The sequence below is a fragment of the Papaver somniferum genome, chromosome 9 (assembly GCF_003573695.1).
Source record: "Papaver somniferum cultivar HN1 chromosome 9, ASM357369v1, whole genome shotgun sequence".
In the NCBI taxonomy this organism is placed as follows: Eukaryota; Viridiplantae; Streptophyta; class Magnoliopsida; order Ranunculales; family Papaveraceae; genus Papaver; species Papaver somniferum.
Genome location: NC_039366.1, coordinates 41,508,567 through 41,580,655, shown reverse-complemented (window position 1 = coordinate 41,580,655; position 72,089 = coordinate 41,508,567). Strand labels below are relative to the sequence as shown.

General features: G+C 37.1%; 4 protein-coding genes and 2 long non-coding RNA genes across 8 annotated transcripts in view; 3 read left to right on the top strand and 3 right to left on the bottom strand.

The window, feature by feature from the left end:
- The window catches only part of LOC113313127 (deubiquitinase OTUD6B-like), a 2,321-nt gene extending 480 nt beyond the window's left edge, over window positions 1–1,841 (top strand). Inside the window, exons 1-5 of the mRNA XM_026561851.1 lie at window positions 1–327; window positions 762–883; window positions 979–1,022; window positions 1,109–1,204; window positions 1,381–1,841. The exon at window positions 1–327 is cut by the window's left edge and continues 480 nt beyond it. Of these exons, the coding sequence (XP_026417636.1) occupies window positions 1–327; window positions 762–883; window positions 979–1,022; window positions 1,109–1,204; window positions 1,381–1,567 (776 nt within the window). The 3' untranslated portion in view covers window positions 1,568–1,841. The remainder of the gene's footprint in view (window positions 328–761; window positions 884–978; window positions 1,023–1,108; window positions 1,205–1,380) is intronic.
- Window positions 1,842–3,263: 1,422 nt separating this feature from the next.
- LOC113311859 (bifunctional protein FolD 4, chloroplastic-like) lies at window positions 3,264–4,364 on the bottom strand. The gene has a single exon (XM_026560656.1). It carries the CDS (start codon window positions 4,362–4,364, stop codon window positions 3,264–3,266), a length of 1,101 nt encoding a protein of 366 aa, XP_026416441.1.
- Window positions 4,365–43,849: 39,485 nt separating this feature from the next.
- On the top strand, window positions 43,850–45,494 carry LOC113311858 (carbon catabolite repressor protein 4 homolog 1-like). Its single transcript, XM_026560655.1, has 6 exons — window positions 43,850–43,922; window positions 44,768–44,854; window positions 44,935–45,015; window positions 45,096–45,182; window positions 45,290–45,376; window positions 45,483–45,494. The coding sequence occupies exons 1-6, from the start codon at window positions 43,887–43,889 to the stop codon at window positions 45,492–45,494; spliced, it is 390 nt and encodes a 129-aa protein (XP_026416440.1). The 5' UTR covers window positions 43,850–43,886.
- Window positions 45,495–47,545: 2,051 nt separating this feature from the next.
- On the bottom strand, window positions 47,546–50,116 carry LOC113313124 (histone deacetylase HDT2-like). Of its 2 annotated transcripts, none has more exons than XM_026561845.1 (7): window positions 49,971–50,116; window positions 49,155–49,225; window positions 48,645–49,052; window positions 48,371–48,442; window positions 48,195–48,279; window positions 47,955–48,096; window positions 47,546–47,822 (listed from the first exon to the last, which is right to left on the bottom strand). In XM_026561845.1, the coding sequence occupies exons 1-7, from the start codon at window positions 49,981–49,983 to the stop codon at window positions 47,765–47,767; spliced, it is 849 nt and encodes a 282-aa protein (XP_026417630.1). In that variant the 5' UTR covers window positions 49,984–50,116; the 3' UTR covers window positions 47,546–47,764. The 2 variants fall into 2 exon arrangements, with proteins under 2 accessions (XP_026417630.1, XP_026417631.1); XM_026561846.1 differs by having other exon boundaries at window positions 47,982–48,096.
- A 1,613-nt stretch (window positions 50,117–51,729) lies between these two features.
- LOC113308668 lies at window positions 51,730–53,387 on the top strand. The gene is made up of 2 exons (XR_003339975.1): window positions 51,730–52,423; window positions 52,640–53,387. It is a non-coding gene; the product is annotated as an uncharacterized LOC113308668 (long non-coding RNA).
- Window positions 53,388–54,694: 1,307 nt separating this feature from the next.
- Window positions 54,695–55,139, bottom strand: LOC113308667. 2 transcript variants are annotated; one of them, XR_003339973.1, is made up of 3 exons: window positions 55,077–55,139; window positions 54,847–54,914; window positions 54,695–54,734 (listed from the first exon to the last, which is right to left on the bottom strand). It is a non-coding gene; the product is annotated as an uncharacterized LOC113308667 (long non-coding RNA). The 2 variants fall into 2 exon arrangements; XR_003339974.1 differs by having other exon boundaries at window positions 54,696–54,734; window positions 54,830–54,914.
- Between the last annotated feature and the right edge of the window lie 16,950 nt (window positions 55,140–72,089).

Below are 72,089 nucleotides of genomic sequence, written 5' to 3'. Positions count from 1 at the left end.
TGTCGTTTCATTATGAACATAAAGGGGAAGGATCTTGGAATGTTTCATCGGATGTGAGACCGGCTAGATGGTTACATGGCTCAGATTCGGCTTGGTTGTTGTTTGGTGTTTGTGATTGTTTAGCTCCGATTGGGTTTTGTGATGGGAATCATGATTTGATTACTACTACTAGTAGTATTGCTTCTGTTGCTACTGGTTGTTCTACATCTGCTGTGAAGGAAGAGACTTCGAAGAAGAAGAAAAAGAGTAGTAAAGTTGTAGCCGAGGAGGTTAAGAAGATTAATACTACCCCTAATGATAAGGGGTCTGTTGATTACAGAATCACAGGTTTGAATTTTCCAATATTTATTGTTACGAATTAAAATTTAATTACTTAGATTTGATTTTGAATTTTGATATTGCCAGTAGGAATTTAAAATTAAAATCTAAAAGAGTATGTTAGATTTTCAATTTTGATTTTTGGTAACTTCAATTTGATTATAGAGTAGGATTGAGGTTCAATTTGATGCTGGAAAAAGGATTTTTTTTTTTTTGAATTCATGGTTTGAATTTTTGTTTTCTTGTAAGTTCTGACAGGAATTTTTATTTGAAATTTGATTATAGCCTTCATTTTGATTATATGAGAATACCAACATTTGTATCTCGATTGGTAAGGTGTTCAATTTGATAGCGAGGGTGCAACATTAAGGTTGCTGTGTAATTTGTAGTGTAAATAGTTGTTGAAATGACAAAATGGGAAGATATTGATAAGTTTATTGCAGGAGTTCTTGCTGATGGCCGATGCTTGTTTAGAGCCTTGGCACATGGGGTTTGCTTGAGAAGTGGCAAAGAAGCTCCAGATATGAATCGTGAAGGTGAACTCGCTGATGACTTAAGAGCTCAAGTGAGTATTTTTTTTCTTATTTTTTTTTCTTGTCAATTGCCCATTCAACATTGTGTTGGGAAGTTGTTATTGATCTTATAACTGGCTATATGTAGGTTATGGACGAACTGTTAAGGAGGCGAAATGAATTTGATCAATGGTGAGCTTTTTGGTTTAAGTGACTAAAAAATACTTCTGTATTTGTTTAGAATACGGAATTGACATAATTCTTTTTGGTTTGTTCAGGGACCTTGGTGATTTTGATGATTATGTGAAGCGTATGAGGGATCCTACTGAATGGGGTGGAGAGCCCGAGTTGCTCATGGCTTCGCATGTTCTTCGGTAGGTTTCTGTTTTCTTCTAGGAACTTAAAACTGAACATGCTTACCATATTATCTGTGAAATTTAAGCCCAGGTTTGATGCTAAACTATGGTTGCAGTTGCACAGTTTTTTTGTTTTTGTTTTCATATATACGGATTGAGAAGGAAAGTCTCTTTCTTGTTGGATTATTTTGCAGGACGCCGATTTCAGTCTTTCTAATTGAAAGAAGCTCAGGTGATTTGAAAAATATAACAAACTATGGCCAAGAGTATGAAAAGAATAACAAGCCTATTAAGGTGTTATTTCATCATCACTATGGTCACTACGATCTGTTAGAAACCCTTTCGGACAAAAGTTATCAGAAAATTGAAAGTAAGAACTGATTACTAAGAAACGAAACAAGAAAAGCTTTTCCTTTTAGGTTAGAGATTCAGATTTTTGTAGGATTTACTTTCAATTGAGTTCTTAAGATCATTTAAGTATTTGAAATAATCTCATTTGTTGTACTTACTAGAGAAATTCAAGGGTGCGTTCCCTCTTCTGTAGATACTCAGATTCTCTTGTTGCAATTCTAGTTGCAATTATGTTGAATCTAGCCAATAGAATAAAAATGAAATTTTTTCATGAGTTTACAATACTGGAATTCATTTTATTCTTTATGATGTTTTTCCATGTTTAAGCTTAATTTGTTCATTCTGCATATATTGAAAGAGAATGATTCTTCGTATTCCATATCAATTTGGGTTATTTGGATTTGGATGTGATCTCTAGAGAAAGATTGAGCCTCTTATTGACATAATTGATCACTCATGCTTATTAGTTCCCGTCATATTATTGAAATGTCAAATTGTATAACTGTACAGTTCATTACATTCTCCATATTTGTCACTGAATATCATCAGTTCGTCTATGATGAGCAATAAGGTTGCTTACTTTTTAATTTTCCAGACATCTTCTGTGCTCCCTCTTTCAAATGCTTATAATTTCAGATTTCTGCCATTGTCTGTATACTTTAATAATTACATTTCCGAGAGGTTGTAATAGGAGAAATTAAGCACATGAAACATGGTACATGAAGAATACATCTTGAGTGTTGCTTTCATCTACTTTAATATAGAGTACAGGAGTAAGGGACAGCAATTAGGTTTGAACTTTGAACCAGGAAATTACAACCCTACCACTTTATAGCTTTTATCAGTTACTGTACTAAACGTGTTCCTTGCGATCTTTTATCACTTTTGTATTTACTCTGTTGTATGTGATACCTTACTTTAATCCAGTTTGATGTGATTTACTACCTGTTCCAGATAATTGACGAATTTGAATCCTCTGTGCCTAATATTTTGTCTGTCCCATATAAATCGTAGCCGAGTAATGCAGATTATGCAGTGTTACAGTAACCAGGCATGGAGTAATGCAGTATCATTACTGTATTAGTATTTGATTTTGGAAACCTATCCTAAGGACTCTCAACACTAAACTGGAATGTCTGCCAGGTTTGCTTAAGTTGCCCAAAGGTCATGGGTACTGCAAACTGTGTTGTTAATAAAGCAAAAGTTCACTTCTGCTTTTCTTAAAATCTCTTTTTCTTTTAGGCAAACAAATCAAGAATTAGGCCTGCCTACAAGATGTAGATGCTAGTTTTTGTTTGTAATCTCCTACCCTTGGAGCTAGCTTTAATCTGTGATATACTCCTAGATTGTGTTTGGTTTTTCATCTGGTTAAGGTGAATAGCCGTTTTAACCCACGGAGTTCTTGTTTGATCATCATAAATTACTAAAACTGCAGGAAACTCTGCATAGGGTAGGTCTGGAAAACGGAATGCAGCATAATATTGACAAAAAAAGATCAATCCGTGTACACTTGGTAAGTAGTAGGTAAAGATGCAATCGCAGTAGGTATTGAGCTTAAACGAGAGAAGTGAATAAAACAGTAGAGGAATCACACCGTAAACTATTAAAATCCCTAATATAGAATTTTATTAATAATAAGTTTCTCTCCATAAAATACAAAAGAATTTAAAGAATTAAGAATGAATTGAAAACCGAAAAGATGTTCCAGGCTGGTCATTCAAACTTATTAAAGAGCCCTCTTAGCCATGAGAAGCGTGTTCGATAGAAGCATAGCGGTGGTCATGGACTCCACTCCTCCCGGTGCTGGAGTTATAACTGAAGCCCACTCATAAGGCTCTTCATAGCAAACGTCCCCAACAAAGTGACAGGAGCCTAGATGACTTGTCATCATGTTATTGCCGGTGTCAATGACAATTGCTCTTGGCTTAATCCAGCGAGCCCTCACCAGATAAGCTCTTTCTGCAGCGGAGATGAGGATATCTGCTTGTTTAATGATCTCCTTGAGGTTCTCTGTTCCACGGTGCACAACAGTGACCTTGGCACCGTGCCTCTGCAGTAAATATGCGGCAGCAGGTGCAACAATATCAGTATCAGTTCCGTTGCCGATAACAACTACTGATTTCCCCTTTATACGAAGGTCACATCTATACAACAATTCCATGCATCCTTTGGCTGTGCATGGAATTACGGAAGGAAATTTAAATGGCGGCTCTTCATCTCGTGTTTTTAGTGAACTGAATCCGTCAACATCTTTCTCAACTCGAACAGCAGTCAAGATTTTTGCCGTATCCATATGACGAGGTAGAGGCAGCTGAATGTGGATGCCATGAACAGAGGGTTCTTCGTTGAATCGCGAAATACAATCAAGAACTTCTTCTTCTGAGGAATCATCTGATAAACGAACTACATTAGTTTTGATCCCTGCTGCTTCACAAGCCTGGAGCTTGTTTTCAAGATGAACCGGCGAGTGATTCTTATCACCGACTACAATAACAGCTAACATTGGTGTGACACCAGTTGCATCCTTCATCCTCGTTACTTCATCGGTGATTTCATCTCCGATTTCCTCCGCAACCGCCTTTCCGTCAAGTTTCACTCTGGGAAAGTTAGTACTCATTGACATCGTCGCCACAGCAGTAATACTAGAAATAGAACTTCGACGCTGCATGCTGATTGAGGAGGCACCAAAGCCGGCAGGATTTCGAGGTTTGAGAGAAAGAAAAGATGGTGGTGGTCTTAGACGAACAGAACCACTTCTTCGGATTGTATCCAACTTGGGAAGACCAGCTGTTGCTGTTGATGAGCTCGAAAATATTGTTGTCGCCATTGCTAACGTGAAGATGATGATGAGAGATGGCTTAGAAGAATATAAAGGTTTTTAGAGCGAAAGTAATTTGAGCTAAACTAATTTAGCTAGATGTTTCTCTTATATATACTAAAAAAAAGAAGCAAATTAAGAAAGTTATACTCTTTCCAAATTTCTTTGCATATACTCAAAACAGAAGTCTCGATTCACAAGTATCGATTGCTATTACGAGAAACCGTTTTGGACTGAAACAACACGAAGGATGTTAGGGTCGGTGAGTTCCGGGGGTCCTATTAATATATTACCAAAAGACAACCCAAGCGTAGGGCTGCACACTAACCGCACCGAAACCGCAAATCAAATCGTAATCGAACCGAACCGATGATCCAACGGTCGGTCACGGTTTTCATTTTAATAACTGTTAGATCTACGGTTCGCTGAACGCTTCTACTCATAACCGCAAACTAACCGCATCGAACAATCGATTAATAGGGACCGTCGATTAGTTTTTATCCTGATTAATCCTAGCCGTCTAGATTAAAGCCTCCACCATATATATTTCGAAATCCTAATCTCTTCAGCATTTTCTCTTCTTCGTTTCTTTTCCTCTCACTCTTCACCTCAGTCGTCTCCGCCACCAGTAGACAGTAGAACCACCACCCTGATCTTTTAAACCACCTCCATCAAGAGCACCACCACCTCTATGACTCTATCTAGTAAGTAAATAGATGTCCTGTTCTATTTCTCATTCTCATTCTCGTTTCGATTGATTTGTTTTTTTTTTCAATTTCTAGTTTTTTTTTTAATTATTCTTCTGTTAGGACTTGGGGTTTCTTTTGTCGAAATGGTTTGCTTGTTATTTTGTGTTTATCAATCAATTTTTTTTGTCAAATCTTATTTTTCTGATTACAATCATGGGTTTTTTATTTTAGGTTTTGGTTGAGTTAAGGGGAGGAACTCAAGGAAGGAGTCTGGAAGCTATTATCATTGAATTTGAGTTAAGGGAAGGAAGGAGTCTGATTACATGTAACTACTAACTACTTCAATCTTCATTTTGACTTGTTATGTTTGATTGAGGTTTTGAACTTAGGGTTTGTTGATGCAAAATGTTTTGAAAAAGGTTTGTTGATGTAAAATGAAGTGATTTATGATCTGTGACTTGATATGGTTGAGTACTGATATGGTTGAATGTTGAATGATGTAAAATGATGTAAAATATTTTCAAAAAGGGTTTAAATGTTTAATGGGTGTTGAATGTTGATATGGTTGAGCACTCTGAATATTAGACACTTGAATTAGTCATGTTTACTCTTAAATTGAAAGAGCAGTTTGGATTTTGCTTGTGTAATTGAGATATTAATGGTATGTGCCTGAAATTGAATGACTAGTTTGGATTTTGGTGGAGATTTATCATGTTTGATGTGATTAAAATCATATCCAAATTGTTTTTTCAACTTTTGTTGTATTAAGAACTTGGTAGAAACTGAACTAACTTGTTTACCTTTGGCATTTGGCAGGGTAATGTGTGGATCAAGTTCAGTTTCATTATCAAGCTGCAAGATGGCAAGTGCATCTCCCTCTCCATCCATTGCAGTTGGGTATATTGATGTGACACTATCTATAACACCTCAAGTTGATGCTACACAACAAGAAACACAAGCTACACAACAGCCTACACAGGACCCTGCACCTGAAGTTGAACCAAAGAAGAAGGGGAAAACAAGATCAAAAGTTTGGAATGACTTTGTAAGGCTCAGTGAAGAACAAGCACAGTGTAAGCATTGCAAGAAGAAATTTCAAGCACATAGTATAGGAAATGGCACTTCTAGCATGAAGACACATTTAGGCACATGTCCAGAGGATCCCAACAAGAAGCTGAAGGGTCAAAAGAGTTTGATGTTTCCACCACCAAGACCTGGACAGTCATCACAACTGGTTGTTGTAAGTTATGACAAGGATATGTGTAGAAGAAGATTGACTGAGTTTGCATCATAGATGAACTGCCATTTAGAATTGCAGAAGGAGAAGGGTTTAGAAGATATAGTGAACAGCTGGAACCTAGATTCAAGGTACCAAGTAGGATGACAATTTACAGAGATCTTTTAATCATCTACAAAAATGAGAAAGAGAAGTTGAAGAAATACTTCAAGGAAAGTAAACAAAGAGTCTCTCTCACAACTGATACATTGACTTGTCCAAACAACTTCAATTATATGTGTTTGACAGTGCACTTCATTGATATCCATTGGAAGCTTCCAAAGAGGATCATTATTTTTTGCTTGATCAAGGGTCATACTGGAGTGGATATTGGGAAAATGCTTGAGAAATGTTTGCTGGATTGGGGGCTAGAAGATCTTTTTGGTGTGACTTTGGATAATGTCAGTGCAAATAGTGTGTGAATTGAGTATCTTCAAACAAGTGTCGTCAATTGGAAAGGAGCAACAGTGAGATCTCAATACATGCAGGTATAACTACTTTTCTTAGCTCTATTCATTATGACACTTGAAACTGATTCAATATGAAAACAATTCTTTAGGTTGATAGCATATAATCTTGCATAGTCATGAGTTCTTTATACTGTGCTTGTTACTTTGTGCTTGTTACTATATTTTTGTGCTTGTTGCATAGCCCTGTGCTCTTTATATACTTTGCACTTAAATGACAGCACTATGTAAACAATTATTAGATTATGTATATCTTTGTGCTTGTAACTGATTCTTTCATGCTTTTATTCTTTGTGCTTGCGCTCTGATTTTTTGATGATATTTCCTTGTTTCATTCTTACCAGGTAAGGTGTGTTGCTCATGTTCTTGCGCTTGTTGTCAAAGATGATGTGCTATTGTATATCACAAGTCAATTGGCAGGATTAGATCAATTATCAAGTTTGTTACCGGTTCCCCCTCTAGGTTGGCCAAATTCAAAGAATGTGCTGCTCTCGAGAAGATTGAATGTAAGAAAATGGTTTTCCTAGATGTGAAGACCAGATGGAATGCTACGTATCTGATGCTTGAAGCTGCCATTCCTTATGAAAAGGTCTTTAAGAGGTTAGAAAGAGAAAATAGGAGCTTTCGAGATAAGTATATTTTCAAAGAATCTGAATGTGAAGCTTTGCCTAATACTGATGATGATATTGTTGTAATTGATAATGAAGATTATTATATTAGTTCATCTAGTGAATCTGAATGTGAAGGAGATGTATCTAATACTGCAGACTGGTCATATGCTAGGTGTCTTGTTAAGTGTTTAAAAATATTTTTTGATGTTACTATTAGGTTCTCAGCTTCAATTCAGGTTACTTCACATGAATTTCTATGGCAGTTGGCATTGGTACATGAAAAATTGGTTCGTCTTAGAGCTATAGGAAACCGAGATCCTCATATTTCTAGGATAACAGAAATAATGTTTAAAAGTAAGACACATATTGGGGGGATTATGAAGATATGAACTCTGTTCTGTATTTTGCTAAGTTGCTTGATCCTCGAGAGAAAGAATCTGGTTTGAAATTTGATCTTGAATGTTTGTATGAGCAAGATGATTTTAGGGTTACGACTGTTTTGAAAGCTGTGAAACAAGATATAGAAGACTTTATGATGAGTACAACATCATGTATTCAAATGCCAATGCAGAGGAAGGTGACATCATTACTTACTGTTGATCATAATTAGTTCATTACTTATATTGCTTATCTGCTTTTTATCATCATTACTTACTATTGATTGTTCTCATGTCTTAGGTACTGGCTCAACATCTGCTGCTGGTGTTGATGACATGGTTGTTTGTGTTCAAGAAGAGAACATTGAGGATATGCTTGAGTCGAGGAAGAAAAGGCGAAGAATAAATGTTCATAGTACTCATCCAAAGTTAGAGCTTAAAAGGTATTTGCTTGATGACTGTGAAGCATCTACCAGGGAGTTTGATATTATGGCATGATGGCAGGCTAATAGTACCAAGTATAAGGTACTATCACTTATGGCAAAGGATATTTTGGCAATACCAGTATCCTCTGTTGCTTCAGAATCTGCATTCAGTACCGGAAAGCGCATTCTTACTCCATGGAGAAGCTCGCTATCTGTCAGGACAGTTGAAGCACTTCTCTGTACGCAAAGCTGGTTGCAGAAACCTATCTCTCTTGATTTCCTATGTGACTATGTACCTGATGACAATTCCAACATTGAAGATGGTAATGGAATCTCTTCTCTTTTGACTTGAAATTTGAATGAATGTTATCTTCTTTTATTTGTTAGTTTCTATACCTTTGTCATAGTACTGACCTGCGCTAACAACAACAACAGCAATCATAATTCATATTCAGCCAAGTGTTTGTATTCTTCTTTGCATCCTTGTTGTTTTTCTACTTATTTGTTAGTTTCTCTTATCTTATTTGTTGTTTTTCTTCTTTGCATTCTTGTTGCAGACATTTTGGGGAAGGATGAAGATTAAGGGGATGATTCGCTTGAGAGATGGATGGACTGCAGTCTTTTACTGGACTACTACTTGAGAAATGAAGATCAAATGGATGACTGCAGTCTTTTTCTTTTATTGGCAACTCTTCATGCTACTTGCTTTTTAACTTTGGTTTCATCAGACTTTGGTTAATCTTTAGACTTAAGATTTTGGTTAACTTGTTTGTGAACTTCAACTCTGTTTTTAATCTGTAGAATATGGTTATCTTGTCAAGACTTAAGTATGGAATGTAGTATCAGTTTATTAAGACATTCAGAAGTTCAGAATGTATTTATGTACAGGTGCAGGGTATAGGTGGAAATCGAACCGAACCGTAACCGAATAGTATCGATGCGGTTAAAAACCGAACCGAATATACTAAACAGTTCGGTTACGGTTTTAATTGTGATAACCGCACTGAACACGGTTAGGTGAAGGTTTTACCTATAACCGCACCGAACCGAACCGTGTGCAGCCTTACCCAAGCGTATCAAGGCATCCACCATTGCATTATATCATCCTAATTAACCAATGTACGTCCAGCTAAGCTCCCGTATTTTTTAAGTATGTTGTGTTCATATAGGTGCATCGACATTGTCCGTACTTGCAAGCAGGTACAATGGTACATGCGCTGACTTGGTAATATACCTAATTAGAAACACTAGTTCATACTGGTTTCACAGAAGATCTCGAAATTTGCATTTTACAATCAACGATTATACTTTAATGTACCAAAAAGGCATCCCAAGCGTATCAAGGTCAATAGTTTGGAACCGACAGCAGCCTTAGACCTCATGAAGGAATATAGCCATCCACCATTGAGTTATCCCATCCTAATTAACCAATTTTTCAGCTAGGCTCCTATATATTTAAGTATGTTGTGTGCATATGGGTGCATCAACATTGCCCCTACGTACAAGCAGGTACATGCGCTGACTGGGTAATACTAACTAGAAACACTAGCTAGTTCACAATGGTTTCACCGATAAACTCCAGATTTTCATTTTAGAAACTAGGATTCTACGTTGACTAGGTATTCTACAGTGTTTAATCCTGTGTGAGAATCCAAGGGCATTCCTTCAACGGCTTTAGCATTGGGATTAGCATTGGGATATGAACGAGTTAAGATATGACTCGATGGTTTTCTCACTCGTAAACCTAAATTCTGGGGTTTTAGGTTATGAGAAAAAAGTACATCTAGCACAATAAACATTACGATTGAGAAATTAACGATTACGGTTAGGAAATCAACATTCGAGAAAACCTACCCGTAACAATGACAAACTTTGATTTTCGGGCTATTCATAAAAACATACGGCTGAGAAAACCTAACCATAGGTCTCAGTTACATCTGGGATTTCCAATGGTAAACTGCTTTTGAAACTGAATATGAAAACCTAATTTCATCGAATCTCACCTATTTAACCAATCAATAGCCGAAATAAAAAATGGGTTTTTTATTCTTATATATGGTAGCCATTTCAGGAGTATTCAATGCCTTTATTCACCGAATCTTCATTTTATGTTTCCACGTCTTCTTCATTTGATGTCACTGCAAGTTTTGCTTCTTTTTTATTACGGTTGTTTCCTTTACTCAATTCTTTAGTCCTTGTCATTTTTATACGAAAAATTTAATCGATGATGAAATTTTTTCAGAAGCGATGATTAGTCGTCGTTGAAACAAGTTCAAGAAGAAAATGAATTAAAAATAGAAGATGAAGCGAGTTGGAAAAGAACGAATACTCGGCTACGTATATTTAGGTTAGTTAAGTGATAAAGGTGATAATGTAATAAAAATAATTAAAAAAAAAATGACTTTCATATAAACTAAGTCCCCCATATCCATATTTTGGCCTTTGCATCCCAAAATGTCCCCCACTTCAGCCTCGAAAATAGGGTTCAATTTTAAGTGTTTTTCGAAATTGGTAGATATTTTTTCCAACAAGACTTGGTAATAACTCTACAAATAGGTGGTCTTGTAATCTAACAAACTCATTCCTTGATCTCACATCTTGATTGATCATGTGGGATGCCAAAGCTAACTGTAAAGAGATATGAGTAATATAACTATGTGAAACATCTTTTGTTGCCTTCTGTTAAATTCTTATTAGAGATCAAGAAACCTTTAGTAATACCGTTGGTGCGAAACTAAACCGTATTGTTATTTTAGGTTTTTATTTTCTATAATGTAGATATCAATCCTATGAATTATATAGTCTTTCTCTTTCCCTTTCTGATTGCTTTTTCCTACAAGAACTTGTAATTGTAATTTTAAGTATATCTTATATCGTTATCACAAGAGAATATTTTTTTTACGTTATCATGCGTGTCCAGTGTATGGAGTGATTATCGTCAATCAAAAAAAGTTGTTTAGTTAAATACTTGGTATTATTGCAGAGCATAGCTATACCTAATAATGATGGCAAATGAAATAAGCAAGATGAATGCGTCAACTACTTTAGTTCTGGTTATGTGTTTACCACATTTTTCTTTTGGGGTTTTGAGTTTTCCTCCTAAAAAAATTAGTGATCTATCTTTACCCCTAATTTGTAAATAGTATCAACTTCCCCCTAAACTTTATTTCTTGACTGAAATACCCCTACCAGTTAAATTATTCTTTCTAGTTCCCATATGTTTCTTCGACCACCGTACTTGCTAATGCAATTTGGGAGGTTGTTTAAAACTAGTTTGGCATGATTATCTCAACTGACCAAGATATTAGCAATTATATGATATTCATTGAAGATCGGAAAGCCTGTTCATTAATGGTATATGGAATTATTTGATTGCTTTTGAGCAGAAGCTTCCATTAAAGCTACAAGAACTGCAGGTTAATAATGAGACACTTAATTGATGAGAAATGGGGTATACATGATAGTAAGAAAGGCCAATAAAGATGTACACATGCAAGGTATGGCCTCTCTTCTGCTCTTTTCGATGATAATCCTTGGAAACGAGTGCTGTTAGATAGTTAGATCTGTACTATCTATTATGCCTTGGTGCTTTTTTTGTTATTGGATTCCCAAAGGCGGGATAATCACGGTTTGCTCAAAGTTCAAATAGTTACGGATATGAACCCAGGAAAATGTTAAGATCGAGAAGAGGCTAAATTTAATCAGGTTGAGCACACTTTGTTGTTGATACAGATATGCGAAAGAGAAAAAGTTCAGATATAATTTTACTGGATAATTGAAATCAATGGGGTTTACCAAAATGTTAAGGGTAAGGGTATTTCAGTCCAAAATTTGGTTTTAGGGGGAAAGATGATGCTATTAGTAATTTAGGGGGTAAAGCCAGATCGCTAATATGTTTAGGGGATAAACTCAAAAACCCCTTTTCTTTTTCATGTACATATGAAATTACAGAAAGTTCCAATATCCATTTCTCTCCCTTTAAAATAAATGAGAGGACCAAGAAAAAATTATAGAACCGTAAAGAGATATCCTTTTCTTTTCTTTTCTGTTCTATTGTAAGATGTGGTTATGATTTCTATATCAATAATTTCCCTGTCAAATTTGTGATAAGTTTAACTTACTTGTAGAAACTCATTTGTGAGAACGGTGATTTGATTGAAGATGCAATATTTAAAATGTTATTTATGGAAACTCATTTGCGATATTGAGGACTTGGTAAAAAATTTCGTATTTGGAAATTAACGGGATATACAATCTTTACATACTAGTTTTATATGCAAAATACAATAACTAGTACAAAATACTTTCAAATAATATCATATCAAACTCGATAATATATTTGTATGCTCCTATTATATCTATTATATGCTTTAATATACAAACTTAATTAGAGGATTAGATTAGAAAGTTGTTAGCCGCCGAATTATGTGTTATGCTTTTTCTCTTTTCTTTTTTTCTTTTTGCAATATCATTGTTTTCTAAAAAATAGTTTTTTTTCTATAGGAGATGTTGAGGGTTTAGGGCCGATTGTAGAATCAATTTTAGGAGAACTCGATTATTTTGCTGAAGTTGTTGACCTAATTCAAAGATTCAAAAGTGGTTCTATGTTTTCTGAAAACTCATTATCACTCGTGAACCATCCCAATTTTCGGGGATGTTCATAAATAGTATTCTTTTATCATGCTTTTAGGTTCAACTAACTGATTTTCTTTGATTTTAGGGTTGATTGTATTATGTTTTAGAATGGTTTATGCTATCATGGAAAAAATTTTGTTCTTTGATTTTAGGGTCTGATTGTTTTAGGGTTTTGGAAAGGAATAAGTTTATCATCTTCCGGCCAAGACTTCCTTCAACAAATTGAATATACACTGGTAAAAATTGGAAATTAGAAAGTATCAGTGTTGATTTTCTTATGACTATGAGAAATTCGTTTGTGCATCCTTCTGAGAATCCTGCACAATTTTAGGTAATGAAACTTTTTTTTAATTAATTTTTTGTATTCGCGTATGATTATAAAAATACCCATGCGTTGAAATACATGAAAGAGTAACATATGGATATCAAAATATGAAGAGTATGTGAAGCAAGTCTATGCATCAATTGTTCAATATGGTTTTAGTAAGGACCCCTTAATCCGTAATGAACTCAAACAATTTTTTTTTGTAGTTTTATAAGGTTTCTCATGCTTTTTTGAAACAGGAAAAATCCATGGTGAATACCTATGGATTGATGGATCATGCATGCGTATTAAATTATAAATGTTATCTAGGTATTTTTCACTTGCATCATATTTAAAACAAGATTTTAGCTTACCTATACCCACAAATTCTGTTTAACCATGGTCTTTAGATCATATTTGAAAGGCAACAAATCTAAAAAAAAAAAAACCTCAACTCTTTGTATAAGAAATTTGTTTCAATTCATAAAACATATATATTTCAGTGGAAATTGAAAGATCTATTTCTCACCCCTTCGAAAAAGTATGGGACAAACTTAGTCCTTATACGATTTCCACATCGAGTTAGACATGAATCAAAATATTACATCCAAGATAGTAGAGTGTGATATTAGTAATAGTGTAGAGAAGGAGGCTGATTTTTTAGCCACCACAATTAAAAAATGGATGGAGTTAGTCTTAGAATTCCTAATGGATACATACTTCTGACCAATACAACTGATATGCACATGTTTTGTGTATCAGACCGGGTCTTATGGCTCTTCCCAAGAGCTTCCCAACTACCTTTCCATCTTAGCTAGGGAAGAGGCTAGATCTTATGGTTATTCCCAAATTTAAGAAAAAAACGGACGATGATAATCCGTTTTCTAATTAGTTGGGTCCACCAAATCCTAAAACCCCACTTATTTCTCTGTTAGTCCTACTAAATTTCCCCGTAACGAATAATGATTATCCGGTTTAAACAAGTTAATCGATTTTTAAGCTAAAATCTCTCTTAGTCCCACTAAGTTGCAAGGGTTTTAAGACTGAAACGGTTAATGATTTTCCGGTTTCCACTTTTTCAAAGCGGCTAATGGTTAGCCGTTTTGGGAGTCTTTCCGTTGGGATTCCCGCACAATAGGGAAGCCTTGCGGGAATACCCACCTATGACCACGGTTTTCTTGGCTGGGGGCTTGAGCATGCCCATAAGACCCAGTCTCATAGTCTATAAAATTTCTAATGTGATATCATATTTTGTAGTGTGTTGTTTAAAACCACATGATGGTTTATTCGTTTCTAATCTTTTAGAACTTATCTTAAAGAATACATAATGTTTCACTTGAAACCATTATAATAGTTCCATTCATTTCCAATTTTTATATTTTTTATCTTAATATACGTTTCTTTCGTTTGATTAAGTATAAACACATAGACGTTTAGTTGTAAAGAAAAATAATAAACGCATAGATGCTAATAGTTATTTAGCACGATGTGGTTATTTTGAGGATGTTATATTTCTAATTGACCAACCACCTGATGCGCACTTAATTTATACCTTTTTACCGCCTTATTTATATTTTCTACTTACCATGCTTATACTAATTTTATTAATTTATCTTTTATAGGTTGTACACCTTAAAGGTGAAGTTACTATCAAACAAGGCTAAAATGGCAATGGTTTAGATGACTGAAAACACAACCACACTGAACTATTTCGTTCGGAAATTTGTATGAACTTGTTTGAGGGTGAAAACGGTTTCTGCTGATTTGGTAATTTCGGGTGTGTGGAGAAATGAGTTTAAACCCTAAACAATGTATTGCAAGGGAGTACTTTAGATTCGAGAGATCAATCTGTACAAATCCTGCCTAAACCAAGAAATGGTCGTTCCAGACTTGCTTTGGTCACAAAGTGAAGGAGAAGGGTTGGTTTTGGGGAGGGAAGCGAAAAGAGTGTTGAGACCAGAATAGTTGATTCTGGAAGAGTAGTTATTTCACGACTTGTATCGGAAAGTGGGAAGCTAACAGATGGAAAATCTAGCAAATGTTTTCTGAGTGTTGTATGCTCCTGACCAAAACTTGTTCTTTGGTGGAAATAGGTAAGACCTATTTATACAAGTCGTAACAAAACGTACTCTGGTCTCGTAAGAAATGGAAACGGCTGAGTAAAGTGGAAGGAGGTGGTAACGGGTAACGCCTGGAATTGATGTTCCATAATGAAAGAAACGTTTCCCCATTACTCCTTGTATTTACTAACCGACTCATTCTTGTGGATGGGAAAAAACGGGTCGCCGGTTTTTTAGGAAGTGGGGAGTTGAGCGTGCTGTCGAGACTCCTCACCCGGGCAAAATGTTAATCCTCACACAGATGCACCGCTGCAAAGGGGGTGCTTAGATTCGGGAAATCAATCTGTACGACTCCGGCTTAAACCAAGACAATGGTCGTTCCATAGTCAATTCAGTCGCAAAGAGGGAGATGGGTTGATCTGTAGGAGGAAGCTGACCATTGTGTGGGATCAGTGATGATCGAGGATTGTGGGTGTGTTGAAGGTTTCTGCAATATTGGTGAACTGTTGAGTTCGAATAAGCTGTAGGTGATTGACAAATTCTTGAGAATAGTTACTCGAGAAATTTTGTGCGGGTGATTAGTGATGTTGTAATTCTTTTCCTCCAATCGTGAATTCAGAGACTTATTTATATTGCCAGAATAATGAATCATTAATCCCTGTAAGTGTGACGGTTTCTTGAGTGAAAGAGTGGGAAAGTGGGAGATCATGGTAAAGTCAGTTCCACATCGTGTGGAGACTTGACTGATCGTGCACCCACTACTTTGCTAACTCATTCAACCGTTTACACGACTTACGCACATTTATCGATGTGGATGAATCCACGTGACGTAGACCGCCAGATCAAAACCCTAAGTGATATCCCCCCATTTGTGACGTGATTGAAATCTCACAAATCGTGGAGTCTGCAGGGCAGACGTGTTTTGATTATTCAATTGTTGACTGATTAGACAATGAGTCTAAGTTTGGTGAATCAAGTATGAATGGTGAATGCTCAGCGATTAATGGGTCAAACATGTAGTTCTCTGAAAAGATGTCTGCATGATGAATTACTGACAAGCGAGCAAGTATTGCTCAATTCTGCGAATTATGAGAATTTGATGAGCAACGGCAAGTATTGCTCATTTCACCAAATTAATGATTATTGAGAATTTGATGGGCAACTAAGCAAGTATTGCTCAATTCAACAAATTATTGATGAATTGTCGAATATTGATTATATTCGGGAAATTGAGCAAATATTGCTCGATTCAGCGAATTATTTATTGGTGACGTGATCCATTAAAATATTAATTAAAATACTGGTAGATTATCGAATATTGTATAATTAATTTAGATGCTGATTTTTGGATCAACATAAATTTATTAGTGTTTGAAGAGTGCTCAGAATGATGTTTTCACATAGCGTTCACTCGAAACCCTAATTTTTGGTCAATCCTCCATCAATTGGGGAATTGCTGAAAATTGATCATGAATGATAGGGACCGACCACATGGGATGAGGAACGTCCATGTGGTGCCCAGCGCTCGAGTGAGCACGCACTAGGGTTTCTCAGTTTGAGAGTTGGTGAATAAATAGTGATTAAATGGTGGATTCACCATTTACTGAAAATACTGTTGGGTTCAGCACCATGCATCAAACCTAGGTATGAGAGATGGGACCGACCAAGAGAGCATGGGACCGGCTCTTGGTGGTCACGTGACCAATTTTTGGTCGTTTGGATAATTCTCCATTTGGTTGGAGAGAATTCGGGCCCAGTATGAGCAATCGAGCAAATTAGGTCATAATTGCGAAATATGTGGGACCGGCTTAGTGCAAGCCCTGGGAATGACCCTGGTCGGTCATGGAGGCATGAACGTGTTTTCATGGTGTCCATGTCTTCATACTGAGAGTTTCAGTATTTTCTGATGCGCGTTCGAGCAACATCGTGAATTTTCAGAAGAGTTTCATCTTGACTGAGAATTCTCGATTTTTGTTGAAATGAGCATGTATGCTCAATTCATCGATATTTAAAAATATTAAAATAAAAGTGTTTCAATATTTAAAATTGATGTGGGAGGTTATCCAGTCGTGTGACCATGTTGCCTTTTGGTTTTTTCGTGATTTAAGCAATATTTGAGAAAACATGGAGAAATCACGAATTTTGCTCAAACTCGGGAGTTTCACGAGTTGAGAAAAATAATAATTATGAAAGATTAGGGATTGCAAGGTGTGGGACCGACCACGTCCAGGGCATGGCCGGCCGGTCAGGTTGCCCGGTCCCGCTCTCCTTTCCCTATTTTATTATTATTTTTCATGAATCCTTGAAGTTATGGAGAATCCTTGAAGATATGGAGAATCCATGAGTTCTTGTTGAAACGGAGGAGTTTCGTGAGATTAGGAGTGCTAATTATAAAAAGCTAAGGATTTGTGAGGAGTGGGACCGGCGACGGCTTGGGCTTGGCCGGGCGGCTGGGATGTCCGGTCCCGCACACCTTTTCTTATTTTATAATATTATTTGGTGAATCCACGAAGTTATGGAGAATTCACGAGTTTTGCACAAATAAGGAATTAAGATGGAGAAGTCTTCTTGAGTTTATGAAAACAACAAGAATAAGGGGAAAATAATGGAGGAAGCATGGGACCGGCCATGGCTAGGGCACGGCCGGCCGGTGGGCCCGGCCCATGGACGCTTCTCCATTATTTTATTATTAATATTTTCTCTCTCCTGTTTTTTATGAAGGACTCATTGTTTCATATTTTTGGATGCTCATTCGTGCATCCGGGTGCTCAGTCGTGCATCATTGTCGAATACACTCGCACCGTTTTTGTGGGGCTTACTCAGTGATTGTCCAGATGCCCAGTTGTTGAGTATTTATTACCAATTTATGAAATCCAGTGGAAAATAATTCATTAAACTGAGTAATAAAATAAATAGTTTATTATCAATTCATAGGATCGGCCGTGGATTCGACAATGAATTCAAAATAATAAAATAAGCATTACCATTCCATGGGATCGTGGATTCGACCATGAAATCGGAGTAATAAAATAAGTGGTGATGTTACCATTTCATGAGACCAGCCGTGGGTTCGACCATGAAATCGGAGTAATATCTATTACCATTTCATGAGATCAGTCGTGGCTTCGGTCATGAAATCGGAGTAAGACATTTATCTATTACCATTTCGATCATGAAATAGGAGTAATGAGATAAGATAGATTGTCTTCTAGGAATTTAGTGGTGAATGTCACAGTAGAATTTAATCTCTTGCATATAGTCAGTGAAACAGCGAATATTGCCAAAATCCTGAAGACGTTATTGCTCTCAATCTTACGGAGAACCGCCTGGATCTATACACGATCTCTCTACATAGTCAGGGAACAATGAGTGTCACCGATGTCCTGAAGGCGTTATTGCTCTCAATATTACGGAGAACCGCCAAATTATTCTTCTATGCAGAGGGGGTCTCTCTCATGTAGTCAGGGAACAGTGAGTATCACCGACGTCCTGAAGGCGTTATTGCTCTCAATCTTTCGGAGAACCGCCCAATTATGTTATTCTACATAGAGGGCACGACAAGATGCCAGGGATCGAACGTCAGCTAGTGGAGGCTTTTCGAAAACATACTCGCTATGGCTTCGTAAAATATGAATTGTTGCATGCCTGAAAGTCGTGTCAAAACATGCCTCATGATTTTACGATTTTGCCCTTTGTTGGAAATCCACCATCTACATTAAGTCCCTGCTTAGTGTGGAACAATCATGTTCCGCAGTATGCATGAAATGGTGATTTTCAGTCGACGAGATCAGTGGTTGAACTCAGTCTACAAAGGTAGTTTCAGAATCCTCGATTTACCCCAATGATGTCATATACGAGCAAATGCGCGGATGAGGACTCTGATAGTAAGGTAGAGTGTTATCTCATGAGCGTTAAGAGATGAGGCACTGCTGATTCGGGTGTTTGGAAGCTTAGTTATGGTCGATTTAGGATTTGCGGGCCCGAGCCCAAAAAGGAAACCCATGTTTTATTAGGTTTTGGAAATAAATTTGATATAAAAGGGAAGAAGCCCTAAAATTCTTTTTGTTTTGATTGACCGACCACTCTTCCTTTCCTCATCACTCTCGTGAGTTCAGCAGCAGCATAAAATTTTTGCCGGAGAACCAGCGTCGCCGCCCAACCGACCACTGTCCGGCCAAATTCCGGCCGGCGCCGATAGGTAAGTTCGTCCGTTTTTTTTTTCTGTAGGTTTTATGATTGATGAGTTATTCACAAAACCAAAAATCCCTTGGTTGTGTGCATGCGTAGGATTTATGAAGGATTTTTAGAAAACGTATGTATATGCACGTTTGTTCGTTAGTTGAAGGAACGAGCAAAAAATCCCTAATATGGAAGAGTCACATAAAATTTTGAATGGACATGGTCTAGTTGCAGTAGCAAAAGTTTTGTTTATTAGGTTTCATGAAAACCTAAGTTTGTTTTTGAAGCATGAACTTTGCGAATACTTTTAGAAACGTAGGTTTTCTCGTAAAAGTAATAGATAATAATCCTTAAGGTTAAAGGAATTTTGAAAAGACCTGGAGTTCATGATGAACTTTCAAAAATTTGTTTGAAATATGTAGGGTTCTACAAAAATAGCAAAGACCCTCGTTTCATAAACGAATGCTAGATTGAACAAAAGAGTTTTTTTTTATTTGTCCACGTGAGTTTATTAACTCATGGAATTTTTTTTTTTAAAATAAAATAAAATGCATGACCCATTCACGTATTATTAAATAGAAATTGAGTTTTAAAAGTACGCTATTTATGAATTGGTGAATTCACAGTGTATGTGTGAATTCAGGGATTTTATAGCATATGCATACGTAAAATCAGCGAGTGCTCACATAGAAGGTTATGTGAATTATTCATAATTTCTCGAAAAGTCAGTGTTGACTCTTGAATAATATGTTTTATGCTCGATGTTGCAGGTTTGAAAGAACGAGCAAGTTTTTTGGGGGATTTACGTCATTATCACTAAGTTCGTGAAATCGTAAATAGGTGAGAAGTGAGGAATACCATTTTTTGCAGACGTTGACTGTCTTGTCGCTTTAATTTCATTGTATTGATGAAATTCATGTATGGATGTTGCAGCAACTTTGCGAAATGGCTGAATCCCGTAGTGTTTCTGAAGATGATGCTTATTCGAGAGAAGATGTTTCCACATACGCCTCTTCCAGAGATGATGGTTCCTCCAGAAATGATGATTCTGAGATTTCTAAGGAGAAAGAGGAAAGTCCCAAGACTAAGAACATCCCAACTGTTGAGGATAAGTTCTTCATATATATGTATAGACCTGAAAAGCGTCCTTTAGGCTATTCATTTCGGTTGTTAATAAACCCCAGGAGCACTACTCAGAATAAATTGGTGTCTCCTCAAGCAGTAATTCGGTTTTGTCTGCAAGGGAAACACTTCACGGCTTCTCAAGTGGAGTTCAATCTTTCACGGAAACCTATGATGCATTTCTTTGGATGGGCAAGGCACATGTTAGGTCATAGACGTGTGAGGACCATATTGGATAGTGCCCAGGTGACACGAGCCATTCAAGCTGCTGGAGATTTAATCATCAACCATAGTATACCTGGTATGGTAGCCCTGCTCGCTCGTTGGTGTGTTCCTACTCACACATTTATATGTAGATGGGGAGAGTTCACCATTACTCTAGAAGATGTAGTTTCTTTGTTGCACCTTCCAATTACTAGTTATTTTCCTGAAGAGCTTTCGATAGAGGAGAAGGAGATACCTGACATATTAGAAGCCAAGATGCATGAATTCAATGAGTCACCCGCATCCTTCTATGCTCAATGGTTATCACACTGGTGGCCAAGAGATAGAACTCCTGAAGAACCGGTCGATGGCGTTTTAACAATTGCGTCTTTCTTGTGTCTGTGCTTTCCAGGGACATCTTTAAAGTTGTGGACACTTGCTGAAGCCGTTTGTGATTCGCTTTGCTATTAAGATGGCCAAAGGTGACAAGATTCCCATTGACAGACTATTTTGGGGTTCTTTGTTCGCCAACTTGGACTCTTTAGTTATAGACTCCAGTATTTTTGATGGCTTCATGAAAGTAGAGACATATGCCAATACCATGTTCCTCCAAGCCTTAATCTGGGAGCATCTTGAGAGTTACGCCCCAATTCCCCGTAGAATTTTGCAAGGACGCAAGGTCGACACTCGTCATTCCCTCCTTGAGGAGAATAATGCTAGGATCATGCGCTGGTCTAGAAAACAACCACAATATAAGATATGCATTACCGATGTTTTGGACATTGAATCTGAGTTCAACTTTCGCCCCTGGGTGTCGGTTACTCCTATCTTCTCACAATTGATCACTTTTAATTCTGCTGAAGAGAATATCATGTTGAGTATTGGTGCTGGTCTGAGCGAAGGAGAGAGATCTTTTGTCTTGATTTGTACTCCTGGTTTCTTAATATCAATAATGAGCGGAGGATTCCAAGTAGAAGAATACAACATTGATAGAGTTGCTAGACAGATGAGAATTGATCAATGTATTCCGGGTCATCAAACAAACAAGCCAGAGATTGAGTACCTGAAGACTCACTTAGACTGCACCCATGTGGAAGGAAATGACTATTTATTCCCATGTTCTGACCGAGACACCTTCGTAACTCCTGGTCATATAGATTTTTGGCGTCAACAACTTGAGCGTGTGTACAAGTTTGCAATGGATGTTCAGTCTCCAGTTCGAGAGTTCCCTTCCCCTGACATGATTTCCGGTCGACCCAGGTCGAGATACCTTCCTGGTGGTGATAAGAGGAAGGCGTCTCGAATGCGTCACAAGTAAGTGCCCCTTCTTATGATTTCATTCGAAAGTATGTCGATCACATTTTAATTGTATTATTGATCCCGTGATAGGGTGGCCGTGTTGCGAGGCCTCAAGTTGATGTGAACTCTTCAAACTTTCAAGAGAGTACTCAGGGAGGAGAAGGCAGGAGAAAGACGTCTCATAGAATGATACCGAACAATATACAGTCCCCTGCCGCTTCTTTGGTGAGTTGTTAGCGCTTTTCTTTATTGTTTTGACTTTCTCATCCATGTAATTAGGATCTTAAAAGAATATTGTTAATTCATTCCAGAACTTTTTTCCATCTGTTATTGACGGTCTCCGTTTTGATCTTGGTCGAACAATTCAGGGATCCAGCACTGAGGAGTTTGACGTAAGTATTCCCCTTTGTTGCACTAATAATTGTAACATGTCTTTGGAAGAATTAGCAAGGATTATTGTTGATGTGTCCAGGAGGAAATCATAAGGAGCATGTTGACGAAGCACATTCCTCTTTGGATCATGGAAACATGGAAAGTTCCCGAAATCCCGAACCGAATCAAGATAACGGACCCGCCGACGGAGATTCCAACATTGTCGAGCCTCCAAATGGTTTAGAGACCTCCCTAGTAAGTATTTCTCCTGTGATTTCTTCACAGAAGTATGAAATTGATTATTTGTGCATGAATGAATGAGAACCCATATGAATATATGAATAATTTTGCCGAAATATGTCACCAGAAAATTTCAGACTTCAGATTTTAATGAAAACACCGTAAAATCTTCGCTGGGAGTCCGATTTTCAATGTCTGCATATTTATCCTCAAGCCCAGAAAATTTCCAAGCTTTAGTGAAGAAGCTTTTTGAATTTTGAGCATGTTTAGGGCCTGAAAAAGGCGAAACAATAAACTTCCAGGAGATTTTCAGAACTTTTCCAGATTGCATGTTGTTCAATGTTTTGGCCACATATCCTTGCTCTTTCATCCAAGTTTTATGAAATTTTGTCATGTTGTAGAGGACTTCCATACTAAGAGAATGGTGTATAATCCAACTCTAGATTCCCCACTAATTACTCCCAGTTCGTCATTGAACACAGGGCAGTGTAAATTTTCTTCAATTGAGTTTCTTTGAAAACGTGTTTCACGACTTTTATGCTACTTGTACATGTCTTAGATGCATAACAAAGAACTTAGATGATGTTAGTTCACTTAATTTCTTAATTTTATGGTTGTATTGGATTTCCACACTTGAATCATTCTAATCCCATGTAATCTTCGCATTAGGTGCCGAATGTCGAAGTTGGGAATCATGGATCCAATAATGACAGTTTGGACAATCCTAGAGCTGTCGGTGATGAGACTCCCATCCCTGCACCTCAGGGTCATGAAGTTCTGGTTGTTGACGCCGTGGAAGTGGTGGAAACTCCAATTGTGCCTGAGATGGTGGAACCCGAATCAAGAATAACAGAAGTTGCTTCGTCTGAAGTCGTCTCTATGATTGTTTATGTTGTTCCAGTAATTGAGAAGCGTATAATAGTGCATGAATATCCCAATGCATGGATTGCTTTTGATCCTCCATTCAGTGAGACACTCCCAAATCATACGTTAGTTGGTGGATTTAGCGTTCCCACTGGGTATGTTGCTATGTACGAGGAGTTATGGAAGATGTATGGCCATTTTGTTATTACAAAAGACACAGAGCATAGTTATTTCTTGACTAGGAAAGTAGAGAACATATTACGTGTTATAGATGATATCCGTACCAAGGCCAGAAGTACCGCGACTCGAGACATACTCTTTAATTGGGAGTACAACTTGGAGAATTCTGAGAGACTTGGATTTAACTTGAAGTGGCTTCGTCAGAAGATCAACACCATAAAGGATGTAGTAGTGAAGAACATTCCTTTTACCAGTGATGCCATGATGAGGAAAATGACTGAGATTGCTGAGCTGACCGAAAAGCTGGAGTTGGAGAAAGCGGCTTTGAAAGCTCTGGAAGATGCAGAGAAGCAGAAATCATTCTTTGATGGATTTCTTTAGTTTCTTTTCCATAATCTCATGCACATTGAACTTCTGAGAGATGTGAGATTTTATTTGGTTTTTTATTTTTGATAGGTTTTGAATTTATGAGCGACTGAGGATTTTCTCTTGGATGTTGGATTTGATAGAAATTTTTCTAAAATAAAGAACTTTGATAGATTGTTGAATTTCAAATACTGAGTGAAAGTATGCACACGTTTTGGAGGAATTTAAAAATACAAGTAAACAAAATCCTAAGATGCAAAACGTCAGATGTTTTGAGCGTTTGCTTTGGACATAAAACACTCAATGCTGAATGCTTCATGCGTCGAAAATATTGAGACAATTTTCATGAATCACTGGTATACTCGTCTTGCCTTTGATGTCAGCCAATTTGAAGTATCCTCCTGCAACTTACTTAGCAATCATAAAAGGTCCTTCCCAATTAGAACTCTTTGTGGAATGCAAATTGCGCCTGGTTGTCTTAAGGACCAAATCTCCTTCATGAAATTTATTAGGCTTAGTTGCATGTGCCTTGAATATTTTCTGCTGGTTTGGAATTCCTCGTGGATTCCATGTTGGTGGAGCTTTCCAATTCTGCGGTACATGTGGACACTCGTGCAGAGGAGAATACTTGGGATATTGGTTATGAAATTCAGTCATTATCCTAGCAATGACCGTGTTAGTGAAATGATGGATTTAGAGAGGCTCTGTGTCCAACCATTTGGTGAAGTATTGTTGAGGTGAGACTAACCATTCATAGCATTTGATGATAGCTAGGTTTTGAGCGAGTCCCCGTATTAGGGTAGCATATTTGAAAGTTGGTAACACATATGCATCATGAGGAATAAGACTTTCCTGAGTGCGAAACCTCCCGAAGAATTCATTGGGGATCTCCCCAGGTTTTTGCGTGAGCTCCATCAAGGCTTCGACTTTTTTCAGATGCTCGAAAGGTTGATCATCTTTTGAGTCAGAGCTTTCTTCGATAGAGAATTGTGCAACTGGAGATGAAGATATCGCAGAAACTTTCCTATCATGAATCCACGCTCGCCCAAGAATCATGTCATATCCAGGATCCTCCTTGATTATGAAAAACTTAGTTTCTTTCCAGGATGAATCGTTCCTTATGCTGAGAATGAGCCGTAAGCATCCCTAGAAATTCCCTCATTGTCTCAGATTGAGATAGGAGCATGAGTAGCTTCCTGTCGAGTGATGCCAGCAGCTCTGAGGGTTTTCAAAGGGATGATATTAACAGCAGTGCCAATGTCAACCAATGCTCGTCTGAATTCATTTCCCTTGAGATGCACCATGGTGAGAAGTCCCCATTCGTACATTTCCTCGTCTGTCACTGGCGATTCAAGGAGTGTTTCCTGAATTGTCAGTCATTTGCCTGACACAATATGGTTCAGTGCATCAAACATATCATTTCTTTGAGCCTTTGACAAGTACAACAACTCGCAGACGTGTCCAATTAAGGATTGAACTGCTTCTTTGACCGGCTGCTCGGAGAGTGCGAATGTTATGATTGGGAGAGGATTTATGTGCACTCCTTCAGTCCTCAGTTCTCGTGAGTCGGATTTTTCTTTGAAAATGCGCTTCAAATTTATGCAGTCACTTGTTGGATGGCTGACGTACCTATGGAAGTGGCAGTAGCGTGTGTTTTCTGTTTGTTCCGCAGTTGGTTCCTTTTTGACAGGAGGTAGTTTGATTGCACCATCTTGGATCCAGAATTCCAGTGATTCGATCACTTCTTCAATGGGAAAAGAGAAGTCAGGAACTTCTTCATCATCCTTCTGTGGTTGTGCATTTCTATCCTGGTTGTCCTTCCTCAGAGCTTTCGGAGGGTCAGACGCCAGAGAAGCATTCTTATGTTGTTGCGCCTCGGTTTTTTTCTTTCTCCCTTCAGTGACATTCATGGAAGCTTCAACGTTATACTTCTTGTTGATCAGACGCCTGGCAATGCTGTTTCGATTGTCCTTCGATTCCTCTACTTTGACAGTTTTTGTTCTTTCTAACAAAGTTGGGGAAGTGGTTGCTGATCTCTTGGACGCTTCATGGATTTCTGAGAAGGTTTGAAATCAGAGATTTTCCATCAAGGCTCTATAGACCGGGATCATCCCGTTAATGCACAAGTACACCAGTTGTTTTTCAGTAACATTAGGATCATGACAATCCAAGGCTTGAATTCTGAACTTCTTCACATAATCGTTTGGATGTTCAGTATTCTTCTGAGCCATCCTTCCTAAGTCGGAAAGAGTAACTTGTTCAGAGACAAAGAAGTATTTCCTGTAGAAATCATTGATCATTTCCCCCCAATTAGCTATGCTTCCTGGTGCGATGTTGTTGTACCAGGTGTGTGCTCGACCCGTCGGGGATTTTGAAAACTCCTTTAAACGGACAACATGGTTATGTTCATGCTCTCCTAATGCTTCCATGAACCGAGAAACGTGTTCTCGAGCATTCCCCATTCCATTGTAGAGTGTGAACGTTGGAGAAGTGTAACCTTTCGGGAGAGGGATTCTTTGTGTAGCCGTAGGATATGGAGGTTGATGACGGTGCACAGTCGGTGTATGGACCCTTCCTCGATTATCCATAAAACGCTCCAGGTCTTCACGGGTGATGAAACCAGCGGGTTGAGGTTCTACAATTTTGCGGGTTTCATCGTCGTCAGGAACCGGAATAACCTCGGGATCGGTATTTGAAGAAGTTTCCTTATCTTTTCCCTTCTCCTGAGTTTTGTCTGACATCTTGTCAGTGATAATTTTGAGATAGTTGAATAGTTCCTTCTGAGTGGCAGCCATGTCAGTTTGATTCTTGGCGAGAACTTCATGGACCTTCATGAGATCGCCTATGGTAGGCGTATTCTCTCTGATTTCTTCTGGATGTCGTCCAAAGAGAGGATGATTTTCGACATTGGTGTGAGGAGGAGTAATGACACCACCATCATTAGAAGCAGGAATAGTTTCCGGAGTACCACCACTGTTGTTGCTGGTACTAGCGTTGTTGGTGTTGAGATTTGTAACTGAACCTGACCTAAGATCGACCATCTTTGCGAAAATGAGAGATTGAAACCGAGAGATTAGTCTCCTACTGTGGTCGCCAATCTGTGGATGGGGAAAAACGGGTCGCCAGTTTTTTGGGAAGTGGGGAGTCAAGCGTGCTGTCGATACTCCTCAGCCGGGAAAAATGTTAATCCTCAAACAGATGCACTGCTGCAAAGGGGGTGCTTAGATTCGGGAAATCAATCTGTATGACTCCGACCTAAACCAAGACAATGGTCGTTCCAGAGTCAATTCGGTCGCAAAGAGGGAGGTGGGTCGATCTGTAGGAGGGAAGCTGAGAATTGTGTGGGATCAGTGATGATCGAGGATTGTGGGTGTGTTGAAGGTTTCTGCAATATTGGTGAACTGTTGAGTTCGAATAAGCTATGGGTGATTGACGAATTCTTGAGAATAGTTACTCGAGAAATAATGTGCGGATGATTACTGATGTTGTAATTCTTGTCTTCCAACCGTGAATTCAGAGACTTATTTATGTTGCCAGAATGATGAATCACTAATCCCTGTAAGTGTGACGGTTTCTTGAGTGAAAGAGTGGGAAAGTGGGAGATCATGGTAAAGTCAGTTCCACGTCGTGTGGAGACTTGACTGATCGTGCACCCACTACTTTGCTAACTCCTTCAACCGTTTACACGACTTACGCACATTTCTCGTTGTGGATGAATCCACATGCCGTAGACCGCCAGACCAAAACCCTAAGTGATATCCCCCCATTTGTGACGTGATTGAAATCTCACAAATCGTGGAATCTGCAGGGCAGACGTGTTTTGATTAGTCAGTTGTTGACTGATTAGACAATGAGTCTAAGTATGGTGAATCAAGTATGAATTGTGAATGCCCAGGGATTCATGGGTCAAACATGTAGTTCTATGAAGAGATGTCAGCATGATGAATTACTGACGAGCGAGCAAGTATTGCTCAATTTTGCGAATTACGAGAATTTGATGAGCAACTGAGCAAGTATTGCTCAATTCACCAAATTAATGATTATTGAGAAATTGATGGGCAACTGAGCAAGTATTTCTAAATTCAACAAATTATTTATGAATTGTCGAATATTGATTATATTCGGGCAATTGAGCAAGTATTTCCCAATTCAGCGAATTATTTACTGGTGACGTGACCCAGTAAAATATTAATTAAAATATTGGTAGATTACCGAATATTGTATAATTAATTTAGATGCTGATTGATGGATCTACATAAATTTATTAGTGCTTGAATAGTGCTCAGAATGATGGTTTCACAGAGCGTTCATTGGAAACCTTAATTTTTGGTCAATCCTCCATCAATTGGGGAATTGCTGAAAATTGATCATGAATGATAGGGACCGACCACATGGGATGAGGAACGTCCATGTGGTGCCCAGCGCTCGAGTGAGCACGCACCAGGGTTTCTCAGTTTGAGAGTTGGTGAAAAAATAGTGATTAAATGGTGGATTCACCATTTACTGAAAATACTGTTGGGTTCAGCATCAGGAATCAAACCTAGGTATGAGAGATGGGACCGAACAAGAGAGCATGGTACTGGATCTTGGTGGTCACGTGACCAATTTTTGTTTGGAGAAATCTCCAGTTGGTTGGAGAGAATTCGGGCCCAGTATGAGCAATCGAGCAAATTAGGTCAGAATTGAGAAAACGTGTGGAACTTGCTTTGTGCAAGACCTAGGAATGACCCTGGTCGGTCATGGAGGCATGCACATGTTTCCATGGTGTCCGTGTATTCATACTGAGAGTTTCAGTATTTTCTGATGCGCGTTCGAGCAACATCGTGAATTTTCAGAAGAGTTTCATCTTGACTGAGAATTCTCGATTTTTGTTGACATGAGCATGTATGCTCAATTCATCGATATTTAAAAATATTAAAATAAAAGTGTTTCAATATTTAAAATTGATGTGGGAGGCTAGCCAGTCGTGTGACCATGTAGGCTTTTGGTTTTTTCGTGATTTGAGCAATATTTGAGAAAACATGGAGAAATCACGAATTTTGCTCAAACCCGGGAGTTTCACGAGTTGAGAAAAATAATAATTATGAAAGATTAGGGATTGCAAGGTGTGGGACCGACCACGGCTAGGGCATGGCCGGGCGGCCAGGTTGCCCGGTCCCGCACACCTTTCCCTATTTTATTATTATTTTTCATGAATCCTTGAAGATATGGAGAATCCATGAGTTCTTGTTGAAACGGAGGAGTTTCGTGAGATTAAGAATGCTAATTATAAAAATCTAAGGATTTGTGAGGTGTGGGATCGTCCACGGCTTGGGCATGGACGACCGGCTGGGATGCCCGGTCCCGCACACCTTTCCTTATTTTATAATATTATTTGGTGAATCCACGAAGTTATGGAGAATTCACGAGTTTTGCACAAATAAGGAATTAAGATGGAGAAGTCTTCATGAGTTTATGAAAACAAAAAAAATAAGGGAAAAATAATGGAGGAAGCATGGGACGGGCCATGGCTAGGGCACGGCCTGCCGACCGGTGGGCCCGACCCATGTGCGCTTCTCTATTATTTTATTATTATTATTTTCTCTCTCCTGTTTTGTGAAGGATTCCTTATTGTTTCATATTTTTGGATGCTCGTTCGTGTATCCGGGTGCTCGGTCGTGCATCATTGTTGAATACATTCGCACCATTTTTGTCGGGCTTACTCAGTGATGGTCTAGATGCTCAGTTGTTGAGTATTTATTACCAATTTATGAAATTCAGTGGAAAATAATTCATTAAACTGAGTAATAAAATAAATAATTTATTATCAATTCATAAGATCGATCGTGGATTCGACAATGAATTCAGAATAATAAAATAGACATTACCATTCCATGGGATCGTGGATTCGACCATGAAATCGAAGTAATAAAATAAGTGGTGATGTTACCATTTCATGAGACCAGCCGTAGGTTTGATCATGAAATCGGAGTAATATCTATTACCATTTCATGAGATCATCAGTGGATTCAATCATGAAATCGGAGTAATACATTTATCTATTACCATTTCGATCATGAAATAGGAGTAATGAGATAAGATAGATTATCTTCTAAGAATCCAGTGGTGAATGTCACGGTAGAATTTAATCTCTTGTGTATAGTCAGTGAAACAGCGAATATTGCCGAAATCCTGAAGACGTTATTGCTCTCAATCTTACGGAAAACCGCCTGGATATATACACGATCTCTCTACATAGTTAGGAACAGTGAGTGTCACCGACGTCCTGAAGGCATTATTGCTCTCAATCTTACGGAGAACCGCCTAATTATTCTTCTATGCAGAGGGGGGTCTCTCTCATGTAGTCAGGGAACAGTGAGTATCACCGACGTCCTGAAGGCGTTATTGATCTCAATCTTACGGAGAACCTCCCAATTATGTTATTCTACATAGAGGGCTCGGCGAGATGCCAGGGATCGAACGCTCAGCTAGTGGAGGCTTTTCGAAAACATACTCGCCATGGCTTCGTAAAATATGAATCCTTGTATGCATGAAAGCCGTGTCAAAACATGCCTCATGATTTTACTGTTTTGCATTTGTTGAAAATCCACCATCTACAATTCTTATGACACTTTATTGTAACGTCCGTAGTGTACGCCGCACGCTGTAAACCGCCAAACCAAAACCCTAATGAGCACCCCGCAGTTTGTGACATGTGTTGATGTCTCGAGTGTTTTCGTGGAAAACGTGTAGCATGTTGTTGTTGTTTGGCAAGTTGAGCTTGGGAGACTTGTCGGCTCGGTGGTGACCCTCGACGGTCGAGATTTTGCATCTTGAGAGGAAGGGTAGAAGTTGATTGTTACAACCCTTCGTTTAGTAGCCAGCGGCATGAAAGCATGGCCGGCATGGCTTTGACATGGTCAGGCGTCGCCAAGCTAAGATTTTGGCATAGTTTAGGCGCGGCCAAGAACTAGGGTTTTGGCATAGTTTGGGCGCGGCCAAAGGTTGCCACGCGTTAGCTGGTGACATTGGACGGATAAGATCTGCATCTTAGATGGAAGGGCAGTCGTTGATTATTGCGTCCGTTTGTTTTGGAAGCCAGCGTCGTGCATGGCTTTGACATGTGTTAAGCGCTGCCAAAATTGGGGTTTGGTGTCGTGACCAAAGAATGGGCATCGTAGCCAAGTTGGTGTCGTGACCAAAAGTTTCTACAAGTTTGGTGGCGAACTTGCACGGCTGACATCTTGCATCTCAGGAGGAAGGATAGCCGTTTATCGTGGCTACCTTTCGTTTGGCTTGGAAGGGAAGCGCTTGCGGTTTTTCTAAATTAGGGTTTGGTATGTTGAAGCCTAATTAGCGCCCTTTACTAGAATCGATGTAGAATTCTCATACAGACTCGGATTTTGATAGTCTGCCCCTCCATTCTGTACGGAAAAGAATTTCCTATCTCCTTATTACCGAATATTTAGGTTTTGAGCTCGTTCAGAAGGTGAAAATAGCCCGAAAGTAAAACTCGGGAAGAATTCAAGAGGGATGTTGGTAGCCAGCGGCATGCTCGTGCACGCTTTAGGCGCGGCCAAACTAGGGTTTTGGGCCAAAGGTTACCATGTGTTTGTTGGTAACCTTGGACGGGTAAGATCTGCACCTTAGATGAAAAAGTGGTCGTTGATTGTTGCAGGCCTTCGTTTTGGTAGTCGCATAGGGAAGGCCGGTATAGCGTGGCGCGGCAAGGTGGTTGGCATGCCATGGCGCGGTTTGGCGTTGGGCCAAAGGTTACCATGCATTGTCTGGAGACCTTGGACGGCTAGGATTTGCATCTAGGATTGAAGGGTGGTCGTTGATCGTCGCACGCCTTCATTTTGGTAGCCGCATAGGGAAGGTCGTTATGGTATGGCCAAGGAAAATGGTGTGGACGGCTTGCATACTGGGGCCATGGGTTTGGATGGCTTGGCATGGTGGGGCCAAGGGTTTGGACGGCTTGGCATGCTGGGGCCAAGACTGAATGGTGCGAACGGCTTGGCATATTGCGGCCAAGGCAGAATGGTGCGGACGGCTTGGCATAGTGGGGCCAAGGGTTTGGCATGCCATTGGCGCATGGTGCCGCCAGCATGGCTAGGGCCAAGGGGTTGGCATGCCATTGGCGCATGGTGCGGCCAGCATGGCTAGGGCCAAGGCAAGGTGCGGTTGTCTTGGCATGGTGGGGCCAAAGGTTTGGACAGCTTGTCATGGTAGGGCCAAGGCAAGATGCGGTTGGATTGGCATGGTGGGGCCAAGGGTTTGGCATGCCATTGGAGCATGGTGCGGCCAGCATGGATAGGGCCAAGGGTTTGTCATGCCATTGGCGCATGGTGCGGCCAGCATGGCTAGGGCCAAGGGTTTGGCATGCCATTGGCGCATGGTGCGGCCAGCATGGCTGGCATGCCTTGGTGCGGTAAACGTGGATGGCATGGTTTGTTATTGGCACAGTGGTGCGGCTGGCATGGTTGGCATGCTTTGGTGCGAAGATGTGGCTGGCATGGTTCGTATGCCTTGGCGCGAAGATGTGGCTGGCATGGTTTGCCATTGGCACAGTGGTGCGACTGGCATGGTTGGCATTCCTTGGCGTGAAGATGTGGCTGGCATGGTTTGACATTGGCACAGTGGTGCGGCTGGCATGGTTGGCATTCCTTGGCGCGAAGATGTGGCTGGCATGGTTTTCCATTGGCACAGTGGTGCGGCTGGCATGGTTGGCATGCCTTGGCGCGAATATGTGGCTGGCATGGTTTTCCATTGGCACAGTGGTGCGGCTGGCATGGTTGGCATGCCTTGGCGCGGTAGCATGAGAATTAGGGTTTGGCATGGATGATGTTAGTCAATGTTAAGGGTTTTGCCGTGGAACATGACCCATGTAAAAAAAAAGGTACCCCGGTAATTCTTATGTAGGCATGCCGATCGATTCAATAAATGTGCTAATGGTCATAGTGACGTCATGTCAGATGTGCAGTTTTACGATTTTAACCCTAAGCTAAAAACCACCATCAACAAGACTAAACTCCAATATAATTCCGAGAGTATAAACTTAATGAAACTCAATTAAGAAAGATATCAAAGATATCTCTTTCTTAACATAATCAGTAAATCAAACATATAAGAACGATGAACCTGATTGTTGTGAGAATAAATTGGATGGTACCAAGGACCAATGTCCGAGTGTCAATCAAGTTCTATCCAACAAACAACGTCGGATTTATCAACTGTGATTGAACAACGCACAACATGTGATATTTCAATTATATATATAAATAAAATATAATGCGGAAAAGAAATAACACAAACATCAGAAATTTTGTTAACGAGGAAACCGCAAATGCAGAAAAACCCGGGGACCTAGTCCAGACTTGAACACCACACTGTATTAAGACGCTACAGACTCTAGCCTACTAGAAGTTAACTTCAGACTGGAAGGTAATTGATCCCTAACCAAGTCTCACACCGATTAAGGCACAGTTGTGTTCCTTACGCCTCTTAAATCTCGCAAGACCCCGCGCACTTGGTTCCTCTAACTAATGTCCTTTACAGCATAGAAGTTGCTACGAACCAAAGTCGAAGACTTACAAACAAATATGTCTCCCACATATAAGGCTGGGTTTGGTAATGCTTTTATTTTTCCAAAATCACTTTCAAAACCTATATATGTTAATAATTTTTGAAATTGGTGTTTGGTAAAAAAAAAATCAAAGTGCTTTTTACCCAAAGCACTTCCCAAATTCCTCAATTTTCAAATGCTGGGGAGGAGGAGCTTTTAAAAGCTACAGAAGCATAAGCTTTGGTCCCACCAAAATTTAAAGTTTGATTTGTCCTTTTTGTCCTTATTTTATTTTGTAAATGACAAAAATTATCCTTAAATATATATACAATCGATTTTTATTTTTTATATTTTATTCTTTAAATATTATTAGATTTTATTTTCACACTATTTTATGATACCATTTCATTTAGTTTGTCAAAAAAAAATATATTAAATAATTACCTAATTTTAGTTTGAAAATTATATATATATATATACTAGGTATCACCCCGGCCTACGGCCGGGGATCAACCTTTTTCGAGTTTTGTTTACTGTGCGGCCGGTCAATATCCTCACATAAAATTTTAGTCAGCATGTAATGATCGTTTCGTGTTTGATCAGTCGGGTCATAGCAGTCGGGACCTACGACCCCGGCCGTAGATTAGAAAATATAGAGTCAAATATAGTCCCCGCATTAAAATTTAATCAACATGTAATAATCGGGTCGTGTTTAGTCAGTCGGGCCATAGCAGCCGGGGCCGTGGATTAGAAAATCAAGAGTCAAATGTAATCCCCTAATTAAGATTTGATTTATTGTTTCCTATATTCCTCACTTCCTAAAATTTATATTTTTTTCCTTTTCTTTTTCTTTTCGTGTTTCCAATATTTTAAACGTGGTTAATTTAAAAACCATTATGTAAATAGAATTCTAATACATATCTTATACGAAAAATATAACTAAGGTAAATCAGCTAATTAAATCTAGCACAGGATACTGCTGTAATGGGGTAGTAATACTCTAAGTTTGTCATGAACCTTAGCTTATTGAGTCTCCTTTACTAATATTAAATATGATTAACGTGTCGTCCTCCGCATGCACCAATACCGACACGAGGAATGAAGTTATTGACTTGATAAGTAAATGTTCTTTCAGCAAGCAGGTCTAGCAACTCTGTATGCATGTCGGGGTGAGCATGGGCCGGTATGGAACGGTTTTCACCTCATCCGCATCCAATCCATTGCACTACGGATTTCAAATTTGGCATCCGCATCCAATCCATATCCAACAGATTTGCATCCAATGGATGCACGGATGGACGGATTGGATGCGGATAATCCAATGGATTTGTTTTAGTTAAAATTCATAGTAAAGAAAATAAAGATAACACAAATGACTCCTTATAAAACCTATATATCTTATATATGTATGCAAATATAAAAATGTGATGTAGGTCACCCCAAGCAAACATCTTAAAAATTCCTAAATGATCCATAACATTTTCTAGAACTATATAAATGTCCTTAACTTAACGGATATGGATGTCCAACGGATTTTCAAGGTTACATCCGGGCCCGAACCTTTATCCATTGGATTTCAAAAATTCCATCCGCATCCAACCCATTAACGAACGGTCCGGACACCCATCCGCAAATGAACGGTTGGTCCCGGTTAAATCCACAGATTATGGATCAAATGCTCACCCCTATGCATGTGTCCATACAAAATTTGGGAGAGCTGTGGAGCCCATGTACATAGATATTTAGTAATAGGTGTCTAGACCATTACAAAATTTAGTAATGGGTTCTCAAATGTGTATGCATGCGTCCTGGCTAATCAAATCGAGTAGACCACGAATTTAATTGGTCACGGTAAGGTTAGGGTGCGGTTCATGAAACCTAAAAATTGGTCAAAGTAAAATTAGGGAATTTTGGTTGAGCCGGGCATAATCCGTGCCGTCCAAAATTATATGTTAAAAACGGGATCGGACGGACGTCTATATAGAACATAAAACGAATAGATCTGAACCGTTGGATGACGAAATCGATGGTCGGATTTGTAAGGCTAAACACACACCACTTCTTTTTATAATATAGATATATATATATATATATATATATATATATTAAAAAGTGGTTAAGTAAATTTATTTATTTTTGAAGCATAATATTATATATGTTTAATAGTAAAAAATTTAATTATTTTTAAACCCAATAAAATTGAAACAAAATTATTTTCAGATATATGTCTGTTTTTGTCATTTGCTACAACAACAATGGTTGAATATGATATTTTATCAAACACACTATGATTGTTTTTATTAATCAGCTTTAACTTTAATTAATATTTTACCAAACGTCTAACTGCTTTTTTCTCACAGCACAACACAGCACCGCACAGTAGAAAAGTGCTTTTGCAAAAGCCGCAACAATACCAAATTAGGCCTAAGTCTATTCTATTTTTGGTTTTCGTCTTAAGATAATGACCAACGTGAACATGAAATACAACTAATAATCCGGTCATATTTTACCGAATACCAGGCTAGAATATTAGTCACCTCACAATAACCTAACTAATTAACAGAAGAAGTTATTGCAGAATCACAAAAATCCGAGACAAATAAACTACTGTGATTACTTTTTATATATTACCTATCAGAGATAAATCTCGAGAAAATCTTAGATAAGATCAAACTCAATACGACAAAAAAAGTAAGATCAGGATACGCAACTACAAAAATAGTTGGACCTGGCTTCACGAATCCGAAGCGAAGTCTTTAAGTTGGTAAACCTAGTAATGGTTTTCAGAAGAACTAAAAATCTAGGTTAAGATGGAATTGACTCTAGTCTGCAACTAGGAAACACAAAGTGTTGGGATCAGGTTTCCCAGGTGCTAGAGTTTTTCCTTATATTGTCTTCCAAATCAAGATTGCTTGCAATCCAAGCTAAGATAGCTTTTTAACAATAAAATCAATATTCAGCGTTAGATGAAAACCTTATTTAAGATTCGAGCTAAGTTTGCTTGGAAAATAAGCAACCAATCTCCTTTGTTAGATGGTTTACCTTGATATACGCAAATGAAATATACTTATATTCAGATATGTATGAACCGTACCTAAACTTGGATATTGAGTTGGCTCAATAACAATTAACCGAAGTTATCCATATGAACACTTTTAGCTTAGTTATATTCATCTAACACTTCTAGACTCAATCTGATAATAAACCAATCATGATAGATAATCATATGTATCTAAATGTGTTACAAGAGAGTTGTTCAAATGTTCAGTATCTCATAGATACATACATGAAGCATGTGAAACATATTCGGCTTTGTTTGTAAGTATAAAAAGTACGTATACAAGAACCAACTCATGAACATAATACCATGGTTTGCAAACTGAGTTCACATACCTTAACGCATTAAGAATATAGGGACTTTAGGCAAACAAAGTTCACAAACGAACCTGAGTTCATAAGTATAAGCAATAATTAGCATACAAAGTATGTGAACAAATTGTCATACTAAACAATTTCAGAACCTAATTAGTTTGTGAACTACCATTCTGGACCTTGCCTAGTTTTGTCGTTCGCAAACAATGTTTGCAAACCACAGTTCCGGACCCAATACAGGGAAACTTGTTCGCAAACACAGTTCGCAAACAAGAGTTCCGGACCCAAACTAGTACTTCACCGTTCGCATACAAAGTACATATATTGTGTTGTATCCACACATTGGTAGCAGTTCTAAAACTCTCATTAATCGATTTGAAACATCCTTAAAAGACGAAAATGGTAATCTTACACATACCACTAGCTTCAAGTAATTTTCAAATGATTATTTAATCAATACCAAATATCCCGAGTTAGCATCAACTGATTGTCTCACACAGATCGTATAAGATGTTCAAGGTAATTTTCACATGATCAACTTGAGTTAATATTTAGTTTCCAACAAATGAATTGTTCATAACTAAAGTTCCAAGTATATGATGAAGCATTCTAAGATTTAAACTCATATTTAGAGAATTATATAAACGATATAAACAACTCAAAATTTCAAATGTGTATAACACAAAGTCTATATAGCTATATGAATTATTAGTAGATAGAATTGAATAGACTTATGAGTGATAGATAAGTCTTAATATCCACAAACCTTTTGTCGTCGAAGTTCCTCCAAAGTATTCAGTAGATATTATTCTTCAAATGGTCAACGCTGTGAAGTCTAATTCTCAACTACACACTTTATCCTAATCCCAACATAGTTATAAATAGACTAGAAATCAAGTATATAGTTTTGATTAACTAAACTTGACAAACAAGCTTGAGATAGAAACGCTTGCGAGTTCGACCGAGAAATACTCTAACAATTTTATTTGAGAATTATTTGAGAATGAGATTATCAAACTAGAATATGTTCCTTTTGAACGACAACTAGCTGATATTCTTACCAAACCACTGGACAAAGAAACTTCTGGAAATATTAGAAAGTATATTTGTGTTGTCAAGGTACATTAGCGCCCTATTCTTCCAGTTTTTGGCTTTTACTATTTGTATGTACTAACTAAAAACTGGTTACAACCTTTTTTTAGAGCACTGCTCGGTCAAACTCGCATGCGTTGATATCTCAAGCATGTTTGTCAATGTTAGTGATCAAAATTATAAGTCTTGATTTCTAGTCTACTATTAGTTAAGTCTCGGACTAGGATAAAAAGTGTAGTTGAGCTCAAGACTCCATGGAGATCATCATACAAAGACGAAGAGCTACTCAAGGAACTGGTGGAACTTCATCGACTAAAAGGTATGTGGAGACTTGAACTTATCTATCACTCAAAAGTCTATCTACTCTATCTCCTATCTTGAGACAAAAGTCGTTTTGCTATATAGACTTTGATTATACACATTTGTTATTTCGAGCCGAGTTTATCTCGCTTATCTATTTCTCAAAATATGTGTCGGTAAGCTTTCTCTTTGGCCAAGTTCATCTTTACTAGTGACGAAAGTCATGTTAAGTTTCAATCACTTGAAAATGGCTTTGACAAAAAATGGTTTGTGAACAACTATATAACGTCCTCTAAGAATGTTTCAATGATTGAAATGAGAGTTTAGATTATATAACCATTGTGGGATATAAGCATTGTGTGGTAACTCATACATGTATAAGTCCTTATTCCTTGAACCAAAGTATGCGTACTTTGCTGCTCAGGAAAACCGGAACCATAGTCCGCGTATCCAGTCCGCGTACTGTCGGAGGTTATCATCCTGAGAATTTCTGCTGGAGTTTGTGTATTGAAAACAAACTTATTCCGAGTACTTAAGTCCGCGTACCAGTCCGCTAACTTAAGTTGGTTATTTTCTAAAAACTATTTTTCATGAACTTAAACTTATATAAACTAAGGAATGCAAGACTGTGGCTATAAAGTTCATGAATCAATTCGAGTGAATCAAATCATTTTTGTTTCAATTGTGTTTATTATAAAGATCTAAGCAATTGAACAACTTTCTAACTAGTTCATTTGAGTCATTTGAACTAGTTGTGGTAAAGAAAAATATGGTTGATATGAAAGTGCTCATATGGCTAACCATTTGGTTAACTACTGTTAAACCGACTAGATGTACACGTTTGGGCACGGTTACACAAACCTAGATGAACATGCATTTCATTTGTGTGTAACAATCTAAGTTTCGATATAACGGTTGAAATATATTAGCTTGAATCTAATCAAGTTTTCATCTAATGGTGAATATTGAATGCTTTGTTACTAATCTAACATTGATTGCAAACCCTGATTTAAAAGACTATATAAGGGAGAACTCTAGCAACTGGTAAACCTAATCCTCACACCTCCTGTGTGATACTAGTTGTATTAGCTAGAGTCAATTCTCCTTTAACCTTAGGTTTCTACCGAGACCCTGTAGGTTAACGAATTTAAGACTTCATTGGGATTGTGAAGCCAGACCGATACTACTTTTCTTGTAGTTGTGTGATCTGATCTTGTTGTTTCTGCCGTACTAAGTACAATCGTAAGGATTGGCTTGAGATTGATTTTTCCGATAGGCAAGATATAAAAGAAGTCACAAACATCTTCGTTACATCGTTTGTGATTCCGAAATATATTCTTTCGCTAGTCGATTAAGATTATTCTGAGGTGATTGATAATACTAGGATGTTCTTCGGGAATATAAGTCCGGTTTATCAATTGGTTCATGTTCACCTTGATTTATCAAAATACGGAAAAAAAAATCGTAGGTATTTCTACGGGAGACAGATTTATCTATTACCATAGACTTTTCTGTGTGAAACAAATTTGTTTATTAAAGTCTTCGACTTTGGGTCATAGCAACTCTTATTTGTGGGTGAGATCAGCTAAGGGAATCAAGTGCGTAGTATCCTGATGGGATCAGAGGCGTAAGGAGCGCAACTGTACCTTGGATAAGTGTGAGATTGATTAGGGTTCAACAACAGTCCAGACCGAAGTAAGTTTGTAGTATGCTAGTGTCTGTAGCGGCTTAATACAGTGTGTGTTCAATCTGGAATAGGTCCCGGGGTTTCTCTGCATTTGCGGTTTCCTCGTTAACAAAACTTCTGGTGTCTGTGTTATTTCTTTTCCGCATTATATTTTGTTATATAATTGAAATATCACAGGTTGTGCGTTGAATCGATCAACTGGGAGGTCCAACACTTGGTTCTTGATTGAAATAGATTGATACTTGAACATTGGTATTTGGTACCGTTCAAGTGATTTATCTTGTATTCAATTAGACTCGCAGATTTGTATTTGCTTGAGTAAGTATTGTATCGAGAAAGAGAGATTGTTATAATATGGGCATCCAACTCAAAACCAATTGGCAATGTGTGGAGAGGCCCTAAGGTATTATAAGCTGCAGGGTCTTAGATTGCCCAACAATGTGGGACTAATAATGTCAACACGCCCCCTCACGTGTAGCCTCGTTGGGTCTAACACGTAGACAATTAAATCGGGTGATGTGGAGTAAAGGCGCGGTCAAAGACTCGTCGCAGATAGCCTGCTCTGATACCATGTTAGAATACGGGCATCCAACTCAAAACCAATTGGAAATGAGTGGAGAGTCCCTAAGGGATTATAAGCTGCATGATCTTAGATTTCCCAACAATGTGGGACTACTAATCTCAACAAAGATATAATTCTTTGATATACTTTTATTAAGATTGAGTCTGACTGTCTAGTTGATTCTCTTAAAAGTATATAAGACTTAGTCCATACATATTGCTAATCGAAATATTGGGTGTAGTTGTTAGACCCCCGCTTTTTCAACCTTTCTCTCATAAAGGTTGCTTTGCTTGTTATTCTTTTGTTTTTGCAGGGGAATATCAACTTGTTTTTTTTTAATAGGAAAGAAGATACATTAACAACTTAAATTAAACTAGATTTAAATAAGAGGAGTATTTCATGAGATCTCCAAACTCGTGAGCGGAAACTCAATCCGCTGACCTCCTACTTGAGAGTCAGACTCCTACCAACTGGGCTAACCCCTGATGGTTAGGGGAATATCAACTAACATGGGGAGATTTCTTATTGAACTGGTTCTTAATGATATATATTTATGGGGAGAGTGGTTGTAGATATCGACGAAAGAATTATGCTTATAATCTTTCATGATATGAAAAACTAAGTTAATTCAGATATTAGTTTGTCATGCCGAAGCGTAAGGCATGATTATTATGTTATTTAATCGTCTTCATGTTAAGAAAGGTTGATTTAATTGCATATTCTTTTCTTTCGTTTAACGAAATACGGTACAATTGTTATATTTTTATTATTTTGTGTGGATTGTTATGTTTCAAATATTTCTGGTTAAGAAAAACTTTCTCAATTTTGATTTTTGTTTTTGCTTAACGAAAAAGGGATCATTTGTTTTAGTCCTTTTGATTCCTGATAAGTAAAATTGAGTTAATTTTGATATTAGTTTAAACTTGTCAAAATTAGGATTCAATGATTCAAGTCTAGTTGATTCCTTGACGAGAAAAACTAGTTAAATAACCTAGTTTTTGTATTGTCTAAAAGAAGGTACAGTTATTTTTTAAATAATGAGAACCTAATAAGAATATCTCCAACAGAAGGTGCAAAAAATCCTACGTGGATTTATTATTTAGTCCTTTTATTTATGGGGTCTATCCAGAGAGCAAATTAGGACCTTATGTCTAAAAAAATATCTCCAACATTGAAGGAATGTATTAATTATTAAAAGAGAAAACATGACGTGGAGGTGCATCCGAAGGTGTAGTTAACACTTTCTTCAAGACCTTCTTATTTAGTATGGCACCCTTCCCGATTTGTAGGACCTGCTTTTGGAGATGGATTTAGTTTAAATGGGGTCAAAAATCTTACGTCTCATATGAAAATAAAAATTATAATCTTCTGTTGGAGATGCTCTAAGGGAAATTGAGCTAAATCCTATGACCGATCCTAATATGGATCCTTTTTTAATGCATTACTCGGTCGAATTCGAAAGGTTTTCTATCTCAAGTTTGTTGTCAAATTTTTAGTCGCACAAAACTGTATCTTGATTTGTAGTATGCATTTATTCAAGTCTCAGATCAGGATTCACAGTGGGTAGTTGAGTATCAGGCATCACTGAGTCACCTATTGAAGACGCAAATCAACCGAAGACATTTGGAGAACTTCATCAATAAAAAGTATGTGAAAACTGAACCATTCTATTTACTCACATGATCACCATTCTTTCTTTATGAGACTAAGTCGTATGACTATGTGGACTTTAAACGTCGCATATAGGAAGTTTCGATTCAAGCTAGTGTTGTTGAAATCTCAAAATATGATTCAAGCAATAGTCATGCATATACTTGATTAATTTAGTCAAATAACAATTTATTGTTTGTGAACTAAGTTATGTTTCAAGTTGATCATTAAAAATATCATGAGCGATGATATTCATCACTGATATCATTTTGGAATGTTTCGAATTGATTATAAGAGAGATATAGACCTACTGAATATCTTAATACAAGTAAGGGTGCACAACGGTCGTCTCGGTTCGGTTTTGGACAAAACCAAATACTAAACCGCACATGATCAGTTTTGACATTTCAAAATCATTCAAACTACCCTCCCAAATCGGTTCGGGTTTGGAACTGGCCGAGCCGGTGACCGATTTGACCGGTTGGGTCTACAAAATTATCAGGCTGTCTACCAGACTACCAGTACAAGTACCTGAATTATCATCTCATCATTCATTTGAGATTTATAAGGGGAAATTTAGTACATCAAATCATATAATTAAAAAGATACATCGCATTTAATTTCATATGCAGACTATAAAATCATAAAATATTCACTCACAACGTCCAACGCCACTTCCATTAAATCTCCAGTCGAAACAAATGTTAATTATCACTTGAAAATGAAGAGCCTTATACCCATCCATCAAAGGATGACGAGTAGGAATTACCTATAGGTACTATTATGGTGTTCTTAGTTAGTGGCAGGTCCACCCACTAAAGCCCAGTAACTGGAGGTCCATAATAAAAAGAAAACAATAAAATTGGACCCAAATTTTTAGTCCCTGGTCCATACACGTGCGGGACCTTTTCTGTGCATTTTTCAAATTACCGAAATACCCCTTTTCTATGAGGTTTATAACCAGTTTCATATTTCTACTCGCTCATTTTTTCAGATCCATTTTTTTCTCTCTTTCCTCTCGATGCAGCTTCAAAATCTCGACATCGTTTTTGAAGATTGTTTGTTCCAGGTATGTTTTCTAATCATTTTATTTGATTCTTTGTTAGTTTTCTTCTTTTTTTTGATTTGTTTTTTTGACCGAATCATGAGAATCAAATCGATTTTCATGATGTTTTATATTTTTTTTCCTTTTTGGTAATCGTTATAGATGTATTCCCAACTGATTTTGATGATTTACAGTTTTTTTATTAATTTATTAGTGTTTTAGATCGGCTTTGGTTTTGTTTTACTCATGGATTCATCACTTAATTTGTATGATTCAGTAGTACATATATGTCGTACTGAAAACTGCTGAATCAATTTTGTTATTAGTTATATTTTCATCACTTTTTGATAATCGTTATAGATGTATTCCCAACTGATTTTGATGATTTACAGTTTTTTATTAATTTATTAGGTTTTAGATCGGCTTTTGATTTTGTTTTACTCATGGATTCATCACTTAAGTTAGATTTACTTATAACACTTCCATTTTGTTGGTTTTAGATGTGTTTCAGTTTGTTTTTGTATATGAAGCAACAGTACGTATATCCCGTACTGACAGAAAATCAATTTATTAAGAAGAAGAAGAAGATGATGATGATGATGCATCGTTATGATTTACGACGAGAAGATTTGTTTGTGTTTCCGGGTATGTTTTTTAATCATCTTTTTTGATTATTTTGTTCGTTTTTCTTCATTTGATTTTTTTTTCCGATTGTATTATGAAGATCAAATCGATTTTCATGATGCCATTATGTTTTTAGGTTTGATACATTTTTCTTTTGTATATGAATTGACAGTACGTATACGACGTACTGATACAAAATTCTTATGATTCGGTTATATTCAAATTTTTGCCATTTTTTTTGGTTCGATCTATGAGTACGTATGTGTAGTACTGAAATATGTGCTTTGATTCGGTTATATTCAGAGTTTTTCCATTGTTTTTGGGTTCGATCCATGAGTACGTATGTGTAATACTGAAGTATGTGCTTTGATTCGGTTATATTCAAAAGTTTTCCACTGTTTTTGGGTTCGATCCATGAGTAAGTATGTGTAATACTGAAATATGTGCTTTGATTCGTTTATATTTCTGAGTTTTGCTATTTTTTTTGGGGTTTGATCCATGAGTACGTATGTGTAATACTGAAGTATGTGCTTTAATTCAGTTATATGCATGGATTCATCACTTCTTCTTGATATGCAATTGATTTTTTAGTTCATGAATATGCAGTACATATATGACGTACTGTTACAAACTTCTCTCTTACATCAAATAAATTTGACAGAAGCCATTCTGGTTTTTCCTTTTCATGGTATTCCAGTGCATGTATAATGAACTGGAATACTAAATAAGAAAAAGACTATTCTTGTCTCATATTAGTTATTTAGATATGAAATTGCTGTATTAGCTTGGATTCAAGATTATGTCCACATAGCCAATCCTTAAGTTAAGGATTTAGTTGCAACAAAGCTAATCATTTCTTGTTTCAGGTTCAAAGTGATCATTTTGATGAGTTTTTCGCCCCTAAGTTGGACAAACATGGTTATCAAGCTCTCTACAAGAAGAAGACAACAGAGGTTTGCTTGCGGACATTTTTGATTTAATGGTCATAAACTCCAAATATTCAGTTTTGTGATAATGAATTTTTTCACTGTAGGTTTACACCGGGACTTATGCTATCGATGGTTGTGCAACATTTTTCCGAAGGGACAGATTTTCCCATGTGAAGAAATACGAGGTTTGGAGATGACAAACTTTCTTTTGAATTTATTGTTACTCTGTTGGTTCACATGTTAAACAGTTTACTTTTGTATGTAGGTCGAATTCAACAAGGCTGCTCAGTCACTGACAGATGCTGTGGTCCCAATCACTCAGAAGAAAGCTGCTTTGTCTCGACTTCTTAAGGTGATTTTTCTTCTTTGGGAGTCTCTTATGCAGTTAGTTGGTGCTTAGATTCTTTCCCAGAATCTTACTCCCTGTATTATTCTATTTGTCCATTCAATTTTGTATAGGATAATGTTGCGCTAATAGCGGTTCTGGAAGCAAAATTTAGCAACCACGGAGCCGATACTCCTGGAAAGCGACAGCTTCTTTATGTGGTAAGAAAATTGAAATGTTGTCTGTTACATTTTCATTTGTGCAAAGCATCCTAATATGTTAATCTAGTTTTCTATGTATCACTCGATCCTTGATAATCACTTTCAGGGTTTGCTGTAGATATTCAGTAGCTTCTTATGGACATTAATTTTTTTGGTTAGTTTTTTAGTGGTTATGTCACCCTGTTCAATCATGCAAAACTGTACCTCTTTTGTATTAAAGAAATACTAGAGATTAATGGTATGATCCTAGAATATATGTGATGTAAAACGTATATTGTAGTGCAGCAAATATGTACTCGAATTTGTAAGCATTCAGATATATAATCGGATTTGTAAGCAGTACGACAGATATGTATCATTAATTCTAATTTATTTATCATTGATTCTTACAGATTTGTACTCTACCTGGAAGCAGTGCAGCAAATATGTACTCGAATTTGTAAGCATTCAGATATATAATCGGATTTGTAAGCAGTACGACAGATATGTACTCAGACAGATATGTACTCAAATTTGTAAGCAGTGTAGCAAATATGTACTCGAATTTTTAAGCAGTGTACCAGATATGTACTCAAATTTGTAAGCAGTGTAGACACACACGTTTGGTAGTAATGGGCATTATGAACATTTCCATGTTTTAATTAATTTTGGACCTCCGGATAAAAAAAAATTCAGATAGGACCCTACTATAAATAACTATATGGGCCTAGGACCAAACAAGAAATTTTCCATATTTCAAACGTGAATCCAAGATCAAACTTCAAGCAGCAAAATATGTTACACAAGGGACAAATGGCCAACCATCTTGCACAGCATAACCCAAAAATCTTTTATAGAATTCTATGATTCCTTGGACCCAACAAAAAAAGAAAAAGAATGCTTAACCCCTATTCCTAACATAATTCTGGGGTTAGAGAATGTAACAAGATTTTAGAATCTAGTGCCTGCACTTAACTAAGAATCCTGATAATGGAATTGACTCTTCAAAAGGGTTGCTTCATGCATCTGAGTGTCTACCACGAGGCATCAGATTTGGTATGTACGACGACGGCATTGGCTGGACGAATGCCTGTGGCATGAAATATGTAACTGGCCCTTGATGGCTTCCAAACACCATCGGATTGCCTCCCCCTGGTTGAATTGCCATCATCGGCATCTGATTGCCTCCTCCTGGTTGGATTGCCATCATTGGATATTGCATTACCATTGGTACCATTCCAGAACCACTCTCTAGATTCATTGGTCTCTGACCAGCAACATTCTGATTAAAGGGTTGAAGAACATAAACTGGTTGCATGTGAATAGCAGCACCACTTCCCCAAGATGTAGTAGCAGCAGCACCAACCCCATGATCGGAAGATCTACTTGTCATACAGCTAGGATTTTCTGCAGTACGTTCTGCCAACTGAATTTTCTCATCTATGGTTTCAATCTTGGCTTCCACCGAGTCAATAAGTTGTTGGATTTGATCAGCACTTAAGTTATTGAACCGATCATCCCATTCTAATCCATCAGCATTGCTATTATCTCCCGCAAATTCACTCGACTATCTTCATCAATTTTGTTCTCTCCACCATCGCCAGATACATTATTAAGATCAGTGTGTTTCCTAGTACGTTCTTGTTTCGGCAGACTGAGATATCGCCTAATGATTCTGAATAAATCGCCTAAATTCTGCGGTTTCGGGTATTTATCAACACCTTGTTTTGGTCCGCCGTAGACAAGCATACATGCATCAACACCAACCAATATAGAGAATTCCTCAATTTTCTTCTGTAACCCTTTAATTCTCGTGGCATAAGATTTAACAGGATCCATCTTCCTTGCTTATTCCTTCTCTGGTGTGTTTCCAATAGCCTCTCTTAAACCAAACAACGTAATGATTTGTGAGCTGAAACAAAAAGAATAGTTCTCATATTTATAGGCAAACTAAAAAGGTCATGGTCCCTAATTAAGAAGATTCTGACTAGTCAGACACTCCTCCTAATGGAAGGAGGAAGGCGCACACCATACAGATAATCATATCCCATGTGCACCATCTTGTTGAAGTTTGGTAATTAGGTTCATTTACCAAACTTGGGAATCATTAGGTAATTCTAGCAAGCCGCTAGTCACTCTACTCATTAAAAATCAGGCAAGTATGGCATTCAAAATATCAAAAAGAACAAATTTGAAGAAAATAACTAAATTTGATAATAAACCACCAAACCACAAATATTTGAGAGGAATCCAAACCCATTACATCCAGAAATTAAGAAGTCAATGCAATACTAAAACTTAGGTCTAATAATAATAATGCTACTACTATATTTCTTTCTTAGGTCTACTACTACTTATCCACCTCTCAAATCATGACTACAAAACTTTAGCATTTGTGTCTACTTTGAATCACTTAACGTGTTTAGCCTTTGAGTGTGCCTGGAGAGCAGAGTCAGTACCGAATGCCCTATATAGACAAACAAAATAACCAAATCAGTATGAGAACAAAAGCAGAAAAAAATGACCAATTAGCGGACAGCCAATATATGGACATTACAAAGGTCTAAATAAAAATTTAAATTTGAAGACAGTAGCTTACTTGCTACAAGAATTGCATGAAACTGACCCAGTAGATTTTGGAGATTTGTTTGACTTGTTGTTGCCTCCACTTGCTGGGGTCTTTCCTCCCTTGGGGTAAGGAGTACCTTGATGAACAGCACCACCTTTCTTGCCATCAGCGCCTGAAACAAGATCGACAGTTCCATAAATTAGAACAAATTAGAAAATGGCAGCAACGTAACAATCCAAAAAAGTAAGCCAAATGATAGAAGATTTTTACCTGACTTCTGAGGAGTCTCTACTTTAGCCTTTTTGTCACCAGGGGTAGACTTCTTGCTAGCACCTTCAGCGGGCCTCTTCTTTCCCTATACAAAAGACATCAAGTTATAGTTGGTTAGCAGTGGCAAATACAGAGAACTCTAGCTCAATCTAACCATGGAAGTATTGAGAAATTACCTTAGGAGTAGGAGTTGGCTCTTCTTCTTCATCAGAGCTCTCACCATCATCACTATCACTCCCCTCCATATCCTACACAATCATGCAAACAACACTCAATATACCAGCTCTGGGCAATACATATAACAAATAGAAGCGTCTCATAAACTAGCAATTGACATCATAGAACCTATAACAAGTCTCCCAAGATGACAAATACAGGAATCCAAAGAAGATTTGTGCATGTAAATCAATAATACGTTAGAAGATAACTAGGCTGCTGAGAGTAAAATACCTCATCTTCGTCAGAATCAGAACCATCAGAATCAGATTCGTCAGAATCATCCTCATCATCAGCCTTGGGGTCAACAACCTTCACCTTCTTAGCTGCAGAAGCATCAGGTTTGGCAGCCTTTCCATTCTCCTTAATGTCAACAGGGAAATCCTCAACAAGCATATCATCCTCATCAGAATCTGTAAGCAAATTACTTTCATCTCCAAGGACAGACATATATCCAGTGAAGTAGATGCTTCCATTCTTTGAGCTGTGGGACAGTTCAAATTCCTTCTCGAACACCAAATCATGAGATATCTGAGGGAACTTATCAGCACTAAGGTGTGCAATCACATGCTTTTGGTTATCAATCTTTGCATACACAACCACTGTTTCCTCCTTTCCCTTCTTCACTTCACCGATACATGACTAAGACATTAAAGAAAATAGTTAGAAACTTCCTTGCAGCATATCAAAATCATAACAGAAACAAAAATCAATAAACTACAGCCTGGTCAACAATAATCTAACCTGTGAAAGATGCAAGACTTTTTCATCTACAGGAGCCACCTTGTAGCTCTGTCCAGGCTTGACTTCAACACCTGAGCACCCCCAATATATCAGTAAATATAGTAACATCAAAATAGGGACAAAAAATTACTCTCAAATTCTCTAAAGCAACCAAATCAAAGGGGGTATTCAACATATTCTAAGACCAGTCATCAAATTTAAATGGGAAAGTGACAAACACTTGCAAAATCCAAGAAACTGAATGATGCAATACTAAATCGAAAGCACAAATCATCATATATAGCTATCATACATCATTATAGTCAAATAATGACTACACATCCTATATTATCTGAAGCAAAATACATACTTATCAAACAAAAACCTAAAAACAAACATAGCAACTAATCAACTAGTGTAAAATCAAATCCAAACCCCCACTATCAACCACAGCATCAGATACATCCACATGATTGCAGAACATAGATGAATCAAACAGAGAATACTGTTTCAAATCAAGAACAAATAACATAAACAGAAACCAAAAATCCATCCCAACTCGTTCAATCACAGAGTCAAAACTGAACCTCCAAACCCTAAAATCACGAAAGTACAAAAATCCCTAAATCATACCTCAAACTTCACGATAATCGAATAATAAAGCTCAAACATCTCATGTTAAACAACAAATATAAAAAACAGCCACTAAAACCATAAAAACTCTATGAGGCCATTCAGGGTTTCAAAAACACGAACAAATCGAGCATCAAACACACTACGGAGATCATCAAAGAACAAGCAAATAGAAAAAATAAACAAAATAGAAGAGATTATTACCCCAAAACTCCATGGATTCAGAAAAGTAAGGTGGCGACTAGGGTTTTGGAGAGGTTTATTGGCGGAAGAGGTAGGGCGGAGATGTTCACGAGAGAAATGAAAGAGGGGAGATATGCTTAGGGTTTAGTAGGTTTTTATAATCAGATTTCCCAATGACCAGAATGATATTGTACAACCAGGAGTATATGGTTTACACAGCCGTGTTATTGGGTTTATCTCTAGTTCGTTTTAGTTATGGGCCCCTAACTACAAAGCCCTCGTACCAAGTCTATGAATTTTATTAAACATTGTCTACGAATTCAATTTTGAGGCATACGAAAATGTGTTTAGTAAAGTAGGAATTATATAATTGTCCCTCCTTTTCATGGTTTCACAAATATCCTTTTGAGACAATAAGAATGAATCCTGATTTTGGGCGTACTGAAATCTTACTAGGCATACTGCATAAAGACAAAAAAGGTTGTGAAATAGCAAAATCAGATTACTCCTTAACCCAAATTTTTTAATGGCAAATCTGCCCTTTACGTATTAGTGTTAGTAATGTTGATTAGTGATTAAATATTTTTTTTAGTGATTAAGATAATTTTCAGAATTATAAAGGTTGTTTAGATGATTTTTTGGATCATGGTTCGGCGAAACAGGTTGAGGTTCGGCTCACATCTATGAGCCGAATCTACCAATTGATGAACGGTTCGGCTCACTGAATATGTTTACTGCATGGGCCGAACCTATAATTTTCAATTCCAACCCTTTTGCTAGACACTAGTTCGGCTTATATGAAAGTTTCATAGTAAGCCGAACAACATCCTGAATAGCTCGGAAAAAAATAATTACTGGTTCGGCTTATATTTCGAAAATCGTATGAGCCGAACATCAATTTGTTATTTTTTTGGGTTAAAATATTGTTATTGGTTCGGCACATATTGAGAATATCATAATAGCCAAACTTCGTAAATGTGCTAGGTTCTGCACATATTATGATTATTGATACGCCGAACCCCTATGAATCTCTATCTGTGACTAGGTTCAGCTTGAAATTTCATGAAATTTCATGCCTAACTGTTCATATACACTTACAGGAAGCTTTTGTGAAGAAAAGTTCGACTAAAAACGCAACTCAATTTTGAGCCGAACCCAACACTGTAACCGTCATTTAATCGATGAAAAACAGCAAATAGGAGATTGGGTTTGTAAAACTTGCTTTCTTATCCTCATTTCCGGAGTTGGAGATGCAGTTGGTTCAATTTCTGGTTCAATTGGTGGTTGATTTTCAGTTTCTACACCTTCATCTTCAATTGGTTCTTCTTCTTTAATTGATGGATTAGAAGACGATTTGGTTTGCCTAGTCCCTGCTTTTCTTTGTACGAGTCATTATGTGGTTGAGTTTAATCGACGATCAAATTTTTACGAATCGACAATTAATCACGATGATGAATATTTTTTTTTCGCAGGAGGGGGAAGAGTTCGGCTAGAGGAGGAGGAAAAAGAAGAGATTGTAAGGGAAACTGATTTTGATTTTTTTAGAAAACTGATTTTAGATTTTTGTATTAAGGGTATATAGGTAATTGAACTACCCATAAGATACCCCTTATAAGGTCACCCAAGATGGGACTATTGTTTTGTATCCCTAGAAAGATTTAGGTATGCCCAAAATCAGGGTTCATAAGAATACCCCTTTCCATCTATAGGCCCATCAGGAGTCCATTAGCGTTTTTATTTTTTCCAAATTTACCCATTATCCATCGAGACCATCTTCCTCTTTCATTTCAGATCTAAAATTTGTTCTTGCTCCATCATCGTCTTCATCGTCGCTACCACCGCCATTACCACCTCGTCGTCCGTTGCTGCATAGATTCAGGAACACCTCCTTCGTCATTACCTCCTATACTTCCGCCAAATCCACCACCACCACCACCACATAACATCATAAACAACCTGTTTATATCCATGAATCGACGAGAAACCTGTTTGATTCTGAAACTGGTATGATTTTAGGTTTTGATTTTATTTTAGTTTAATGATATTAACTAATTTCATGGTATTTGAAGAGATTGTTAATCTATAAGTTATATGTTAACTTATTTCAAGTTGAAATTTCAAGAAGTAATGATGATTATAGCGGTGGCGCTGATGGTGGTTGCGGTGGTAGGAGAGGTTTGGTTTGTTGATTCGTCTACAAAGTGAAAGTTAAATCAATTTCTAAATTATTGACGGAGATAAAAGGGGATTGCAGTGATTATCTTCTTCCTTTTGTTTAAGTTTCCGGTGATGGTGAAGTTGGGAATGATGAAATTGGCGATAAAAATCATGGTGGTTCTGGTTATTATTGTGGTGATGAAGTTGGTGGTGGAGATTTGTTGTGATTGTGGTGGTTTGGAGATGTTTGCAGTGGTGATACTTACGGTTACTATCACTTCCTTCACTAATGTCACTGCAAAAAATATCAATGCAAGGTATGTTCTCTTAGAAAGCTATTTCAGTATATTCTTTCGAAATCTTAGATTCAGAACTCATTTCCGTTGGTTTTGATTTTGGTGTTCATTTTTGCAAATAATAACAAATCATTTAGCCAAGTTAGGTTTTTAGATCAAAATTGTTTGTTCCATTTTTCTAATTGAGACGGTGGTCTCATTTTTTATGCTTTTTTCTTGTGTCCATTCGTTGTCTAGTTGATAGTTTGCAACATTGGTGTTGCTGCTGGTTGTTTGTTGTGGAGGGGTGGCGGTGCTGGTGGCGTTTTTGTGGTAAGTACTAGCTCTTCATAGCAGGCTTAATATTTGATCTACTTAACAATGGAAAATTTACATTAGACAGATGTTTTGTGCATGGTATTTACTAATAATTGATATTTTTTACTATAATCATCTGGTGATATTGCTATATACATTTAGATCTGTTTGATAGCTAGTTGCAGCTATACATCATCTCTACATAATAAGCTGCATGTAGTGGATGCTGAAAAGTTACTAGAAAATGTATGTATATATATGATTTTTGACTTCCTCTTGACGACTCAACATGAGATGTTCCTGCACATATTTCAACAATTACGGGTAACACTTTTCCCACAACACAATATCTTGAGTTATGCTTGATATAAGGTGGTATCATTTTATGCTTTTGTCTCTTGTGTCCATTTGTTGCTTATGTATAAAATGCCTTCTTTGCTCGCTGGTTCACAAGTGAACCGGTTTCCGAACATTACATTTTCATATACTTATCTTGGTGATATCTACTACTAGTGACGGCCTATAGAAATGTGTATTTAGGATTTATAAGTAGTTTATCTGCTCACAATATTTCAGTCCTTGCTCATAATTTTTATTTTTTGTGTACACACACATTACTTGGTACAATTTTATTTGGTACAGAAGTAGTTAATTTTGATAAAATTCTAGTATATTATTGAACTTTAGACGACACCGTATCTCATCCATTCTAGTCAACAACCAATATTTGTGTATCAACAACAACAACAGAAATTGATCTTAGTGTAAAGAGTCAACAACAAATATTTGTGTATCAACAATAGAAATTAACCTTAGTTTAGGGAGCCAACAACCAATGTTTGTCTATCAACAATAGAAAAATGGAATCAACAACCAATAATTGTGTATCAACAATACAAATTGATCTTAGTGTAAAGAGTCAACAACAAATATTTATGTATCAACAATAGAAATTGACCTTAGTTTAGGGAGTCAACAACCATTGTTTGTGTATCAACAATGGAAATTGATCTTAGTGTAAAGAGTCAACAAGAAATATTTGTGTATCAACAATAGACATTGACCTTAGTTTAGGGAGCCAACAACCAATGTTTGTGTATCAACAATAGAAAAATGGAATCAACAACCAATATTTGTGTATCAACAACACTACGGGAAAAAACATCATTGACGACACAAGATAAGAGTTGCAGTACCCCTACGACAACTCCATTTCATGCATTGTGGAACGGGGGTATTGTAGAAAGTCCAAGTTTTTCTACAATGGATGACAAGTGTTGTAAAGGGTGATGTGATTCATAGTTCGACAATAGTTTGTCAATGTTGTGATTCTCTTTCGATTTTTTTTGATAACCTAACACAACTCTTGCTTGTATTGTAGAACAATCGTGGACAACATAAGTAGTATATCGTAGAAACATATACAACAACAATTACCAGTATTATGAATAATATTTGCACAACACTTGTATGAATTGTCGAACTATCTTGGACAGCACCTGGTTATGTCGTAAAGACATTTTTCACAACCTTTGGTATGTGTAGTTGAAATATGGAATACAACTCTTATTAGAAGTTGTGTGCATAAAACTATTTTGAAAAAAAAAAATTATAGCTGAAACCGAATTGCATGAATTGCCGAAAGTATTTCACATTCACATTAACATGCCACTGTAGCACATTTACATTCATTCAAGTTAACCTACCACTCCAATTGCATTACCTAGCTAACTTCAAATCACCTTGTATGAAAGTGTGTTGCGCAACGAAAGAAAATAAAATGATAGATTCTTTGAACATGACTAAAAATATCATATAAATCGTAAAACACAGATATTGGCCTTCCCTACAAATATGACAGTAGCATACACGTTCCAGTATGGTAGTCTGGGTTACATTGCTAAATGGAAATGATCCGTTTTTGTTGCACACTCTCTTCTTGGTAAACCAAACACCGATTATGAGAAACATAGTGGTAGATGATACCGTAGAGGAACTGGCTTAGACATGAAGTGTCGTAGTTCTCAACGAAAGCCTACAGGAGAAGAGTGTCATTTAGAAATACAAAGTAACAGTCAAAATTTTATAATACAAAGTAACAGTCAACCTAAGAGTGTCATTTAACAATACCTTACACTGAAACTAACCTTTCCAAGTCCTAGAGAGGGTTCACCGTTAGGTTGTGGACGGGGGATGACAATATTCATCAATGTACCTGCAATCGCAAAATGTACGAGTTAGAAACAAATTATTCTGAAGGTCCAAAAGTGTAAACTAGTGGTTTAATTGGGGCGTGAAATCAAATATTTCCAAAGGCTGCGAAACACAAAAAAAAAAAACAAAAGCTCGAATATAAGAAACAAAGACATTAACTTACCAAATTTTCCACCTTCTACCCTCATATCTTCCAAAATATCTTCATACTCTTCATCATCTTTAAACTCATCTGCAGTAACCACCTCTGTCAGGCATACGACCTTGGTAGCAATGCCACCTCCATTACCACCACCTAGACCACCTCCGGTTTGGAACAATTGCCTCTGCCAAAGAAAACAAGAAAACTCATTAGTAAAGAAACAAGAAAATATATCAGTAGCAAATATTTATATATTTATTGTATATACTGGAAACTAAGAAAAATATAAAGTGTGTTCCACTAAACTGCCACGCGACCTGTAGTTGTGCCTGTATTAAGACATTTCCTGCTCAGGTTTTAGCTGAGCGGTGCCCAGGTTCGCTCGTCTAACAGTAAGAGTTTTATCACCCATTTAGAGCAGAACAAGCAATATCTGTAACTGAGAGATCCTAGTAAATGCAGAAGGCGTATCCTTTAGAGTTCCTTGTTTCCCTGTCCTTCACCAGATCGAAACCACAAAGGGGACCAAAAGATTCAAGCAACTCTCTAATCTGTGCTTCTGTGAAGTAATATGAGAGCCCAGTAAGTTTCTTGCATATACAGAAACAACATGTTAAAAATTCAGCTTAATCCGATATATGGATAACCATTGAGAATAGGCTGTTCAGGATATAAATTCTGCAGAACGTAGTCATAGATTATGCAATCTTGGCAGTAGTAAACATGACCTGATCATCATGCAATTTTTACTGTATATAAAGAGATGGATAACTAATTAATAGCTAAAGGATTCGCATATAACTGCATATACGAGGTTTTAGCAGATAATGAAGATATATATCTGTAAACTTCTCTAGTTCGATCCATGTTTTCCGAATCAAGCTATTCGTACAGAGCATAATTGATCCTACACAAGAACAAATTTTTCCCATCAAGTCATCCCCTGCTGTCCACTGCACTACACAACCACCATTCCAGACATCCTCCTCAAAGCATTAATTGCATCAACATCTGCAGCTTGACAACCTAGCCATGGAAGCAGCATCACAGTCACAGCACCAATATCCTAAGCCGTTCTCCTCAAATCTATCAGCTGAATCCATCTGAGCTTTAACTTCAGTCCATTCATGTGCTACTGCAACAGCTCAACACCACCAGTTTCATGAGACATACATTCCCTTCTTCACAGCCATCATACCAACATTACCCATTACCATTTCACATCACTCCATTCATCTTGCTTCCAAATGTCCTAACATACAACTAGGTTCGCAGGCCATTCATTGTATTGCGGCATCTCCATCACCAACTGCAATCCCATTTTTATCTCAAGACTCAGTTTCAGCCATATTCATTTCAACTAAGAAAAAATACAAGAAAGATAGGATGTAACTAATTCCATGCTCAAGTAGCCAAAATTGAGATGAACAGCCAACGAGAATAGCAATATCAAGATTATGAAATTTTTTACTTGAATAGAGTAACAAGTCACCTAGATATCATTCAGAAATGTGTAAGAGATTGCCTACATTGTAATAAGCGAAACAGATAGAGGTATAAAAGATGTCAACATCTTGAAATTTAGAAAGAAATAGGAAGAACAAATCAAGGGTGTCATTTTCCCACACAAACTGTTACATATTAGCTTGCAATGGTAAACAAGCCAATACATCGTATCTAAGCCAAATCAACCGTCCCATAGAATATATACATTTCATTTTAAGTAAAAGCAACTGCATTGGAGGGCAAAACTCCAATGCCCAGGGTTCAGAAATCATCATATTATTTAAAAATCTCGGCTTCTAATGACATCAAGATCCATCTCAGTAGGATCAGTAGCTTGCAACTCTACCTGAATTCCGTCAAGCTCTCTCTTGAACCTCTCCTATGAACTCGCGTAAATCATCTTGGTCCTCACCCTTGTGGTATCATGAGACCTTCAAAACACAATAATGAGACAAAGGTTACTCACAGTTCTAACCCTGACCAGAATTCCTATCAGACAACAAAAAACACAGTTGCAAAAGTTATCAATAGATGAAGAAAACCTTTCTCTTTTGGCAATTCTCATAGCTTTCAGCTGACTCGCCAAGCTTCTCCAGAATAATTTTCTTTTGCTTATCTTTCTCTTCAATTTTGTACACAACAAAACGGAAAGTCCTTTTTTCCTTCAATTCCAAAAACCTTTGTTTGCAATCATCGTGCACAGCAATCCCCGACGCTGCATTAGCCTAATACAAAAAATTCAATCCACAATTCAAAATCAATACCAATCCACTATACCCACATACCAAAATCAATACCAATCCAAATACAGTACCAACAAGAATCAATACCGAATACAAATTCCAACCTCCTCTCCCATTCTTCTCCATATCTTCCTCTTTCTCTTCCTCCTCTTTGATTTCATATTCACTTTCCTGCTCATATTCAGAAGAACCAGGTTGTTGTGCTTGTTGTTTCATCCTCTCCCATTCTTCTCCATCACCCCTGATTACTTTAATTGTCTTAAAATCCTCCTCTGAGATTCACATCAAACCCTAATAAAATTTCTGCCATTAACGACCATTACCATCTTCATCACTTCCAACATCAACTAGGGTTCGGTTATGGGAATTGGGATGAGGTTCTAGATTGAGAAGAAGATTTTGATGAATCGAGAACTTCTAGAGATGGAAGAATTGAGTTATGTGATGAAGATTTGAAGGAAACTTGAGTTAGGGCCGCCGTTGATTGTTACCGAGAAGAAATTTGGTTTTGTGTAACTTGAATCAGTGATTGGGTTGATTAGAATTTGGTTCAGATCTGGATTTGATGAGATGCTACTATTGACTGTTGCGGATGAGAGAAAGAGGGAGTTAAAGAGAGAGATTGAGAGAAGATGATGAAGAAGAGGGGTCGAGAGAAGAGCAGCGGTGGTGATGGAGCGCCGCCGTCATCTGTGGAGTAGAGGTGTTCTTCAGCGGTGGTGATTGAGAGAAAAACAGATAGGAAGTTCGAGTGGTTGAAGGAGGGTTATGCTTCGGAAAAAAAAGAAAGAAGAAAAGAGTGGATCCGAATGAAAATGATGGACGGTTGAGATTTTATTTGAGATGCTCATACGGATTAATAAAAGATCTCGACGGTTGAGATTGTATTTAAGATGCTCATGCGGATTGAGAAGTATGCGTTTCATTTTGTGCTAATACGAGCTCATGTATTCGGTTTGATTATCAACCTTCGACACGAAAAAAATCCAAAAAAAATATGAATAAAAGTAGCACATTCTTATCAACATTTTGATTTAAAAAAATCCAAAAAATGTATAAGAATAAAGTTGAAAAATAAGAAATCAGTCCGATAATTGGTGTGTTTCTTTGTGCTTTTGTGCTTCCGGTTTGAATTTCGACTAGTTACATAGGTCATGAAGTAATTTTGACTAGTCATACATGTCATGAAGTATCTTTAGTTCACATTAATAGCATGATATATCATCGAAATCTATAAATATGAAGCTCAATGTCGATTCAAACTTCAAATGTGGTATAACGACATACAAACTATGAACCAAGAAGCTCTGAGAGGGTTCTGACTTCAAACTTAGCATGATACATCATCAAAATCGATAAATATGAAGTTCAATGTCGATTCGAACTTTAAACTTGGTATAATGGCCTATAATCTATGAACCACGAAGCTCTGAGAGGGTTCTGACTTCAAAATTAGCATGATACATCATCGAAATTGATGAATATGAAGCTCAGTGTCGATCCAAACTTCAAGTTCGGTATAACGACTTACAAACTATGAACAAGAAGTCTGAAAGTCCACAAAAACGATGAATCCAACCATTTACTGGTAAGATTCCATGGAAATATTCTACGAAACCTTAAACACACACAAAACTTGGTAAGAACGATGAATCCATCCATTTACAGGTAAGATTCCTTCGGAATATTCTACGAAACCTTAAACAAACCCTATTTCTGCACATGGATGCAAACCAGACTCCGAGATCGAAACCTGGTAGCGAGTGGACTACTCTAAGTCAGAAACTTGGTAAGAACGATGAATCCATCGATTTACAGGTAAGATTCCTTCGGAATATTATACCAAACCTTAAACAAACCCTATTTCTACATATTGTATGCATACAAGGCTCCGAGATCGAAACCTGGCCGTGGGTTGACTACTCTAAGTCAGAAACTTGGTAAGAACAACGAATCCATCCATTTACAGGTAAGATTCCTTCGGAATATTCTACGAAACCTTATACAAACCCTATTTCTGCATATTAAATGCAAACCAGGCTCCGAGATCGAAACCTGGCCGCGAGTGGGCTACTCTAAGTCAGAAACTTGGTAAGAACGACGAATCCATCCATTTACAGGTAATATTCCTTGGGAGTATTCTACGAAACCTTAAACAAACCCTATTTCTCCATATTGTATGCAAACCAGGCTCCGAGATCGAAATCTGGCTGGGAGTGGACTACTATAAGTCAGAAACTTGGTAAGAACGACGAATCCATCCATTTACAGGTAAGATTCCTTCGAAATATTCTACGAAACCTTAAACAAACCCTATTTATGCATATTGGATGCAAACCAGGCTCCAAGATCGAAACCTGGCCGCGAGTGGACTACTAAGTCAGAAACTTGGTAAGAACGACGAATCCATCGATCTACAGGTAAAATTCCATCGGAATATTCTACGAAACCTTAAACAAACCATATTTCTACATATTGTATGCATACCAGGATCCGAGATCGAAACCTGGCCGTGAGTTGACTACTATAAGTCAGAAACTTGGTAAGAACGACGAATCCATCTATTTACAGGTAAGATTCATTCGACATATTCTACGAAACCTTAAACAAACCGTATTTCTGCATATTGTATGCAAACCAGACTCCGAGATCGAAACCTGGCCGGGAGTAGACTACTATAAGTCAGAAACTTGGTAAGAACGACGAATTCATCCATTTACAGATAATATTCCTTCGGAATATTCTACGAAACCTTAAACACCATATTTCTGCATATTGTATGCATACCAGGCTCCGAGATCGAAACCTGGCCAGGAGTGGACTACTCTAAGTCAGAAACTTGTTACGAACGACCAATTCATTTACAGGTAATATTCTTTCGGAATATTCTACGAAAACTTAAAAAACCCTATTTATGAATATTGCATGCAAACCAGGCTCGGAGGCTGAGGATCAAATCCCCCCATCCTCATTTCTTCCAACGTTCTATATTTTTACTTCAACAACACTTATAAGTGTTGTTATGCATTTTTATTAAGAAAAAAAAACAACCAAAACTTGTGAACGGTAAGGATGGTTGATGAGCTAGACTTCCATGCAGTAGATTCATGTTCGAATCTCCCTTCTAATCTCATTTTTTCCAACATTCTATATTTTTACTTCAACAACACTTATAAGTGTTGTTATACGTTTTTATTAAAAAAAAAGAAAAAAAAACAAAACTTGTGAACTGTAAGGATGGTTGATGAGCCAGACTTCCATGCAGTAGGTTCATGTTCGAATCTCCCCTCTAACACTATTTTTCATCATCATATTTTGGTGTTCTTCAACAACTCTTGTGAAAATTGTGATAGGCTTAGTCACTACCTTTATGGAACAAAGTTGTTATAGCTAAATGTCGTCACAACGTTTTTGCTTAAGGAGTTGTCGTTTGTTTTCTTAGGCAACCCCTTGTTTCCTAAGGGTTGGCAGTGATGATATACGACAACTCTTCCTTTGAAACCAGTTGTAAAACATATGACTTTCTACGATGTTTAGCGAAGAGTTGTAAATCTCCAGTTGTAGATGTATATTTTTCCCGTAGTGAATAGAAATTGACCTTCCTTTAGGGAGTCAACAACCAATGTTTGTGTATCAACAATAGAAAAATGGAATCAACAACCAAATTTGACAAATTTTTTTGAACTTTTGATTTTTTGGATCAACTTCAGTTGTTGACACCTAATATTGATGGCGGCGGCGGTCGCGGCGGCGGTGGCTGCAACAACAACAATGGTGGTGGTGTGTGGCGGTGGTGAAATATTATTGGTGGTTGTATTTAGTAAGTGTGGTGGTGGCGGAGTGGTGGTGGTGGTGGAGTGGTGGTGGCGGCGGTGCTGTTGGTGGTGGTGAAATGGTGTTGCTGGTGGATGTGAAATAAATAGAAAAATCTATTTTTTTAATGGGTAAGATTTTTAAATGGAAAATAATATTGTAAATGAGGGTATTAAGGTTATATATTTTTAATGGATAAGGTATTTAAATGATAAGGGTATTTATATTGTTGTATAAGGGTATATTTATTGGGGGTCAAAACTAAGGGTATTTAATAAATTTACTCTTTAGTAAATGGGTAGTTCAGTCTCCGTATATCTTTGTTGATGAAGTTCTTTGAATATCTTCTGTTGAATTTTATCTTTAACAGGTAATTCGATGATGTCTGACACTTAAGTACACATTTTTAATCCTAGTTCGTTAAATGTAAACCATAAATCAAAATATAGTTTTGTGCAACTAAATTTCACAACAAGCTTGAGATCGAAAAATCACGAATTCGACACGAAACTACTCTAACAATCTCCCCCTTTGTCAATTTTAGTGACAAAACTATCAATGCATATTGATTCAAATAAATGAACCTTTCAGATTTGCAATCTCAACCTTAGAGTCATTCTGAGAATGAGTTAGATCCTCGAGAGATTCAGCGAACTACGAATTTTGTTCTCTCATACTCATAAACACATTTCATTCTGAGAATGAGTAAGATCCTTGAGGGATTTAGCGCAGTACGAATTTTGTTCTTTCATACTCATAGACACACTTTTTCTTAGAGATCCATGGAAAGAGCTTTCTTCCATGATATATTCATCTTCAAGAACGATGGTTTCATGAGGTCCCTTTCAGGTTCCCTTATTTAAAATTAGCTTCCCATTCTTCAAGTATTATAAGAATTGAATAGTATTTCAACTATTTGTATTTTTCATGACCAGGAGTTAGAAGAAGTTTAGGAAAGACATAAACTTCTTCGTAAAAGTATTCCAAAATTCCTTTTTGAGGATATGTGAACTAGAACAAACACAAGGTTCGCAAACCGTGTATATAAAAGTAATTTGAGGGGCGTCATAGAAAAAATGGTCACAATACAAACTTATTGACACGTGTCATAACCGATATTATTGAACATCTTTCACTTTAAGTATAAAACCATGATTAGATAAATATATAGGAGCATAAGGGACACACTAGCTTGCAAACTCAATTCTCATGGATCATGTTTTTGTCTCTTTTTTAGGAGTTCAATAGGCATAGAGACTTCAACCAGGAGCATATTGTGATTTGATGCCCACATCGGGACTCAGAATTGATGTGTTCCACCAAGTCACTTGACGTAAATTTGTGTAAAACAAAGGGAATATAACAAGCAAAGTAAAGCCATGCTCAACAATAATGCAATTTTCATCCTTCGTATTTGTAAGATGCGATGGAGAACAGAGTTATAACACAACAAATTGTAAGATATTATTAATCAAGAACACTTGAGTTGTCCTCATTATCATAAGTCTAAAATTCTGATAATTATGCAGTATTCATAACTCTCAAGTTAGATTTGAGGATGCACCTGTCAATATGTTAAGAAGTGACAGGGTGATCAGGCAAAGACTCACCATTCGTATCCAAAATGAATATTTCGAGGTTGTTTTTCTTATGAAAATGAAATTACCTTTGTCCTCCTTCCGTAAGGTTCTCCTTTTAGAAGCTGGTATAATCCTTGAAATCTTTCTCAAAGATGGCATTAAGACCTTTACTGCCTCCAAACCTGACAAATGCACATGAACATTCTTTGAGTGAATTTTTCAAGTATGAAGGTCTTGGACCTATCGAAATCCGTGTTAGAGAATAGGAATTATGAGGATTTCGTTCTCTAAACGAAGATTTACCAGGTGAACTATTTTCATCAGTAAGAAGTCTGATATTAGAAATGTCTTGTTTTTTGGACATTGTTCCATGAGAGTTTCTGGACTTATGAAATACTCGAGAAGAGTGAATATTCTTATCTTAAGCGCATTGGATGTTTATGGAACTTGGATCAGTTGGAGTTTTTGACCGACTTTTTACCTCCTCAATGGCAAAGATAAACAATTTTTGAAGGTTAGTAATATGTTTCTTCCTATGAAAACAATCCAAAGTAAGGTAACCCTTCTTACCGCAATGCGAACAAAATTGAAAGATACCAAGACAAGTCATTGGTACATGATATTGTTTGGGATCTGTCTTAGATATCGGTTTTTGACGTGTACGACGTCGTTTACCAGTAGTAGCAACAAGGATGGCTTTTAAAATATTAAGTAATGCCTTTGGAAATTCAGAGACAGTGTAAGATGTTGTAAAAGACTTAAACTTTAAGAAAAACTTCCCTTTATTAAAGAATTACACTACTCGTGAGCTAATAGGAGATCTGATTCAGCCTTGTCTTTAAAATAACCTAATTTATCCAGCTTTAATGAGTGATCCTCAACCAAATATTTTTCTCACGTATAATATTTTATGACAATGTATTCAAGCATGTTAACCTTTTCCTCATTCAGGTAAAGTTCTTAAACAAGTTTATTAATAGTGTCAGAAAGAGATTCAACGACTCTAAAGAGGTCACGTTCCCTATTAAGAGATTGGCTGAGTTCATCAGTATACCGAGCATATTTCTCTTAAAGGTCTCTTATCACAAAGGCTTGATGATCAGTAATCTCAGAGGATTTTTTTAGACTTCTGATGAGTTTCACTTCTGATTTTGATTTAGCACCTTTAGAAGGTTTGGGGAGTATATCTTCACAAACTAACGATGCGTGATCTTTACTTCTGGATTCGAAAGAAACAACTAAGGAGTTATCCTTTGATGTGAGACCCAAACACTTAACATAATCAAAATCATTGGAACCCATTTAGTATGTAGCATATGTTTATAATGAATGCCGAACACAAAGTTATTAGGTCTTAACGTGTTTGCATGCTATTATACCAACTAAAAACGAGGGGGTCCAAGTATACCATCAAATTTTTTGTTCGCCAACCTGTATAGACAAAAACGTTAATACAATTCCAAGTAAACCAACTTAATAATCATTGGAAAAAAATTGTATAAAGAGTTTATATATCTTTCTCTCACAATCAGAATGCAGACAAGGAAGTCCGTGAACCTGATATAACCTAGAGTACTTGGACAATTCCAAAGATCAATATCCAAGTTCAATCGAGTCGTATCCAAATAACCGGATCGAATTCTGCCAATTATGAAACTTGTTATCTATCTGCAAGATGCGAAATTCTACAAGAACAAGTTGTTATAATCGATCACAATCAACATGGACGTATCTATACGACCGATTATGTACTACTTGTGATAATTATATTATAAAGATAAACAATATAATTCGAAAAAGAAAAAAAATACAAAACACCAGAAGTTTCGTTAACGAGGAAACCGCAATTGTAGAAAAATCGTCTTGTATCTAAGGATGCACAAAACTGATCCAAACCTCCATACCAAACTGAAACCGATTAAAAAAAAAAAAACGAACCTAAACCAATTACGGAAAAATCGTCTTGTATCTAAGGATGCACAGAACTGATCCAAACCTCCATACCAAGCTGAAACCGATTAAAAAAAAACGAATCTAAACCAAACCGACGATCCAACAGTAGTTAAATGGTTTAAGTCTAAAAACCCATAAATCTATGGTCGTTAACGGTGGACATTCGAGAGCCGACCAATGAAACTGAACTTCCAAAGCTCATCCGTTAGATTAGAGTATATTGATAACCCTAGTATATAAATCATCTTTCTTCATATCTTTATTTTCCCTGTGTGCCTCTCTTTTTCCCCTACCCTTCTCCCTCCTTTTCCTTGACGATTGAAATCTAATGGATAGTTTATTTTTTAACTTAAACTCTACCTGTTAAATCTCGATATTCATGGATCCTACATGTATCTCTTTATTTTTTATTACAAATCTTTATTTAGTACTATTTAATTAGATCAATATTAAAACAACTAATTGGTATTGCTGAAAGGAAAATCTCTTGTTTGGTCCTAGGCCCATATAGTTATTTATAGTAGGGTCTTACCTGAATTTTTTTTTATCCGGAGGTCCAAAATTAATTAAAACATGGAAATGTCCATAATACCCATTACTACCAAACGTGTGTGTCTACACTGCTTATAAATTTGAGTACATATCTGTTACACTGCTTAAAAATTCGAGTACATATTTGCTACACTGCTTACAAATTTGAGTACATATCTGTCTGAGTACATATCTGTCGTACTGCTTACAAATCCGATTATATATCTGAATGCTTACAAATTCGAGTACATATTTGCTGCACTGCTTCCAGGTAGAGTACAAATCTGTAAGAATCAATGATAAATAAATTAGAATTAATGATACATATCTGTCGTACTGCTTACAAATCCGATTATATATCTGAATGCTTACAAATTCGAGTACATATTTGCTGCACTACAATATACGTTTTACATCACATATATTGTAGGATCATACCATTAATCTCTAGTATTTCTTTAATACAAAAGAGGTACAGTTTTGCATGATTGAACAGGGTGACATAACCACTAAAAAACTAACCAAAAAAATTAATGTCCATAAGAAGCTACTGAATATCTACAGCAAACCCTGAAAGTGATTATCAAGGATCGAGTGATACATAGAAAACTAGAGTAACATATTAGGATGCTTTGCACAAATGAAAATGTAACAGACAACATTTCAATTTTCTTACCACATAAAGAAGCTGTCGCTTTCCAGGAGCATCGGCTCCGTAGTTGCTAAATTTTGCTTCCAGAACCGCTATTAGCGCAACATTATCCTATACAAAATTGAATGGACAAATAGAATAATACAGGGAGTAAGATTCTGGAAAAGAATCTAAGCACCAACTAACTGCATAAGAGACTCCCAAAGAAGAAAAATCACCTTAAGAAGTCGAGACAAAGCAGCTTTCTTCTGAGTGATTGGGACCACAACATCTGTCAGTGACGGAGCAGCCTTGTTGAATTCGACCTACATACAAAAGTAAACTGTTTAACATGTGAACCAACAGAGTAACAATAAATTCAAAAGAAAGTCTGTCATCTCCAAACCTCGTATTTCTTCACATGGGAAAATCTGTCCCTTCGGAAAAATGTTGCACAACCATCGATAGCATAAGTCCCGGTGTAAACCTACAGTGAACAGATTCATTATCACAAAACTGAATATTTGGAGTTTATGACCATTAAATCAAAAATGTCCGCAAGCAAACCTCTGTTGTCTTCTTCTTGTAGAGAGATTGATAACCATGTTTGTCCAACTTAGGGGCGAAAAACTCATCAAAATGATCACTTTGAACCTGAAATAAGAAATGATTAGCTTTGTTGCAACTAAATCCTTAACTTAAGGATTGGCTATGTGGACATAATCTTGAATCCAAGCTAATACAACAATTTCATATCTAAATAACTAATATGAGACAAGAATAGTCTTTTTCTTATTTAGTATTCCAGTTCATTATACATGCACTGGAATACCATGAAAAGGAAAAACCAGAATGGCTTCTGTCAAAATTATTTGATGTAAGAGAGAAGTTTGTAACAGTACGTCATATATGTACTGCATATTCATGAACTAAAAAGTCAATTGCATATCAAGAAGAAGTGATGAATCCATGCATATAACTGAATCAAAGCACATACTTCAGTATTACACATACGTACTCATGGATCAAACCCAAAAAAAATAGCAAAACTCAGAAATATAAACGAATCAAAGCACATATTTCAGTATTACACATACTTACTCATGGATCGAACCCAAAAACAGTGGAAAACTTTTGAATATAACTAAATCAAAGCACATACTTCAGTATTACACATACGTACTCATGGATCGAACCCAAAAACAATGGAAAAACTCTGAATATAACCGAATCAAAGCACATATTTCAGTACTACACATACGTACTCATAGATCGAACCAAAAAAAATGGCAAAAATTTGAATATAACCGAATCATAAGAATTTTGTATCAGTACGTCGTATACGTACTGTCAATTCATACACAAAAGAAAAATGTATCAAACCTAAAAACATAATGGCATCATGAAAATCTATTTGATATTCATAATACAATCGGAAAAAAAATCAAATGAAGAAAAACGAACAAAATAATCAAAAAACATACCCGGAAACACAAACAAATCTTCTCATCGTAAATCATAACGATGCATCATCATCATCATCATCATCTTCTTCTTCTTAATAAATTGAGTTTCTGTCAGTACGTGATATACGTACTGTTGCTTCATATACAAAAACAAACTGAAACACATCTAAAACCAACAAAATGGAAGTGGTATAAGTAAATCTAACTTAAGTGATGAATCCATGAGTAAAACAAAATCAAAAGCCGATCTAAAACCTAATAAATTAATAAAAAACTGTAAATCATCAAAATCAGTTGGGAATACATCTATAACGATTACCAAAAAGTGATGAAAATATAACTAATAACAAAATTGATTCAGCAGTTTTCAGTACGACATATATGTACTGCTGAATCATACAAATTAAGTGATGAATCCATGAGTAAAACAAAACCAAAGCCGATCTAAAACACTAATAAATTAATAAAAAAACTGTAAATCATCAAAATCAGTTGGGAATACATCTATAACGATTACCAAAAAGGAAAAAAAAATATAAAACATCATGAAAATCGATTTGATTCTCATGATTTGGTCAAAAAAACAAATCAAAAAAAAAAGAAAACTAACAAAGAATCAAATAAGATGATTAGAAAACATACCTGGAACAAACAATCTTCAAAAACGATGTCGGGATTTTGAAGCTGCATCGAGAGGAAAGAGAGAAAAAAATGGATCTGAAAAAATGAGCGAGTAGAAATATGAAACTGGTTATAAACCTCATAGAGAAGGGGTATTTCGGTGATTTTAAAAATGCACAGAAAAGGTCCCGCACGTGTATGGACCAGGGACTAAAAATTTGGGTCCAATTTTATTGTTTTCTTTTTATTATGGACCTCCAGTTACTGGGCTTTAGTGAATGGACCTGCCACTAACTAAGAACACCATAATAGTACCTATAGGTAATTCCTACTTGAAATATAGGTACTTGCATTTCAAATTTGCGCAAATGCAAGACAAATCCAAATAAATATCTTTCTAAATATCCCGGCTTCCTGCCAAGACCTCAGATTAGAGACAACCAGCTCCAAGCCTCTTTACTTGTATGGACTCTGTCAGAACGCCTCCCCAAATCAGTCGAAACTAGTCATCCGTGATACTGTTATGTACTAACAATCGTTTGGTGGTATCCACCTTATGGAGTGGAGTCCCCATTAACATAAACATAACCTATCAAGACTTGACACTTGTACAAATTCACCTGATGAAAATAGAATTCAAAATCTCTTATGACTTGCTCGACGAAATTCAAACATCATAAACAAGAATTGAAATATCCACTTGTAGCCCTCGTGTTGTATAAGTTAAAAATGGCAGCCCGGAAATTTCCAAGTTGAAGAAAGAATGAATTGCTTGGAAAGAATCAAGGAATAAATATCATGTTCTTTCTGATCAACCCTGTAACTCTTTGTGGCAACCAACAGCAAGAAGCAAACACACATGCCACAAGGTAAATGAAACAACATTACACTTCCTTTGCATTTGTTTTACGTCTTCAACTGCTATAGGCACAATACATGAAAGACCTCCAGACTCTATCCGATGAAGATTAGCCTTCTTGAGCCTTGTGACAACTTCTTGGAAACTTTACTTTGGGGTTGAGCAATGATCTGTATATGCCAAGCTACAGATCAGTACTAAAAATTTTCTGCACAAGGGGAACTTATACTGGATTTTGCAAGTAGCTGCTAAAAATTACCTTCTCCTGATTAATTGGTGTTCTTTTGGTGGATAATGTTTCAGGCATGGCAACTCTGGAATCATAACATTCCAGAAGCCTTAATTGACCAGAAAATATTGTCGCACGAACCGTCCATTAAGGAAAAAGTGCTGAGATGTATTCATGTTGGGCTGCTGTGTGTCGAAGAATCTGCAGAAGATAGGCCGAAAATGGCCGACGCACTTTCAATGCTTACTAGCGATATTGCAACTGTTCTTCCTACTCCAAAGAATCCCGCATATGTTGAAACACCGCAAGTAAATAATACTCCGACAACCTCTGACAGCCAGAAATAGAAACTCCATAGAAATTCTACTACTTTTAGAACTCCATTGAGAATGGAAACTCCTTTTGGTTCCCTTATCACGGCAAGTTTCCAAACCTCTCCCGATATCACAAAGCCTATAAATATGAGACCTATTTTTTTGTTTCAGCTCACACAAATCATTACGTTGTTTGGTTTAGGAGAGGCTATTGGAAACACAGGAAGAAGCAAGGAAACAACAAAACTATATCAAGGAAGATGGATCCTGCCAAGTCATATGCCACGAGAATCAAAGGGTTACAGAAGAAAATTAAGGAATTCTCTACATTAGTTGATGTTGATGCTTGTATGCTTGTCTATGGCGGACCCAAACAAGGTAATCATCCGCAGATTCTGTCTGATACATACCCTAAGCCGCAGGATTCAGGCGATTTAATTAGAATCCTTGTGCGTTATCTCAGTCTGCCGAAACAAGAACGCACTAAGAGACACGAGAATCTTTCTAACGTATCTGGCGATGGTGGAAGGAACAAAATTGATGATGATAATTCTAGTGAACAAAATAGCAATGCTGATGGATTAGAATGGGATGATCGGTTCGATAAGTTAAGTGCTGATCAAATCCAGCAACTTATTGACTCGGTGGATGCCAAGATTGAAACAATAGATGAGAAAATTCAGTTGGCAGAACGTACTGCAGAAAATCCTAGCTGTATGACAAGTAGATCTTCTGATCATGTGGTTGGTGCTGCTCCTACATCTTGGGGAGGGAATACTTGTATGCAGCAGATGCAACCCGTTTATGTTCTTCAACCCTTTAACCAGAATTTTGCTGGTCAGAGACCAATGAATCTAGATAATGGTTCTGGAATGGTACCAATGGTAATGCAGATGCCGATGATGGCAGTTCAACCAGGAGGAGGCAATCAGATGCCGATGATGGCAGATCAACCTGGAGGAGGCAATCAGATGGTGTTTGGAAATCATCAAGGACCAGTTACATATTTCATGCCGCAGGCATTCGTCCAGCCAATGCCGACGTCCTCGTATATACCAAATCTGATGCCTCGTGGTGATGCATGAAGCAACCCTGTTGATGATTCCATTCTCTTATGGAGGCTCTTAAGTGCAGAGACTAGATTTTAAGATCTTGTTAAGTTTTTTTCAATTCAACCCCAAAATTATGATAGGAATAGGGGGTTAAGCAACTATTTGCCTTTTTTTTTTGGTCTAAGAATATTCTATAAAAGATTTTTTGGTTATGCTGCGCAAGATGGTTTATCCTTTTGTCCCTCCTGGTATATGGTTTGCTGCTTGACAAAATCCAAATACCTTGCAGAATGTTGCTTCCTGCCCAGACCTTTGTGCTAAAACCAAGACAAACTAGCTCTGAGCCTCTTATAAAGACACTAGTCAGAATACAAGCCCTTTGTGCATTCTCTAATATCCTCATCTCGGAAGTTATTACCTTTCCACATGTTTATATCCAAAGAGGTCTTCAATATTTTCTTCATTATCTCCATTACGACAAATCCAAACATTGTTGCAGAACCTCCTCTAAATCTTGTTCCAATTTTTACTTTTCTTCATTATAAACCTTTTAACACTTGGAACTTTGCAGGAACCTAGTCACGTGAGGATGCAAAAACACTCAGGCCCTTGACCTTAAGGATTTGTATAAATCATTTTTTTTGGTTAAATCCAAATGTATTAACAAAACAAAGATATTACATAGCAAAGGGCGCTGGCTAGCCTAGCGCCCAAAAGAAAAACCAAAAATACTCAAAAGCATCATTTGTAAGCAAAGATGCGTAAAGAACAACTAAAATGCGAAATCAGAATAAATAAAATGTGAAACCACTCAACGATGAAGCATTCACATAAAACATAGTCAATCAAGACTCGACATTTATACAAATTCACCCAAATTGATGATAATAAAATTCAAATCTTTCATGACTTGCTTACGTGGTCCTTTTGCTGTAGCTAGCTAGTCCTCATGTTTTCTAAGTCAAGAATGCCAACCCGGAAATTTCCAAGTTGATGAAAGAGTTAATTGCTTCCAAGGGATCAAGGAATCAATAAGTGGCTGATATGAAAAATTGAACACCTAATCACTGTAGGAGTGAAATATCGCACATTCATTATGTATGCGAGAGATAAAGGTCATCGCATATACTAAAATTAGGATGACGTATCTAATGATGTCAGCATAGTCATGAGTAAAGTGTGATGATCTATGCGAAAGTGTAAGGTGTGCGAAGTTGAGCGAATGTATATGACAGATTATAACGCACAATGATTCCGAAAATAGGGGGTCTATTAGCTGTCATCCACAATGTATTACCCTATATAAAGAGAAGGAAACTGTGTATTGTGGGATCTCTAGGGGTGAATGAAATACAAGAAATAAGGAGAGAGAAAGTTTATTTGGAGAGCAAGTAAAGTCTTTGTAATACTTTGTATCCAATCTTAAGATCTTGATGAATAAACAAATGATTTTCACCATGATTTCTTAGAGAGTTACTTAATCTTGAATGGATGTGGTTGTAGGATTTCCTGCAACTACATTTTGGCGCTAGAAACAGCTTGGAGTGATAAATCCTGTCAACGAGTTTGTCGAGTCTTGAAAAATTGGATCTGGAGATTCTGGAGAAGATAAAGATGAAAAGCGAAGAATCTATAGGATCTGTAGGAAAAATAAAAATCATGAAGATACAAGGAAGAGGTAGAGGCATACCGTGTAATTCTATAACTAAAACACCACTTTCTGATGTGTATTTTCA

Coding starts and splice junctions, on each gene's coding strand:
- LOC113313124 (XM_026561845.1), bottom strand. Junction 48,097..48,194: donor AGAGACTCCTCAGAAGTCAG/GTAAAAATCTTC, acceptor ATCTTGTTTCAG/GCGCTGATGGCAAGAAAGGT. Junction 47,823..47,954: donor TCATGCAATTCTTGTAGCAA/GTAAGCTACTGT, acceptor TTGTCTATATAG/GGCATTCGGTACTGACTCTG.
- LOC113311858 (XM_026560655.1), top strand. CDS start 43,887: ATGATTTACGACGAGAAGATTTGTTTGTGTTTCCGG. Junction 43,923..44,767: donor AGATTTGTTTGTGTTTCCGG/GTATGTTTTTTA, acceptor TTCTTGTTTCAG/GTTCAAAGTGATCATTTTGA. Junction 45,016..45,095: donor CCCATGTGAAGAAATACGAG/GTTTGGAGATGA, acceptor TTTTGTATGTAG/GTCGAATTCAACAAGGCTGC.
- LOC113311859 (XM_026560656.1), bottom strand. CDS start 4,364: ATGGCGACAACAATATTTTCGAGCTCATCAACAGCAACAGCTGGTCTT.